The following is a 70,572-nucleotide window of genomic DNA, read 5'->3' on the forward strand; positions in this document are numbered from 1 at the left end:
CTGGCAAGCATAAGTGCTTGCATTGACCAGCATGGTCAGAATGACGCAATGTTGAATTCCTCCCAGAAAGCTAAAGCTATGCTTTTAAAAAATAAAATATATTGACAGCCACAGATTGACAGATTACATTGCTACACAGATAAGGGACATGAGGCCTTGGACTTAAGTCCAGCTAGCACCATGCTGGCAGCCAGAACACACACTCAGCTGAAGCTAGGGCAGAGTTCACAGAGGACGAGAGTCTGAGTTGAGCGTTTCCCAATGGGATATTTATTTATTTATTGTATTGTACAGCAGCCACAAAATTAAAAGACGCCTGCTTCTTGGGAGAAAAGCAATGACAAACCTAGACAGCATCTTAAAGAGCAGAGACATCACCTTGCCAATGAAGTCCGTATAGTGAAAGCTCTGGTTTTCCCAGTAGTGATGTATGGAAGTGAGAGCTGGACCATAAAGAAGGCTGATCGCCGAAGAATGGATGCTTTTGAATTATGGTGCTGGAGGAGACTCTTGAGAGTCCCATGGACTGCAAGAAGATCAAACCTCTCCATTCTTAAGGAAATCAGCCCTGAGTGCTCACTGGAAGGGCAGATCCTGAAGCTGAGGCTCCAGTACTTTGGCCACCTCCTGAGAAGAGAAGACTCCCTGGAAAAGACCCTGATGCTGGGAAAGATGGAGGGCACAAGGAGAAGGGGACGACAGAGGACGAGATGGTTGGATAGTGTTCTCGAAGCTACCAGCATGAGTTTGACCAAACTGCGGGATGCAGTGGAAGACAGGAGTGCCTGGCGTGCTCTGGTCCAGGGGGTCACGAAGAGGCGGACACGACTAAGAGACTAAGCAACAACAAGAGGTGAGGTTTCCTGCCCCCCCCCCCCCGCGCCTCTTCATGCAAATCATGCCGCTCCCTCAGCCAATCAGCGCCCGCGCCTGCCTCGTTCCAGCCCCGACCCCTCCGCACTGGGCGACAACCACCACCCGTCAAACAGGTCGCGGTTGCCCGGGGAGCGGAGGCTTCTGGCAACGGCGTCCGTCCGGGCCCGTAGCAACGGAAACACCTCGCCAGCCGCCGCCTCGCCCCGGCCAAAACAGCAGCAGCAGCAGCAGCTCGGAGCTTGAGCGTGGGTAGCTGTCGTTGCTCTTCTTTCTTCCCCATCCTGGATCCTCCCCACGCAAAGGGAGAAGAAGGGTTAGCAGGGAAGGGAGATGGGGAGAGGGGTCTGAGGGGTCTGTGGCTTGGCTGGTTTGGGGATCGCAGGCTCCGAGGGTCATCATTTGCTCAGGAGGGCAATAGCGAAGGGGGGAAGTTGAGCAGGCGCCGCTTCTCTCAGCACTGTGACAAGTTACATCTGTGAATTTTCTCCCCCTTTTAAGGGTGAGCAGGTGGCGGAAGGATAACAACAAGGAGATTTAAAGAAGGAACTATTGGAAACTCAAGGCAGTAGAAACATAAGATGATTAGAGCCCCACTGAACTTGACGCATGGGGAGCCCCAACAAAAATTTATAATTTGGCAGAATATTTGGACTATATGATATGTATTTGTATAATTTGGAGTACTTAATGTGATTTGATTGGATTGTTAAAATGGAAAATTTAATAAAAATTATTTAATAAATAAAAAAAAGGGTGAGCAGGTGGCTGAGCTCCTCAGCCCACAACTCTTTGCCTTAGCACTGTTTAAAACATGGCAGGATCGCATCGTTGTGCTTGGTCGTTGCTGCTTTTTGCCCTGCATTTTAGACTTTTGCTCCTGGCTCCAGAACCGGGGTGGGAGGTGGGGGGGATACGGGTTCCATCATTTTCGCAATTCTTATTGCTCTCTGATATATAGATTGTCACACATATATTTTTTTAGTTTTTCTCAAAATTGTTGGGCAACCTTACGCTGATAGAGACATTTCTGAGGTGTCTTGTCATTGTGACCAGGCCAGTTAGGGGATCCAGGCCAGATGGCAATAGCTAGACAGCAAAGGTAAAAAAAACCCCTCAGGTGGCCAGAACTTAAATCAAGGACCAATTGAAATACAGCAGGGGTTACCTGTGTGGTACCCAGGGGTGTATGGGGTATTAGGGGTGGGGTAGTACTTCTGCTGGGACGTGGGTGGCGCTGTGGGTTAAACCACAGAGCCTAGGACTTGCCAACCAGAAGGTCGGCAGTTCAAATCCCCGCGACGGGGTGAGTTCCCGTTGCTCGGTCCCTGCTCCTGCTAACCTAGCAGTTTGAAAGCACTTCAAAGTCAAGTAGATAAATAGGTACCACTCCGGTGGGAAGGTAAACGGTGTTTCCATGCGCTGTTCTGGTTCGCCAGAAGCGGCTTAGTCCTGCTGGCCACATGACCCAGAAGCTGTACGCCGGCTCCCTCGGCCAATAAAGCGAGATGAGCGCCGCAACCCCAGAGTCGGCCACGACTGGATTAATGGTCAGGGGTCCCTTTACCTTTACCTTTAGTACCTCTGCTGGGGCACATGACGCACTCCTTCTGGGGTCGTTTGGCCACCTTTGGTCCCCACCCTGCACTCAGCACTCACCTGTGACTGCTAGACGCTGTCAGCATGTGACATTGGTCACACCCCGGGAACGACTTTGACGGGTCAGCTAAACCAGGTGAGGGTAGCCGCTGGGTCTCAAACCCTCAGCGAGTTGGGGACCTCCCCTGCATGTGATGACATGATCCGGTGAACTGAGTGGATGAGACCAAGAATGGGTTCAATGGTCAAGAAGGTGGTTTCTGTATGTACTGTAGAGGAAAGTGAGGGGCAGATGGGGCTTGTCCACCAGGGATGGTAGCCCATCTAGGAGAAGGGAAACACTGGTCCTACAACTCCACTGCCTTGTGGTACATCTTCAGGAGAAAAGGGGGAAAGGCTAAGGAGTAAACCCTACACAAATATGGAGTCCCTAAGACAGTTGGATGATGCCTTGTACGCCTCCTTCCGGCAACTCCTGGAGCCAAGCTGGTGCCAGACGTATTGCTTCCTTTTGGACCCCATCAGCGATGTCGAGAAGGGGGTCTTGAAGTCTGGGCAGCCCAGGACCTCCATCCCCACTGCTCAGGCTTGTGCCCCAAGGAGGTCACTTTAGTTTGGCCCCCAGAGGCTCATTCCGCTGTCTCTCAAGACAGATGGATGCTGGCAACAAACTCATGGACAAACATGTGCCTGCTTAGGCCTCACCTATGCTGCTGAAATTAGACTTGAAACATGCTTTCTGCCATAGCTGATAGGATTGGTCGCAGTGTGTGCTTGGCTGTGGTGTTTGTGTGTGGTGCCTACAAGTGGTTTGCAAATGGGACCACATTGACAACCCCTGCTTTTCCTAAAATGTGCTTCCTACCACTACCAAGGATGGGATGAGATGCTGGTGGGATGCATGGATCTGGGTTGAGATGAATGGGTATTTCTTTCACCAGTAGCCCACAGTCTAGGCTCGTGTTCCATGGGAATTTGGGGACTCTCTCTCTCTCTAGCCAGTGGCTGAAAAACCACATTTAGTCTGTTTTGTTGTACCAGCCCTTGAAAATGTCAGATGAGGAGCCAGATGATGAAGATGAAGTCGAAGATCAGAAGGATGATGCTGAAGAGAAAGGTGGAGACGAAGTGGAAGGGGAGGAGGAGAAGGAAGCGCCAGAGGAGGAGGAGGAAGAGGTAACAGATTGGTGGCTTTTTTGTTTTGTTTTTATGTTCAGAAATGCAGGACACAATTCAACCAAAGTTAGGCTCTTTCATGTCAGTGGACGAAGGGTGAAATCCTGTACGTGAGTTCTGATGGCTGAGGAGTGATAGGATTTGGAGGAAACCTTGCTTGGTCCATGGGTGTTAAAATAAGGTATCGCCAGCAGAACAGGATGGAGTCCTGGGTGATATCTGAGCGGCAGACAAGAGCAACACATTTACCCCCATACATGGCACAGCATTCCACCGGCCCTAGACTGGGCAGAAGAAATTTCTTCCCTGTTGACTTCCGTGGTGGAGAAAGGCAAATACTCAAGATGGGTCTGTTTCTTGTCTGCTGCCTTGGCCGGAAGATTCAAGGCTAATCAAAGAAACATTTCAGCATAGTGTAGCATAGTATAGCATCAAAATAGTAATTTTCTTTATTTGCAGAATGTGAATAGATATCTTTTCAAAATGAGAGCAAGAGCAAATGCTGATGAGGAGATGGGAGTCTGTTTGCCTCAAATTAGGCCTCGTATAAATGAGATTACCTGCCAAAAGCAAGCTCACACCTCTCATTGAGTTTGTATACATACTTAAAGTACATATGCAAGAGGCTCATTGGTTATTATATTTCAGGAATGGTTCATGTTCTTACGTAACGTAGCTGCATTGTTTCATACTTTCTGGGTGCCCCATGGTCATCTCTGTAAAGGATCATGGACCCTGATTTTATCTAAGGCTGCCAGACTGCAACACAGATTGCAGCTGCCATTTACCGTATTTTTTGCTCTATAAGACTCACTTTTTCCCTCCTAAAAAGTAAGGGGAAATGTGTGTGCGTCTTATGGAGCGAATGCAGGCTGCACAGCTATCCCAGAAGCCAGAACAGCAAGAGGGATTGCTGCTTTCACTGCGCAGCGATCCCACTTGCTGTTCTGGCTTCTGAGATTCAGAATATGTTTTTCTTGTTTTCCTCCTCCAAAAACTAGGTGCATCTTGCGGTCTGGTGCGTCTTATAGAGCGAAAATATGGTAGAATCATAGAATCATAGAGTTGGAAGAGACCACAAGGGCCATCGAGTCCAACCCCCTGCCAAGCAGGAAACACCATCAGAGCACTCCTGACATATGGTTGTCAAGCCTCTGCTTAAAGACCTCCAAAGAAGGAGACTCCACCACATTCCTTGGCAGCAAATTCCACTGTCGAACAGCTCTTACTGTCAGGAAGTTCTTCCTAATCTTTAGGTGGAATCTTCTTTCTTGTAGTTTGGATCCATTGCTCCGTGTCCGCTTCTCTGGAGCAGCAGAAAACAACCTTTCTCCCTCCTCTATGTGACATCCTTTTATATATTTGAACATGGCTATCATATCACCCCTTAACCTCCTCTTCTCCAGGCTAAACATGCCCAGCTCCCTTAGCCGTTCCTCATAAGGCATCGTTTCCAGGCCACTAAACTGGGGGGGCAGAGCGGCAATGTCTTTGATCACCTCTGACCCCATTCCAGTCTTTTGATGTGGCCCCCTAACCTGCCTTCTGTAGCGAACAGAATTCCAGGTGTAACACAGGTGAGAAGGCACAGTGTGTGTAAAATTTGTGGGGTTGAGGGATAAGTCGCCATTGCCTGATCTCCTGATTCAGAGGCAAATTTAAAGATTCAGCAGAAATCTTTGCCGCTTGACAACTTTAATTTTATCCAATGTCTTTTTTCTTCTTGCTGTGCTTCCTCCCTCCCAGCACCAAGTCTCAAACCCTCTCACCGAAGAGCACATGAAGGAAGGCCTTTCGATGTTATGTAAAACCGGCAATGGCCTGGCTCATGCATTTGTGAAATTTGAGGCCAAAGAAAAGTGAGCGCACAGGCATGACTGACCTGCCCCCCATTTCTCCTCCCGTCCAATGGGTGCAGCTGCCCAGAAACGGGATAATTTCCTTGTCCAATCTTCCTGGGAAAATTGAGCAGTTTGGGACAAACGCCCTGGTAAGCTAGCACTGGTAAATAACATTGCTTTCTGCCCTCATCCTGCGGTAGGGAACTGACAGACATCAACCTCATTCAAGGCTTCATCCACTTGCGTTATGTAGACCTGTCCGAAAACCTGCTCCGAGACTTGTCCCCACTGTCAGGACTCACGCATCTGCTGTGGCTGAAGGTGGATGGCAATCGGCTAACTAGCGCCAGCCTAGATGAGCTGATCTACCTGCAGCATGCCAGCTTTGCCAGCAATCACATCAAGGACAGCAATGGCATTGGGCACCCACGGCTGGTCAGCCTCAACCTGAAAAGTAGGTGTGCAACGCTCAAGAGAGTCCCTCTAGCCCTCAACGACAAAACTCATCCTCTGTAATCTCCTGGGGGAAAGAATCCCTTTCATCACAGTCTAATTCTTCCGTCACCCAGGTAATGAGATCGAGACAATAACAGGACTGGACCCAGAAAAGCTGTCAAATCTGCAGACAATCGAATTGCGGGGAAACAGCCTAAAGTCTACAGCTGGATTCTGCCTGCCCAAGCTGAAAACCCTGTACCTGGTAAGAGAACTTTACTGATGACGGCTTCGTTAACTACGAACCCCAAATGCCTGAGCAAACACATGTGCTTTCAGTATCACCAACCTCAGGGCTACTCAGGCTTCATGTGGCCTGTTAATTGTATGCATGCAGTTAATGTCATGCGTGATTATGCTGTGTTTCATGCTGCAACAGAGTTTTGTAGTATAGATATGCCCTCAAATCTATTAGATTTCGACAGGTTACCAGTTATAAGGTCCGCTTACCTTGCTGGGTATATGGATGTACTCTGGATCAATACTATGTCTGAGGACGTGGGTGGCGCTGTGCTCTAAACCAGGCATAGGCAAACTCGGCCCTCCAGATGTTTTGGGACTAGTCGTCAGGGACGCTGAGTTTGCCTGTGCCTGGTCTAAACCACTGAGCCTCTTGGGCTTGCTGATCAGAAGGTTGGCGGTTTGAATCCCCGCTACGGGGTTAGCTCCTGTTGCTCCGTCCCAGCTCCTGCCAACCCAGCAGCTCAAAAGCACACCAGTGCAAGTAGATGAATAGGTACCGTTGCGGCAGGAAGGTAAACGGCGTTTCCATGCACTCTGGTTTCCGTCACAGTGTTCCATTGCACCAGAAGTGGTTTAGTCATGCTGGCCTCATGACCTGGAAAGCTGTCTGCGGACAAACGTCGGCTCCCTCGTCCTGAAAGCGAGATGAGCGCCGCAACCCCATAGTCGCCTTTGACTGGACTTAACTGTCCAGGGTCCTTTACCTTTTACTATGTCGTCTTTCTCTTACATTGCAACATCTTTCCCCCTAGGCCCAGAATGCCATTACCGTAATAGAGGGCCTAGAGGACCTGGGGCAGCTCACAACTTTGCATCTGCGTGACAATCAGATTGAAACCCTGGATGGCTTCTCAGCAAGCTTGAAGTCTCTCCAGTATCTCAACCTACGGTGAGTTGTTTCCCGTAGTACAGAATTTCCACCAGGGCCTCTTAGAAATAAGAGGGGAAACGGCACAGGAGGCAGGGAGTGGTATCTGAGCCAAGTCTACGTTTGAGACTGGTTCTTAGCTCCTTGAAGTATTTGTTGTAAATCAGGGGTGGTTAACCTGTGGCCCACCAGAGCAGTGTTATATGGTCCCAGTGGCCATATAGTGGCCTATCCATGCGTCAAAGGCCCCTGCCATTCTCGGCTCACTCTGGTGCCCTTTCTAGAGTCTATGTATGTACAGCACAAGGGATGCGGGAGGCACTGTGGTCTAAACCACAGAGCCTAGGGCTTGCTGATCAGAAGGTTGGCAGTTCAAATCCCTGCGATGGGGTGAGCTCCCATTGCTCGGTCCCTGCTCCTACCCACCTAGCAGTTTGAAAGCACTTCAAAGGGCAGGTAGATAAATAGGTACCGCTCCGGCGGGAAGGTAAACGGCATTTCCGTGTGCTGCTCTGGTTCGCCAGAAGTGGCTTAGTCATGCTGGCCACATGACCCAGAAGCTGTACGCCGGCTCCCTTGGCCAATAAAGTGAGATGAGCGCCGCAACCCCAGAGTCAGCCACAACTGGACCTAATGGTCAGGGGTCCCTTTACCTTTACCTAACCTGTGGCCCATCAGATATTGGACTGTAACTGCCATCATCTCTGGCTATTGGCCATGCCAATGAGACTGATGGGAATTGGAGCCAAACAGCTTCTGGGAAGGATCACCCCTGCTGTACAGTGTTGTTACTGAGATGTTGAACCATATTTGGCCACCAAATCTGAGCAGGAGTGGTTGGAATGAGAAAATAAGAAATCTGTGAAAGTAGATAGCTGTAGCTAGCAATCCTGAGCACGAGCAGTCTATCTGAACAGTGAGAACTTGGAATTTCAACATCAGCATCCTTAAAGCATAGGTAGGAAACTGGATCTGGCTGGTGGGCAACTGATGGGGTGCTTTGAAGTCCCAACAATCTCAGGACTTTGAAGTAGGGCTTGTGCAGGGCATTGTGTGGTGCTTTGAAGCGGCACTAATCAGCTGATTGGAAGCACTACAAAGTGCTGAGCAGTGCTTTTTGCAAACCCCTGGATCAGCTGACTGCTGACCACCTGCCTTGCTCTCGCTGCCAATCAGCTGACTGACAGTGACAGTAAGCCTCCCTTTCCAATGCGCAACTAAGAGTGCACTTTAAGGCTCTCAGCTGTGCACTGGCAGCACCAGTGCACAAGGAAAAATAATGTCAGGTGTGGAGGAAATTGCCCCATGAGCCAAATTGGGCCCGTAGGCTGGGCATTATCATTTTCATATTTATATTTATTCCCCTGCCACTCTGGGCAGCTTCCAACACATATAAAAACATGATAAGACCTCAAGCATTAAAAACTTCAGGTGTCTTCTAAACGTTGTGTAGTTCTTTTTCTCTGATGGGAGGGCGTTCCACAGCGAGGGTGCCACTACCGAGAAGGCCCTCTGCCTGGTTTCCTGTAACCTCACTTCTTCCAGTGAGCAGGGACAGGGAGTATCTAAATAGTGCCCAAGTCAGGTACACAGGACGCACCCTCCAAGGGGCAGGGCATGGAAGGAGCCCGCTTTGGCCCTGGCACAGGGGTGCACTTGTGTGCCCCAGTTCAGGGGAGTGGGCGGCAGCATTGCCGACCACTCTCCTCTCTCCACCAGAGCTGCCAGCTGGCTGTGAGGAAACAGAAGATTGGGAAGGGGGAGATGTGGCTGGGCATGTCAGACAGGGGCAGGACACACAGAAGGTGATCTTCAACCTCTGTGATCTCCAGTCTCCGCAGTTGGCAGAGCGCAAGGGGTGGTCTCTCGGGGGGGGGGGGGCACATGGCTCATGCCTCCCAGGTTGTGCGTCTGGGGCCATGGCTCCTATGCCCCCCCACACTATATCACTGGCAGTGGGGGAACTCAGAGCTGGACCTCAGTGCCCAAGCTGAACGATGGGGGTGGAGATGCTCCTTCAGGTATAGGGGGCTGGGGCCATTTAGGGCTTTAAATATCAACACCAACACTTTGAATTGTGCTTGGAGATGTAGTGGAAGCCAGTATAGATTTTTTAGGAGCTGTGTTATGCGGTCCCAGTGGCCATATAGTGGCCTAGCCATGCTTCAAAGGCTCCTGCCATTCTCGGCTCACTCTGGTGCCATTTCTAGAGTCTATGTATGTACAGCACAAGGGTGGCACTGTGGTCTAAACCACTGAGCCTAGGGCTTGCCGATCAGAAGGTTGGCAGTTCGAATCCCCGTGACGGGGTGAGCTCTCATTGCTCGGTCCCAGCTCCTGCCAACCTAGTAGTTTGAAAGCAGTGCAAGTAGATAAATAGGTACCACTCTGGCGGGAAGGTAAATGGCATTTCCGTGCGCTGCTCTGGTTCGCCAGAAGCGGCTTAGTCATGCTGGCCACATGACCCGGAAGCTGTACGCCGGCTCCCTCGGCCAATAAAGCGAGATGAGCGCCACAACCCCAGAGTCGTTTGCGACTGGACCTAAGGGTCAGGGGTCCCTTTACCTATGTACAGCACAGGAAGACTGCCTTGTGCATAGAAGGTACTTAACTATGGCACTGGCTGTTAAGGGAAAACTCTGGCATCAGAGAGCCAAACCGGTGCACAGAGGGAACATTTTCAGCAGGAGGACCTGGAAGTTCCCGCACCTGCTAACTTCTTCGTTCTCCTGCAGGGGGAATGCGATTGTGCAGCTCCAGGAAGTGTCAAAGCTGCTGGTGCTGCCCATGTTACGAGCCCTGGTCTTGCTAGACAACCCTTGCGCGGAGGAGGGGGACTACCGGGTGGAAGTGCTGGTGATGCTTCCACGCCTTGAGCGCCTCGATAAGGATTTCTTTGAAGAGGACGAACGGACGGATGCCGAGGAGCTACGGCAGAGGCGCCGGGAAGAAGAGCTGGAACTAGAGAGAGAGAAGGAGAGAGAGAAGGAGCTGGAGCTGGAAGTGAGACACAAAGGGGGGTGGCAGGAGGGGCAGCGAAGGCTCAAATTGTCAGGAGCCACAGAGAACCACACTCTCCTCCCTTTGGTGACACAGCCTCTTTCCCTGCCGTTTTTTAAAGTGATAAAATTTGGCTATAATGGAGGAGGGGGTGGAAAGGAGTGTGTGGATTTAATTTACCATCATACCTCGGGTTGAATGCGCTTTGGGTTGAGCGCGTTCAAGTTGCGCTCCGCGGCAACCCAGAAGTAACGGAGCGCATTACTTCCGGGTTTTGCCACTTGCGCAGACGCTCAAAATGACGTCACGCGTATGCGCAGACGTGCCATCGCTAGTTACGTTTGCTTCTGGATGCGAACGGGGCTCCGGAACAGATCCCATTCGTATCCAGAGGTACCACTGTATTTGTTTCTCCCCATAATTTGAGCACAGGGGCAGGGGTGGTGCGAATAGTGTGGATCCCCACTTAAGAAGAGAAAAGCCTGAAATCAGGAATCTGGTCACTTTCAGCCTTAGATCACTCCCTGCGTTGTCGCTCTCTCTGGGCGGGATCCAATCGCATGCATGCTAGTTGCTTTGTTAAAAGCTGACCTGGAGGTCTTGCTCAACAACAATGTTATAATGAATTCGGCGCAGCACATTATACTGGGGAAAGGGGTTGAAAATGAAACAAGAAGTCTTAATGCCATTTTTCAAATCTATGGCATGGCCACCGTTAGAATACTGCAGACCGCTGTGGTCCTCGCATCTCCAGATGGATATCTCAGAGCTGGGAAAGGTGCAGAAAATGGCAGCCGTTGACACCCACACCCATTCAAAGTGCTTGGCCCAAACCACAAGTCATAGGCTTTCTGCCCTGGTTGTTGAGCTCCCAGAGACACCTGGCTGGTCACTGTTGGAAAAAGAGTGCCATAGGCCGATCTTCTGGGCAAAATATCTTGAGATGTTTCAGGTGGCAAGTGAACATTATCGGGAGGATGAAAGCATAACATGGAAAGTAAAGATGCTGTGAGTATGTGTTTAGCCTCTCATAGGCCTGGGTGTCCACCGCTAGCATGCTAGCCTTGTTCAGCAGCTGTTCTTAACTCTTTGTGTGTCAGGACTCCGAGCGAATGAGAGAATGAATGAAGCAATTTTTTCACATCCACATTTCTCAACCGGGGGGCACCCCCCAAAGTGAGTGTTTCCCAGAAATATGTGCAATATAAGTAACACATTCAAAGTCATGAAATCTCAATCCATTTGAAAAGTCAAATAAAATACCGTATTTTTTGCTCTATAAGACTCACTTTTTCCCTCCTAAAAAGTAAGGGGAAATGTGTGTGCGTCTTATGGAGCGAATGCAGGCTGCGCAGCTATCTCAGAAGCCAGAACAGTAAGAGGAATCCCTGCTTTCGCTGCGCAGCGATCCCTCTTGTTGTTCTGGCTTCTGAGATTCAGAATATTTTTTTTCTTGTTTTCCTCCTCCAAAAAGTAGGTGCGTCTTGTGGTCTGGTGCATCTTATAGAGTGAAAAATACGGTAATTAGGGAAGCCAGGTTCGAAGGAGGGTGTGGGGTTTTTATGTTAGCTAAAAGGCGGTTATGTTTTGTTTTTGTTTTTTTAAAAAAACACTGCTTTCAATAATCCCACACCATGTGACCATGGTGCCTGTCACAGACAAGATAACAGGCTGCCTGCCAGAACAGGACACTGAACCAGCACAGGCTGGGAGCAACAGTGTCTGTTGGTGGGCATGGGTGGGGAGACTTTTGAAGCAGGAATTCAAGCAGCTGGTTTCCTTCTTTCTAAGGAATGCTTCCAGATGGGTGCTTTATGGCAGGACTGGTGCTCCTCATGCATTCAAGTGTTTGCAGCATCCACACAACATAATTGGTGTTGAAATACCAGCCCATTTCCCCCCTCCCCCAATTTAATCTGGATCTGTCCTTTCTGGATAAAATCCAATAAATTAAAAATAACTCCTGCCAGTGGTCCATTTGCAACCCCTTTGCTGTGCTGTAGCTATGGGGGGGGGGGGGGGACCAGGTTTTTCACCCCAGGTGAAACCCCCAGAGGGGCGCCATTGAGGCTCCCAGCCCGTGTGTATGTGTGTGTGTGTAGGCAAATGCATGTGTGTGTGTGTGGGGGGGGGTGTCTTTGACCTGGGTGAAATAAAGCCTAGTTTCACCCCTACTCTTTGCAGCTTCCGCCTGGAAGCAAACTGTAAATGTCAGCATTCTGTGCTTTTAGTTGTGTGATCCTATGGCTAATCCGAAAATGAATAAAACCATACCTACAGAAGAGAATATATATATATATATAGAGAGAGAGAGAGAAAATTGATCACCACCATTTATTAGTTATAAAGCTTCTAATATGTTCTAGATGCTATAAAAACAGACAGACAGACAAGCATAAGGCTAGCTCAGTTGGTAGAGCATAAGACTCTTAATGCCGGGAATATGGGTTTGAGTCCCACACTGGCCGGAAGATTTCTGCATTGCAGGGGGCTGGTTTTGATGACCCTCGTGGTCCTTTCCAACTCTACAGTTCTGTGAGTAGCTGACCGCTAATGAAAGAGATGAAAGCAGAAGGCAGTTGGAGGGAAAGGAGAAATTTTGCGCTAAGGTTGTTAGACTTGATGCTCTAGTAGTGCGTAATCATCCAGGGAGAAGTTTTACACCAGCCGCCTCAGAATTGCTGGCCGCTGCGCATTCCCATCCATTTCAGCAGAGTCGGCACAGAAGACCCTCTGTGTGGATTGCGCACTTCTTCTGATCTTAGTATCTGGGCTCTCAAGAAGCAGCCCTCTCCTTGTGCGTCTTGCGGGTGTCGTGTATGCCAAATCAGGCCGCCTGCCACCTGAAAGACCCTCCATCCGGAAATAACCCAATTTCCCTCTCTTCTTCCTATCCACTCCGCCCCCTCCCCTTTTTCTTCCAGGAAACGGATGACCTCGCTCAGGAGGAAGATGCGCCAGAATGACACGAGAGTGCCAGTCCCCAGACAGGGCGTTTGCCCAGAGCCGCTTTTCCGGAGCTCAGCTGCCAGCTGCTTCGCGGAGTGGAGCAGGAGCAGGAGCTCGCCTTGCAAAGCCTCCTTCTTTCCTGCGCTGCGCAGCGCCGACCCAAGGAGCGCTGCTTCCCTGGCGCGTAGTACCCGAAAGGGGCCGAGAGACAGAGGAGCGTCTCTGCGCTTTGAATGGGATGTGATGTGATGCATGTGACTGTGGATTAAAAAAGGAGGGCAGGAAAAGAAGTCTGATGGAGCCGGGCTGAGTGTGTTGTTTTTGGCATCCCATCCCTGCAGCACCGCCGCCCCTCCCTCCCTCCTTCCCCCCTCTCTCCATCCTCTACGTGCTGTTTGCAAAGCTCCCTTGAAATCCTGACTCATCCCAGCTCTTGGTCACATGCTCCCGCCCAGGCCCTATCAGGGGCGGCTCCATCCCACTGTTGCTGCTTTTGCTGCTCTTCCTGCCGCTGGCTCAGAGGACAGAGCTGCTCCCCTTCGCATCCTGTACCTTTCCTCTCGCCATCCATCTCTGCTTAGTGTGCTGCTGCCTTGGCCAGCCTTCCTGCTTCTGCCTTTGGAAGGTAAGTGGCTTCCCCGTCTCCTCCCGCAAGGCGAAACCCCTGTCCCTCCGCATCTCAAAATACTATCTCAGACCCTCCAAGTGTCCCTATTTTCCAGGGACAGTTCCGGATTTACAGAAGCCCTCCCGCTTTCTGATTTGACCCTGCCTTTCCTTTCCATCAGAGAAATGTTGGAGGGGTCTGCTCTCTATCCCACCACCATCCCAAGGATTGGTTCTGCTTCTTCCAATCCTCCAGCCTCTGCTCATGGGCTTTTGAGATTCTTCTTGCCCCAACTCCTGCTGGTGCCCCCACTTGGTGGGTTCTTGTGCTGGAGGCATCAGAGGGGGAGGGTGCTACTATTAAGCCTGCCTTTGCTGGGATGGCAAGGGAGTCTGGCAAGCACAGGACTTTGCCACCCCAGGGATCAAGCTGTGCTTCTCCCCCCCCCGTCACCATCACCCAATAATTCTATAGTTGCGTGGCAAGGTTGCAGCCATGCCAACCAGCACTGCCCAAAGAGCCAAAAGTCATCATAAGGTGGATTCCTGGGCTCCAGTTAATACAGACTGGGAAGCGATGGGAACCAGGGAAGCGAAGCCCTCACTGCACCATCTCACAGCAGCTTGTATATTCTTGGTACCAATGACTGCCTCTGGGTTCCCAGTTCTGCCTCTCCCGCCCCAACCCTTATCCCTGCTTATCTGGCCCTGACCTCCTTAGAGGACAGTGCTCTTGTCTCTCTGCTCCCCCCACCCCACTTCTAGCTTGGAAAATAGTTGTGGGAGGAGGGGGGGGCAGGAAAGAGAGAGAGACGGAAGGATGAGTAGGAATGAAAGTGGAGGGGGGGACAGCCTGCAAAAGTCCTTCCTATTCTGAACCCAAGGACCCTTGGAAAAGGATGGGGGGGGGGGATGGATCAGGCACACAGCCAATGGCTTTGTCTAATCTCTGTCCGAACCGGAATGAATCAAAAGGCAAAGCCAGCAAAAGCACGGATGAGCCGCCGGGAATTTATTTGGGCTGGATTGCTGACAGTTTGGGCTCTGCTGCAGAAATATTGATGCCCGGGGAGTCCTCAGTACATCTGTGCACACAAACACATGCCCGAGGTGGGGGGGGGAGTTCCTCTTGACACTGGGACAAGGACGTTTCCATGGTCCTGGGTCTTTGCACCCCACTGAGAGTGCCTGTGGCATCTGAACAGACTGGGCAAGCCGTTTCGGAGTGCAGAGCAGCTGTTGGAGCAGATGACGGCGGGAAATACCGACCCAGAAGGTGCTGCAGAATATGGTGGGAGGGGAATAGAGACCTGCGTAGGTGCTGGAGAATCCCTGCCTTGTTGGCTGAAATTCCCAGGCACCAGAGGCTTTTCCTGGTGTGGTTATCTGCAATTTTTGCAGGTTTTGGCAGTGCAGAGGAGACTAAACCCTTAGCAGTGCTGTGCCTTGCACCTTTTCCCTTCTTCTCTTTCCGGCGCTGTGTCAGGCTCCATCTCTCCTCTCCCCCACCACCTGCTGTGGTGTTTGCGGCCTTCTCCATTCTGCCCCCCCCCCCGTTCATAGCCTGCCCTTTGCGTCACACACAATGCAGGTGGAGGGGGTGTTCATAAATCTCTTCCTGGCACAGTGTCAGGTCAACGTGCATTGCCATTCTACTAAAGATTCTTCTTTCCAGGTTGTAGCTGTTGCTGGCAAAAGAGCTTAGCAACAACGAATAAGGCGGGAAGCGAGTAAGGAAACAAGTCAACTGATCCTAGAAAGGAGTCCTCGCTTGGTGGGGGGATGGGTTTAAGGGGGGCAGGATTCCTCTGCCCCTCCTCCATGTTCCCAAGGCATTTGTGCATTAAGCCATGCAGAGTGGCACCTCTGCAAGTTAATAAGCAGACACAACTCAAATGTTAAAAAATATGCCGAAACCAGTGGGCAAACCACTTGCTCTCCTGAGGACTTCGTCTCTTCCCTTGGGGCCAGTAGCCTAGAGAAGATGACAGATGCGGAAATGGTCTCAAGACACCTGTCACAGTGGTATTGCTGATGCTAAGCAAGTCTGGAAGGGGGTCTGCTTCAGAATTACACAGCACTCGATGAGATCCTTCGAGAAAGAGCCCAAGCAGGTATATTAAGCAAGCACAATAATTCTGGGCGCCTCCCTGAGTTTGCCTGTGCCATTCCTCAAGCACCAATCCTGTACCTAAGCACACCAATCGCAACAGATGACATGCAGCGGGTAAGAACCTCAGTACATGGGAGGACTTACCTGGGAGTAAGTCACATTGAAATGAATTGGCCTTTTCTGTATAGTGTTGCACTGTACACATGGCAAATATTTGCTGCCGGAGTTCCCTGGCAGGGAGAGTGAGGTGTAAAAGTGGTAAGTAAACAATTACACATATACCTCCTGCAGGAAAATGCCTTCACATGACCCAGTCTTACTTTGTTTTAATTTGTGCTTGCAGGGTGTGCATCATCTTTTTTTCTTTTTTTTTTAATAAACAGGGAGCCAAAAGCCTAGCTAAGTGTGTATAAAATTGCAGCCTTAAGTGGCTAACCCACTGGGGAATTATGCTGTATAGTGGAGGAGTCCACGCATTGGATGTAGCTTAATAACTGTATCCAATGTCCCATCCTCCTATTAAAATTACACAAGCCGGGACGGGACACAGTGTGTCTTTTGTCATCTGTGATGTTATACATCCTACTTATTCCATGAATGCAGAAAAGGGCAGGATGTGGGAATGGGCACAGAATTCATCTTCCTCCATTTTTAAGAAAGCAACTTTCTAGCCCTTATGAAGGGCTGTTTGAAATTATAACGGGAAAAGCTTTGGTGAATTTCAAGAGTCAAGATCGTTGCGAAATAAGATGTCTATTTGTCAGGGACCAAGGCTTCAGTGCCTTAGCTCCTCGCCCTTTCTAGTGATTAGCAAAACCAGAACAATATGTACCAAATAATAAACATTGCAGAATTGTGTATTTTTGCCAAATAAGAAATTCTGCAGTTTGCTCCATCTGCAGAATTTATGCAAGTCACAGAATCCAGTTTTTTCTTTGCACTGAATTTGGATTACCTGGCTTCATAATTATTTTAGCACAGAATACATACATGCTCTCCAGTCATGCCCATGACAGATGCACAAGCACTTCAGATGAATTCTTAGTGGCAATGGAGGTGCTGGTCTTTCACCAGCAACTTCCATTGTCATCTGAATGCCAGATTCCTCACAACAGAGGCACAATCCGGGATGACATCGGTATCACACTTTTGCAACCAAAGAGGATTTCTTACAACTTGCTCCAGCAAATCAGACCTTGTGGGGGGCTGGACTATATTTTGAAGGGGAAATGAATGAATTCCTATGCCCCACAAATAACCCAGAGACTAATTTTAAATAAAAGCACACATTCTACTCATGTAAAAACACGCTGATTCCCAGACCATCCAAGGGCCAGATTTAGAAGGCGATTGGGCCGGATTCGGCCCCCGGCCCTTGGTTTGCCTACCCATGTAATAAGGGATTGTGCTGTGAATATTCATTATTGTGAGCTGCTTTGGAAACCAAACTTTGCTGCAAAGCAGGGTATAAAAGTAACAAATGGGTGTGCACTACATCAATCATAAGGATGTGCTGTCTTGAAAGCAGAAGCGCAGGTTAGGTCTTTTTCTGATGCCTTGTATCACCCCTAATAGTGCAGAGCAAAGGGAAATTCACCAGCTCTGCTTTGCTTCTGCTATGATCTTGTTGCTTTCAGGCCCAAGACCTGCTTCTTGAATTTCATTTACCTTCCATCACAGGCGGATGGAACCTGCGGTCTTCTTCCCAAGCCTTCCGGAATAGCACAGATCTGCTGGGTATCAGTGATTTCATAGGCTCAAGGTCAGATTACTCAGCTTGCCTCTCTGAGCTTGGGAGGCACTGAATCCTATGCTGTTGTTCACTTCAGACACAAACGCAGAAATCAGCACGAAGGCAAATGTGAACAGGCAACAATCAGGAGAGGATGTGTGGGAACTTCTCTAGTCTTGCCTAAGCGCTTTTGGCTATCCTCAAAAGTCATCTGGTGTTTTTATGACGACTCACCTCAAAAACATCTGGAGCCTGCCAGGTTGGCGAAGCCTGACATATTACCTCAGTAATCTGACAATAACCCAAAAGGGAAGGTCAGAATTATTTCCCCCCATGTTACAGCCAGAGGGGGAATAAGTGTCTTGCGCATCAGTTTGTACCTGAGGTGAGATCTGAGCTGCAGCCTTGCAGCTCAAACAGTTTGCAACTATTTTGTATGCACGCTATATATGGAAAGCACATTCAAAGCACATACAGCCCTCAAAGAATTCTGGGCCCTGTGGTTTGTTCTGGGTAGTTGGGAACTGGAGCTCTGTGAGAGGTAAACTACAGGGCCCAGAATTCTTTGAGAGAAAGAATGTGCTTCAAATGTACTTTAAAGGTATAAATGTCTGCAGAACCTATGTCAGCTCTCTGGCAATGATATTCCACTGTGGGGGGATGTAATTCCACTGTAAGCTTCCAGTCAGAGGAAACTGGACAGCAGAGATGAGGAAGGAGAATGTCGAGTTTGTCCACGTGGCCTGCTTTTGTGGGAGCACGTTGCCTCCATGAAAGGCACTCGGATCTAGAGCAGAGCTCAGGCCTCTGGCTTAAATCGCCGTGGGGTTGAACCCTGAAGCATAGGCCAGGGTTTGCACACCCTCCCAACATTTCTCAGATGAAAATAGAGACATCCTATTCTACATCAGGAAGCTTCTCCCGCATTTGATATTTCCACACACATAGATGGCATGTACACACCTGTCACCTCGAGCCAATTCCAACCTCTCCATTGAACCTACTTCACAGGATTGTTGTAAAAAACAACAACTGACCGAGGAAAGGGATCATGTACAACACCTTCGACAGATAAATGGAATGAAATAAAATGTTAGTGGTATGCTGCCTTGAGTCCTTGTCAGGATGATAATGATGAGAGAAAGTGTGAGAATGATCAGGAACATACCAAAGAGCAAATCCTATTGAACTCAGTGAGACTTACTTCTGAGTAAAAATGCTTAGGATTGCAGTGTAAGGCTGCACCGTCTTTAACCAGTTACCTGGGAGTCGGGTCCATTGAATACAGTGGGACTTACTTCTGAGCAGAAAGTGTAAGGCTCCATTTACAATTAAGGAATAAACACTCCATGCATATGGAGTGGTGCTGAAGCACTGCGATTAATGAATTTGAGGCTAATTAGTAACCTTTTCCTTCAAAATTATAGGAAGGGCTTCGTATGTCAGTGTCACAATTTCCTTCATTTGGTACAGGGATTTTATTTTCAGTATAAACAGAACTCTGTTTTTGCACCCACCTACCCACCACGGCTTAGTCATGCTGGCCACATGACCCGGAAGCTGTCTGCGGACAAATGCCGGCTCCCTCGGCTTATAGAGCGAGATGAGTGCCGCAACCCCAGAATTGTCCGCGACTGGACCTAACGGTCAGGGGTACCTTTACTTTTACCCACCACGTCTAATTGCTCTCTGAGATGTGGAGGGGAGGGAAAAGGAAAACCAGGACATTCCTGGATCAAATCAGAAACCGAGATGGCTTCTGTAATTCCAGGACTGTCCCTGTAAAATCGGGACACTGGGAGTATGGGGCAAGTTGTGTGTCTCTTGCATTGTTCCTTTTTGTTCACAAGCCCATTGGACTCCTTGACCTTCCCTTGGCAAATGCACAGTGAGTTCCTTCCCCCACCCCCAGCAGATTTTCTTTGAGAAAGGCACGCTCCTTTTCTGTCAGAGAGAAAGCAAATGTGCTGCAAAATCTGTACCACATCTTAAAGCAGGAGTCTCATGCGCTGTGCTCTGTCAGAGGGAGCTAGCCCTTCATTTGTGCCCTGGTCTGCAGGGACTTGGCCTCAGCATCTCCTTTTAGTCCCCAAAACTCAGCCCTGGAACATACAAACTCAAGGTTCTAAGGCAGTGCAGAATGCATTTCCTCCCAGTACTGAACCAATATAGAGAGAATCCACAAACATCAGAGGCAGGTCTTCCAGAACAGAGGGTGCCGGTTTATCTTTTTCTAGAAGAGGTGGTAGAGACAGTGACTGTAATCTACTTGACTCGGCTGACTCGTTTTGCATGTCGGCTGCAAGACCAACATGTCTCACCAAAGACACCCTGCAGAATTGCACCACCCACCTCCACGATCCTTTCGTTCAGGACAGAGCTACGTGAAGCAGAATTGTATGCAAATATCTGCATTCAGAATGTCTCCGTTCACATGAAATGCTAAACCTGGCCTTTGGCAGATTAATATTCTACAGCCCTTTAAATGTGGGAAGGGGAGATTATTGCTTTGCCTTCATTTTAATTGTTTTTATCCTGTGTTTTATTCTGTGAAGGGGACGTGGGTGGTGCTGTGGGTTGAACCACAGAGCCTAGGGCTTGCAAATCAGAAGGTTGGCGGTTCAAATCCCTGCAACGGGGTGAGCTCCCGTTGCTCGGTCCCTGCTCCTGCCAACCTAGCAGTTCGAAAGCACGTCAAAGTGCAAGTAGATAAATAGGTACCGCTCCGGCGGGAAGGTAAACGGCATTTCCGTGCGCTGCTCTGGTTTCACCAGAAGCGGTTTAGTCATGCTGGCCACATGACCCGGAAGCTGTACGCCGGCTCCCTCGGCCAATAAAGCGAGATGAGCACTGCAACCCCAGAGTTGGTCACGACTGGACCTAATGTTCAGGGGTCCCTTTACCTTTATTCTGTGAACCGCACTGAGATCTTATGATGAAGGGTGCTATATAAATCAAATAAATTATAACAATGATAGTGATATTGATAATGATGATGATACATGAGTGTGTGGATACTCAGAGGAAAAATCATAATCGCTTCACTCCTCCACGGTTCCTGTTGCTACACTGCCTGGAGCCAAGCCATGGTTTGGTTTGGTTTAGTGTTACATTTGAGCTCAGACTTCAGATAAACCATCAAGTGTATCCAAGGTTTGTTCTTGGTTTACCTCTCATGGTTTGTCTGGAAGAAACAAGCTGTGAGCTGGGTTCCTATTTGTCATGGACAGGTTGGATGCAGAGAAGTGATGAGAGGAACCAGCTGTGGAATCCCCGAGGGAACCCTCAGGGGAAGAAGGCTCACAGCCAGGGGATTGGTGGTGGGACAACGAAAAGCAGTCAGAGGGAGAAGAGGGAGCAGACCAGCTTCCTCACAGCGAGAAGTGAAGCTACAGGGAACCAGGTAGAGGGACTTCTTAGCAGTGGTGCCCTCCCCATGAAACGCCCTTCCATCAGATGTCAAGGAGATGAGTAATCCTAAACCATATAGTAGAAAGGCAAAGGACCCCTGGACGGTTAAGTCCAGTCAAAGGCAACTATGGGGTTGCAGCGCTCATCTCGCTTTCAGGCCAAGGGAGCCAGCATTTGTCCACAGACAGCTTTCTGGCTCAAGTGGCCAACATGACTAAACCGCTTCTGGTGCAACAGGACCCTGTGACGGAAGTCAGAGCGCACGGAAATGCCATTTACCTTCCCGCCGCAGCAGTACCTATTTACCTACTTGCACTCGGATGCTTTTGAACTGCTAGGTTGGCAGGAGCCATGACAGAGCAATGGGAGCTCACCCCGTTGCGCAGAATCGAACCAGCGACCTTCTGGTTGGCAAGCCCAAGAGGCTCAGTGGTTTGGACCATAGCGCTATCTGCATCCCAAAACTATATAACCTTTAGAAGACATCTGAAGGCAGTCCTGTATAGGGAAGCTTTTTAATGTTTAATGTTTTATTATATTTTTATATATGTTGGAAGCCGCCCAGAGTGGCTGGGGCAATCCCGTCTGATGGGCCGGGTACAAATAATTATAAGTTTAAAGTGACCTTTGTTAAGAAACCAGAAGCCTTTCTTTTAGGAATAATTGAATCTGAAATACCTAAAGATCAAAAAAAGTTATTTATGTATGCAACCACGGCACCTCAAATGGTGTTTGCCCAAAAGTGGAAAGATGAATTAGCCCCAAACAAAAGATGATTGGCAACAAAAGTTACTGGAGTATGCAGAAATGGTGAAACATATTGAAAGATTAAGAAATCAAGAGGAGAGGATTTTTAAATAAGAGTGTGGATCATTTATTGACTAAAGAGCTGTTGTAAGGACTGACTTAAACACACCCAGATGGTGAAGTTAAACTATTGAGTATAAGAGATTCATTATAATTAGGCTTTAATGCTGGAGAGGCAGAAAAAAGAAGAGATAACTTAGGTAACTGCAGAAAGGGGGGGAAGGAAGTTGATAACTATTAAATGTATAAAGAATATTTGATATGTATTGTAAAATTTGAAAATAAATTTATCACCATCATTATTAAACATGCTGTTTCTCCAAACCCTCTTGAAGCTTATCACACCGTTCATTGCATACTGAGGCCAAGTGGCCATTTGATGCAACTGGAGGTGGTGTAAGAGATCATGGAACAGCAAGGGCATTGGAACCAAAATCCCAGGTCCCATTTTCCTCTCTGTTTGTTCTCCTCCAGGAAAGACCAGCTCCGCCATGTCTATTGAGAAGGTTCACGCTCGGGAGATCCTGGACTCTCGTGGGAATCCAACCGTGGAGGTGGATTTGTACACAGCTAAAGGTACGTATTGGTGGAGGGGCAGCAAACTGCAGGAGGCAGCTGGGATCTCAGCCACAGTTCAGGGCATCGTGCTGCTAACGGATTAGCTCAGTCCCAAGGCAGCGAGCCGGAAAGGGCAGGAGGCGCCAAGCAGAGATGGCCTGAGGCTGGAGCTGTGCCTCTCCCTCTCTCCCTCTCCTGAGCAAAGTCACCACACAGCAAAAGCATCTAATTTTAGCCACGCTCTGTGATGCATCCCCACTTTTGGAGCAGGAGATGGTTGGGAAAGGCAGAGAAATGAGACATTTTCAGACTCCCGCCTCACTGGCTTTCTTTTAAGCAAACAGCAGTGCCTGGCTTTCGTTCCCCAGTCTTACACACATACACCTTTCCACAGGCCTCAGAGTCGAGGTGCTGAGAATTTAGCCCATGAAGAACAGCTACCAGCCCTGTATCCATTGCTGAAGCACTTGCCGTGTCAGATGTCTGAGAGACAATCAAATAAAAATGCTTTAATTGGCATAAATATGTACTTAACTAGGATGCGGGTAGCGCTGTGGGTTAAACCACAGAGCCTAGGACTTGCCGATCAGAAGGTCGGCAGTTCGAATCCCTGCGACAGGGTGAGCTCCCGTTGCTCAGTCCCTGCTCCTGCCAACCTAGCACTTCGAAAGCACGTCAAGTGCGAGTAGATAAATAGGTACCGCTCTGGCGGGAGGGTAAATGGCGTTTCCGTGCGCTGCTCTGGTTCGCCAGAAGCGGCTTAGTCATGCTGGCCACATGACCCGGAAGCTATACGCTGGCTCCCTCGGCCAATAAAGCGAGATGAGCACCGCAACCCCAGAGTCGGTCACAACTGGACCTAATGGTCAGGGGTCCCTTTACCTATGTACTTAACTGCAAACACTGAGACACATCAGCTGCCCGCTCAGCTTCTCAGGAGTAAAATCTGTGCATGGGAAGGCAGACTCAAGGGGGCAGGCAATTTCCTCATTGGCCTGAGTGCTATTTACTCCGCCACCCTTATCCATCAGGCTTGACCCAGGGGGGTGAGGTAGAAGCCAAGCTGTCCCCCTGCCCGTGTATGAGGTCTAGCAAAAATTGCTGCCCTGAAGCTGCTATTTGCATTTCAAGGAAGCGTCCGTTGGTGCCAGCGTAGGCTTCTAGTGTAATGCAAAAAGCAGCTTCGGAGAGAAATGGTTCAATGTTGCCACCCCACCCGCACAGCCCCTTTGCCTTCCCCAAGTTTTCAATTTACATAACAAAAAACTAAAACACTCTTGGTGTTCATATAATTAATGCTGGGTCTAGATTCCTGCAAGGGGGATAGCCTTGCTGCAGTGAAATAGCTGTTTGCAGCTAATGAAAATAATGAAATGGTGGGTACCATACCCTCCAACATTTCTCTGATGAAAATAGGGAAGAACTATATTATTATTATTATTATTATTATTATTATTATTATTATTACTGCCCCACCCATTTGACTGGGTTGCCCCAGCCACTTTGGATGGCTTCCAACATATATAAAAACATAATAAAACATTAAACATTAAAAAAAGCTTCCCTAGACAGGGCTGCCTTCAGATGTCGTCTAAAAGTTGTATAGTTACTTATCTCCTTGGCTTGGGGGTCACATAACTCCATACCCTCCATTGAAAATAGGGATGTCCTAAAGGAAAGCAGGACATTCTGGTATCAAATTCTGGGATGGATTCTGTAAATCTGGAACTGTCCCTGGAAAATAGGGACACTTGGAGGGCTTGTGTTTTATGGTACCTAGTCATGCCTTAGATGCCTTCGACTCAGGCATGGCCAAATTGGCCCTCCAGCTGTTTTGGGACTACAACTCCCATCATCCCTAGCTAACAGGGCCAGGGATGATGGGAATTGTAGTCCCAAAACAGTTGGAGGGCCAAGTTTGGCCATGTCTGCCTTAGACGCTATTGCAATCACTAGACACAATAGCGATGTGTGCGCTCTCAGGGAGGAGAATTGCATTTCTCCAGATACAAACCTCTTATTTTAATTTAGAATATAGCTCAGTTGGTTCAGCACAAGACTTTTCATCTCAGGGTTTTCGGGTTGAGCCCCACATTGGGGAAAATATTCCTGCATTGCAGCGGGCCTTCATGGTCCCTTCCAGTTCTATGACTCTGTGGATATTATATCCTGCTTTATAGCATCAAGAGGCTCTCTAAAGCTGTGTTATACGCCCTTCCTTTAAAGCACATTCAAAGCACATCCTTTCCCTCTAATAATTATGGGTTTGCTATTACTTGCTGGGAACTGTAACTGTGAGGGATAAACTACAGTGACCTTTGCGGGAAAGGATGTGCTGCGAAAGTGCTTCAAACGTATTGCATGTACACAGATTCTGATAGGATGTGCATTATTCTGCTCTGATCTTCGACTTACCTGCACACAAGGTGGATAGAGACCATTGCTGGAGGAGCTTCACAGCTGGCAACAGATCTCATCACACATACGCAGCCGACAAGGATTTCAACAGTTATGCAGAGTTTAGGCCAGGCCAAAGCCAGAAACCTTTGAGTTAGTTAGTGGGCCTAAATTAGGGTTGCCATATTTCAGAAAGTGAAAATCGGGACACGAAAGTTGTTGAGCAAAAACTCCAAAAAAAGAGAGAGGTTTCTGAACACTTCCAACATGGGTTGCCACAAGCCCAAGTTTCCCCAGACATGTTTACCAGTTTTTGGAAATTCTGCCCAGATGCTGTTTTCGACGGATGAATCCCGGATATATCCGGGAATCCCAAATGTATGGCAGTCCTACCTATATGTACAATGTGAAGGATGGCTCAGGGTTTTAAGCAAGAAATTGAAAACAGGTATTTTAAAGTGATTTAACCTAACGGTGTTAATTTAATTGAATTAGTCTTTGGATTCATTGGTCATAAACAGTCGAAAGTGGAAGTATAAGTGGACTTCTTATGGAGCGTTTGGTTAGAAAACACCAGCTGTATTTTTTATTATTATTTTTAAAGAAAAGAGCTGGTGACTTCTGTTATGTACTGAAGTTCTCACCCTGGGCCAGCAGGGGGATACTGTAGATAGTTATGCAAATAAGGGATCGAAAGTGACGTTCAGTGATTGGATAGTTTTAGAAAATTGTTACAGTTACGTTGTACTGGAGCTCTATATAAGCAGGCTGGCTGAACCCTTCAGTTTAGCTCTGTTCTGGCCTGTGAATAAACAAGAGCTGTTTGAAGAATCGCTGTGTCGTCTGATATGTTCACCCACAATTTAACAACTTTCCTAAAATGACAAGGCAGCTGTTTCATCAGAGAAGAGTTGTGGGCTTAAGTGGTGTTGATGGCTCCTCCCCTTAATGTTTTCCACCTTGGTTTTTACTCCTCCCTAGGGATGTTCCGGGCAGCTGTTCCCAGTGGCGCTTCCACCGGCATCTATGAAGCTCTGGAGCTACGTGACAACGATAAGTCCAGATTCCTTGGGAAAGGTAGGGGTATTCCAAGCTTCTGCCCATAGAATGACAAACAATAATTCCAGAGTCCTCTCTCTCTGTGTGTGTGTGTTTTCTGCTTTTGGGCTGGCCGAAACAACAGATGTCAGTCAGTGAAATTCCACGGTGAAGAGTGTGTGGCCTTGTGTGCCTTCCTTTCTCTGCCTCTTATTTCCTTCTGCCTCTGTCTGACACTCTCTGTGTCTTCTTTTTCCTTCTGTAGGGGTCCTGCAGGCGGTGGATCACATCAACAGCACCATTGCCCCTGCTCTCGTGAGCTGCGTAAGGATCCCCCTTTGCTTTTCTCATTGGCTCAACTTGCGGGTCTTTCATCCTCTCTCTCCCTCTCTCTCTCTCTCTCCCTCTCTCTCTCTCTCTCTCTCTCTCAATCTCTATCTGTCCCTTCATTTCAACCTGCATTGTTTTCTGGATGCTCGACATACTATCTCTCTGTGTGCATGCATGTGTGTGTGTGTGTGTGTGTGTGCGTGCGTGCGCACTGTCAAAGGATGGAGGAATATTTTTTCCTCCAGGGGCCTTTGTAGAGAGCAGTGACAGGACCAATCCTATGTACAGACAACAGCTTTTCTGAAATCTGAAGGAAGCATGAGATGGAATCTATACACATATAAAAACTGTTATGGAAATGCTTTATTTTTAAAAAAGCATTTTTAAAAATACATTGAATTTCCCATAAGGCTCACCATTGTCCTCTAGTGTCACATTGTATGTTGCACTTAAAACATTTTATTTGCAGCTGTATGGCTGAGTCCTGATAGAGCATTGATGCAATAACCAGAAAAGGCCAAACTTGGGTCTCCAGCTGTTTTTGCACTACAGCTCTCATCATCCCTAGCTAGCAAGACCAGTGGTCAGGGATGATGGGAATTGTAGTTCCAAAACAGCTGGAGACCTACTGTAAGTTTGGGTAACGCTGATCAAGAACATTGTGGATATTTCCAGAGGGGGCTTTTAATCTGCAGTCGCCGTGCCTCCTTCATGCAATTTATGGGCAGTACAGACAACGTTGCAACTCTCCTGCCTTTTGCCATCCCTTTCACCATTTTTTTAACACTGTGAAAAATCTATTAAGGAAGAGAAAAGCCGAATAGCAGTACAATCTCTTTGGAGGTGTGGATAGGAAAATGCAGGACTGCGGTGCAATGGGAGGAGTTGTGGCTTCCTGAGGCTGATGGGAAATTGAGTCCAATAAAATCTGAGGAGTGGGGGGAGACCCAGGTTCCTTGCCCCTGCCCTGTTGCTTGCTGTGTATTTCCAGTTTCATGCCCGGCACCGCAAGTCCATTCCCCTGATTAACTGGCTCTCCACTTTAATTAATTGCTTGCTTTCTGGAATTAGGTTCCCTCAAACCACACACTTCAATTTGCTATTTAATTAGCAGATTACATCGAAAACAGCAGTGCAGGTTCTGGCTGTAATCTTGTACAGTTGCCATCCTCCAACCTTCTACTGCTTACATCTGAGCAAATTTGTGTAGATTCCAGCTGCAATCCTGTAGGACTACAAACGTCCGTTGCTGACACTTTCGCCCCCCCCCCCCCACAGTTGTACTATAGAATAGCACTACAAACAAGCAGGGAAAATCAAGTTTTCTAGGCAGGTTGCAAATATGACTAGTATACCCTCCAACATTTCTCCAGTGAAAGTAGGGACTTCCTATTCCATAACAGTAGTAGTGGTAGTAACCGCCTTCTGGTGATTCCCTCATTGCGAGAAGTGTGGTTACAGGAAACCAGACAGAGGGCTTTCTCGGTAGTGGCGCCTACCCTGTGGAATGCCCTCCCAGCAGATGTGAAGGAAATAAGTAGCTATCCTATCTTTCAAAGACATCTGAAGGCAGCCCTGTTCAGGGAAGTTTTTAATATTGAACGCTGTATTGTTTTTAATACTTCATTGGGAGCCGCCCAGAGTGGCTGGGGAAACTCAGCCAGATGGGCGGGGTATAAATTATTATTATTATTATTATTATTATTATTATTATTATTATTATCATTATCATTTATACCCCACACATCTTACTAGGTTGCCCCAGCCACTCTGGGCATCTTCCAACATATATAAAAACCATAATAAAACAGTAAACATTAAAAAGCTTCCCTGAACAGGGCTGCTTTCAGATGTCTTCTAAAAGTTGTATAGTTACTTATCTACTTGGCTTGGGGGGGTCACATAACACCATACCCTCCATTGAAAATAGGGACATCCTAAGGGAACGTGGGAAATAATTATAATTATAATTATTATTCATACGCAGCCCTTTTTACTACGCTGCCCCAGCCACTGAGGCTTCCAATATATATGAGAACATAATAATGCATTTAAAAACTTCCCTGTACAGGTGTCTTCTAAAGGTTCTCCTTGGTTCGGGGGTCACATAACTCCATACCCTCCAACATTTTTCTGAAGTAAATAGGGATGTCCTAAAGAAAAGCAGATGTTCCTATTTTCATCAGAGAAATGTCGGAGGGTATGTGGGACTTACAGCCCAGTTGGTAACCACGTTTGCTCAGAAGTCAGATTAGCTGCAATCACCTTGCCCTGTGTTTTAAGGCCCCTTTTTAATTTTCGTTAATGTGCTACTTCATGAATTATTTTTAAAAACCCAACCAACAACACAAGCACAAATAAAAGTGGGTGCCAAAATGGTGTTGAGACGCCCTCACTTCTAAATGACAGAAGAAGAGTTCACCAGTGAGAAATGGACAGAACTGAAGGGTAGATGGTCAGCTGTAATTCTGTCTATAGCTTGCAGCTGAAGAGCAATGATTTGTAGCGCTAGGATAATAATAATAATAATAATAATAATAATAATAATAATAATAATAATAATAATAATTTATTATTTATACCCCGCCATCTGGCTGAGTTTCCCCAGCCACTCTTGGCGGCTCCCAATCGAGTGTTAAAAACAATACAGCACATCTTCACCATACATTTAAAGTGCATACCTTACCCCAAAGAATCCTGGCTGCTGTAGTTTCCCCCTCACAGAGCAGGCGATTCCCAGCAGTCTTAACAAACTACAATTCCCAGTATGCTTTGGGAGGAAGTCATGTTCTTTCAATGTGTGTCGGATGTGCTTTAAGTGTATTGTGTGGACCTGCCCAAAGTGTCCTCTGTCTGGAAGTCCCCTAGGCAGCCTATTATCCAGACTTCCAATTTGAGAGATGTTTTCTTTCTGCAGGGCCTTTCAGTCGTGGAGCAAGAGAAGATCGACAGCCTCATGCTGGAGATGGACGGGACAGAGAATAAATGTAATGCCTCTCTATTCATAACAAAAAGTCTTGTGGGAGGGGGCCAGAGGGGCAAGTTGGGAGAGAAGCCAGGAACTTTACAGCAAGATTAAAAGGCACAAGCTGAGGTATGGAAGTTAAAAAAAAGTCGTGTGCCACCCCGACTCTCTGCAAGTTTCCATAGGGTTCCAGGCACTCACCTGTGTTCCTTTAGAAAATTGAGACACGGCAGAGACTGGTGTAGTTTTAAGAAATGTGATTTATTCACCTGTTTACAATGTTAGTCTGCATACAGGGGGTCCAGATTTATAGAGAGTTCTCCCCCACAGCAGTGCAGCCAATGGAGTCCAAGGTATCATTCCCAGCCAGCCTTCAGCCAGCCTGCCCAAGATGGATCCCAGTCTTTCTTTTTCCTTCTTCTTCCCAGCTCCACATAGCTCAAAAACTCTCTTTTCCTGATACCGCAAATGCACACCCCCATCACCTCGGCACCATCTGCCTCCCCAGGCCAAAGGATTCCTCTCGGATGGCCCATCCAACCCCTTTTGTCATGTTAACAGATTTTCCAATTGCATAAGCCAGCCCAGGGATTCCTTGTCTGCCACAATTCTGCAGCTTGTACTTTCATCCATATCCCAATTACTCGAAATCCTACTATTTTATAGGGTTTAGCCGCCAACACCCCATAATCTATAACACAAGGAATCCAGGGCTAGACTAGTAGCGGGTGCTGTGCGGCTGGAAAGTTGATTGTATGATCTTTGGGGCCAGGGAACCTATATTGCTTTGTTGAATTGTCCTGAGCAAAGGGCCATTGATGGTGGTCACCTAATTTTGACGATGTTCACAGCCAAGTTTGGAGCCAATGCCATCCTGGGTGTCTCCCTGGCTGTGTGCAAAGCGGCGGCTGCAGAGAAAGACATTCCCCTCTACCGACACATCGCTGACTTGGCTGGAAATTCCGATCTCATTCTGCCAGTACCGGTAAGCATTTAATCACTCCCGATTTCACAAGGAGAACCCAAAGGGGAGTCGGAGGCTGTAGAGTAACCATATATGCAAGGAAATGGAAATCCCTTACTAGGAGAAGAGAGGTGACACCTACCTCAGTTCTCTGCGTACCCTTTATCGCCACGCTGCAAGAGTAACCTTGCTTCAGCCCTGCATTGTTGTAGATATTATTTTTGTGCAGTCTGAAGTGACTGGAAGCATAAGAACTAACCCCTTTTGGAAATGAATCATTGTCCAGGCCCATAAAAATAAAAATTTAAACTTTTACTGGTAGAACTCTTCAGAACAAAACATAAGCATCAAAGATACAACCAAAATATCCATGCAATGTCTTGTATGGGCTCAGCATCTTGCAAAATATGAAATAATCCAAACAGACCTATAAGCAAAGGTCTCTTTCTATCTTTCCACAGCCTGCATTCCGGCCTCCATTGGCCGCTGGCTGTGTACTCTCCCTTCAGGAGAGCTTCATTTACATCCTCACTCCATGGCATTTGGGAGACAAAGTCTAAAGGCAACTCCCTTTCAAAAAGGGAGATTTGCAACCCAATACCTCTCACATGACCTAAGGTTACAACATTCACATGTTAGCTAACAGAGAACAACAATCAGTTAGATAATCATTAACCCATTAAGTGGCTCAGAGTATGTAATAAAAAAACAAGAAATTTTTCATTTTCTCTATCTACTTCTGGAAATCAGGTGGAAGCTAGCAGAAGTTTAGTACTCATTTCCATTTCAGTTGTTTCCAGGAGGGGAAATCAATCTACAGCACCACTAACAGTCCCATAACACAACAGGTATCGCAGTGTAAAAGGAATGTTGGAAATCAGGTTGGAAGCACTAGCAGAATAGCCAGTAAAGCTCATGCAATAAACCACACATTGGAATGCAGCCTTGCGATTGGTTCCATGTAAAATCTTTGGGTTGCTAACAAGGCCTTCTCAGGACCCTCACGGAACCTCGGCTTCCAGGGCATTTTGTGGGAAGCCATGACAGTTAAGGCCCGCACGAACTGTCGGGATCTTCGTTCGACCGAGCTGATAAAGCTCATCTTCCGGCCGAGTCGCCCCCGACGTGATTGACGACCTGAGCCTCTGATAAGGCTCCAGGCACATCCCATTCAGCAGAGAATCCAAAACAGCATGCGGAAGTGATGAGATTTATGGCTACATGCTATGCTTTATTTCTAAGCTACGCAGACAGAAAAATACATCCTCACCCTGTGAGAGCAGAGAGCAACTGAAACAAAGGAACAAAGGAACAGAGAAACCAGTACGTCACATCCGTCTCCCTTCTCCTGTGAGACTTCCAATAGCCTGGACTGTCTCTGGAATGTAAACAGAGCCTTGTGACTCTAAGCAGCTGCTCAGTGGCAAACAGAAACTAACACGAACCATGTCAATTGACCGTGTAGGTGTCCTCTAAGCGAGTTTCATGTCTTTCTTCTTCCCAAACTCTCCCAGGCCTTCAACGTGATCAACGGGGGCTCCCACGCTGGGAACAAGCTGGCCATGCAGGAGTTCATGATCTTGCCAGTTGGGGCTGAGAGCTTCCGGGACGCCATGCGCATCGGTGCCGAGGTCTATCACAATCTCAAGGGTGTGATCAAGGACAAGTATGGCAAAGATGCCACCAATGTAGGCGACGAAGGAGGCTTTGCCCCTAACATCCTGGAGAACAGTGAAGGTGAGAACAAGAACAGAGTGTGGAATTACTTGCATACCCGGGCTCTGCACTCCCTGCACCTCTCTCACTGAGTAGTGACGAATGACACAACACAGCTTGAATGGGATTATTATTATTATTATTAATTGAATTTATATGCCACCCTATACCCGGGGGGTCTCAGGGCAGTTCTCAGAATAAAATCAAGATATAAAATCACAAAATGCCTAATGAAAATAAAAACAGCAACCCAATACTCCTCTCCACAAAAAAAAAACACCCTCATATTTAAAAAGGGTATAGGATGTTGATCAGGTCAGCCAAAGGTCTGGTTTTGCCTGGTGCCTAAAGGTGTATAATGAAGGTGCCAGGCAAACTTCCCTGGGGAGAGCATTCCGCAGATGGGGGAGCCACTGCAGAGAAGGCCCATTCACCTGTTGCCACCCTCCGAACCTCTCAAGGAGGAAGCACACGAAGGAGGGCCTCAGAAGATGATCTCGGGGTCCGGGTAGGCTCCTATGGAAAGAGGCTGTCCTTGAGGATCAAATCAGGCCACAATTTTATTGACAACGGAGGTTTGGCATAGACACTGCATGGCCTCCAACATTTCTCCAATGAAAATAAAGTAAAGGTAAAGGGACCCCTGACCATTAGGTCCAGTCATGACCAACTCTGGGGTTGCAGCGCTCATCTCGCTTTACTGGCCGAGGGAGCAGGCGTACAGCTTCCGGGTCATGTGGCCAGCATGACTAAGCCGCTTCTGGCGAACCAGAGCAGCGCACGGAAACGCCATTTACCTTCCCGCCAGAGCAGTACCTATTTATCTACTTGCACTTTGACGTGCTTTCGAACTGCTAGGTTGGCAGGAGCAGGGACCGAGCAACGGGAGCTCACCCCGTCACAGGGATTCGAACCGCCGACCTTCTGATTGGCAAGTCCTAGGCTCTGTGATTTAACCCACAGCGCCACTCGCATCCCACCCCCAATGGAAATAGGAACGCCCTAAATAATAATAATAATGTTTATACCCCCACCCATCTGGCAGCATTGCCGCAACGACACTGGGCCCTTCCCAGCTGCCCTCCACATCGGCCTGAATCTAAGAGAACAAGGGAGGTGGGGGGCGCATTTATTTGACTTGCTCCAGAACCAGGAGTGACCCCAAACCAGCAGGTGAGACCATTTGCTGTAGTTTTTAGCACCTCCGCAGGTGGTGAATGTGGCTGTTGTCAAACTGGCACTGGGTTGCCCCAGTGATTTAACTGTAACAACTTCATGTCAAGCACCTATTTTTCTTGGGGGGAGGGGGAGCACTGTCTCTCCCAAAGCCAAGGCCTAGGCTGGGGGATGTTCACCTCTCTGTGAGGGATTGCTGAGATGCTAAAAAGCTTCTAAGCTGCCTTATCAGAAAAGGAGTTTTTCACAACAGGCATAGCAAAAGAAGTGATTCCTCACTCTTGTTAATGGCTCCATAATTGGCTACTTCTGTTCTTCATCGGCAGGGCCACACCACCACTGTCCTTGTTCCTTGTCTGTGCATTCAGTACTATTTGGTTTAGTAGTCTCTTGATTGTGTGTTGTCAACGCTGAAAGTCTGCAGAGTCTTTGCCAGTCCTATCCACATGGCACTTGGCTGCTAGGTTTGCCATGCCATAGTGACGTCCAGATTGTTGTTGTTGTTTAGTCATTTAGTCGTGTCCGAGTCTTCGTGACCCCCTGGACCAGAGCACGCCAGGCACTCCTGTCTTCCACTGCCTCCCGCAGTTTAGTCAAACTCATGCTGGTAGCTTCAAGAACACTGTCCAACCATCTCGTCCTCTGTCGTCCCCTTCTCCTTGCGCCCTCCATCTTTCCTATCATCAGGGTCTTTTCCAGGGAGTCTTCTCTTCTCATGAGGTGGCCAAAGTATTGGAGCCTCAGCTTCAGGATCTGTCCTTCCAGTGAGCACTCAGGGCTGATTTCCTGAAGAACTGATAGGTTTTATAATGGTATGGGGTTGCTCGTGCGTAAATTGCCGCCTCTCCTGGCTATGTTGCCTTGTTAAACCTTTTTGTCTGGACAGCCCTTCAATTCGTGGCTGCCTCAGTCGCTAGCAGAATCCGTCAGTGGGCGTTTCTTAAACCTTTTCCAACATAAAAGTTGTTTGACACCCAGTCTCCTCCTACTTTCTCTGCGCGGAAGTCTTCTGCGCAGGGAGGGCGTGGGTAGCGGAGGACCAGTGCTCTCCCCGCTGGTGTCCGGTGAAGAGTCTGGGAGCCCTCTCTCCGATTCCCCCATCTGCCCCTCCTTATTCCTGGTGTTGCACTGAATTGCTTCCCCATCTGCTGAGCTGCCTCTCTCCCTGCTGGGCCCTTCTCCAGCATCATTGGAGAGCCTTCCCTCCACCTCTAGCTCCGATGTCAGTTCCCTGACAGGTTTGATCTTATTGCAGTCCATGGGACTCTCAAGAGTCTCCTCCAGCACCATAATTCAGATTAAATGATAGCAATACAGTATACGGAGGATGGCTCCTGAAGACAGTTCAGCTGGCACAGAATGTGGTTCCTGAACTACTCAGGGTGAGCTGAGCTGCTATGAATGTATTGCCAGAAGTGCAACAGCAGAAATCATTCAGTGTGCAGCATAACAGTTAAATTTATGTTTAATGTAATGTGTTGTTTGGTCGTAAGGCTTCACTGTGCATATTTGCTTCAACCTGCTTCTAACATCTGGTTTTATTGGTATTTTTATGCGTACATTAGGTAAACCACTTAACACAAACCACTTCAATCCTGTTAAATACTTCCAGATTAGCTGTTTATTCACACACACTTTTGTGATTACCCCGCAGCTTCTAGGGCAAATATCCTATCGCTTTCCACATTGCCAGAAGTCCAATAAGGAAAGTGTGATGGAAAACTGCACAAGAAAGTGAGGGATAACAACCACTAGCTGGCATTATTGTCTAAGCTCTGTGCAAATATATTAGGGTTCATGCTTGTAGGGTACATAATATATAATAATAGGGGACGCAGGTGGCGCTGTGGGTTAAACCACGGAGCCTAGGACTAGCCGATCAGAAGGTTGGCGGTTTGAATCCCCGTGACGGGGTGAGCTCCCGTTGCTCGGTCCCAGCTCCTGCCCACCTAGCAGTTCGAAAGCACTTCAAAGTGCAAGTAGATAAATAGGTACCGCTCCGGCGGGAAGGTAAACGGTGTTTCTGTGCGCTGCTCTGGTTCGCCAGAAGTGGCTGAGTCATGCTGGCCACATGACCCGGAAACTGTATGCCGGCTCCCTCGGCCAATAAAGCGAGATGAGTGCCGCAAACCCAGAGTCGGTCACGACTGAACCAAATGGTCAGGGGTCCCTTTACCTTTACCTTTACTTTACATGCTTGATAAACAGGCCACTTCACAAATTGGTCTGGAAGCTGAAGAGCCTTAAAAGATAGTTTTCAAACATGGCAGATGCTTGCAAAATCCGAGTTTCTCTCCTTTCTGACCTCTCAGCTCTGGAACTCCTCAAGGAAGCCATTGAGAAAGCTGGCTACACTGACAAGATTGTGATTGGCATGGATGTGGCCGCATCGGAATTCTACAGAGACGGGAAATATGACTTGGACTTCAAATCCCCCGATGACCCCAGCCGCTACATCTCTGCTGATGAGCTGGGTGACCTGTACCAAAGCTTTGTAAGGGATTACCCAGGTGAGTCCACCGTGCCTAAAGCCTCAGTACCGGGGCACCAGATTGTGGAAGTTTTTGCTCTTTGCTGAATGGGAACAGGAGCAATGGGTTGCTGCAATACAGTGGTACCTTGGTTCTCAAACACCTTGGTACTCAAACAACATGGGACCCAAACACTGCAAACCCGGAAGTAAGTGTTTCGGTTTGTGAACATTTTTCAGAAGCTGAATGCGCTCCGTTTTTAGTGTTATGCTCTCGATTTGAGTGCCACACTTCTGTTTTGGGTGTTACGTTGAGGTCTGTCTGTTTTTGCTACAGTGGTACCTCAGGTTAAGTACTTAATTCGTTCCAGAGGTCCGTTCTTAACCTGAAACTGTTCTTAACCTGAAGCACCACTTTAGCTAATGGGGCCTTGCGCTGCCACCGCGCCGCTGGAGCACAATTTCTGTTCTCATCCTGAAGCAAAGTTCTTAACCTGAAGCACTATTTCTGGGTTAGCGGAATCTGTAACCTGAAGTGTATGTAACCTGAAGCGTATGTAACCCGAGGTACCACTGTATTTATCTTGTGTTTTTGTTTTTGCGGCTCTTTTTGTGTGTGTATGACTGTGTGGAACCCAGTTCATGTACTGATTGATTGGGTGACTGCAAGTACATCGTTTATTGCTTTCATTTTATGGATCAATGCTCTTGTTAGATAGTAAAATGCATGTTAAATTTCTGTTTTAGGGGTTGTTTTTAAAAGTCTGGAATGGATTAATCCATTTTGCATTCCTTTCTATGGGGAAGCACGCCTTGGTTTTGGAACGCTTTGGTTTTGGAACAGACATCCAGAACTGATAAAGTTTGAGAACCAAGGTACCAATGTACTCTCGTTTCCCCCTTCTCTCTGCAGTGGTGTCGATCGAGGATCCTTTTGATCAGGATGACTGGGAGGCCTGGTCCAAGTTCACAGCAAACGTTGGGATTCAGATTGTGGGGGACGACCTGACCGTGACCAACCCCAAACGCATCGAGCGAGCTGTGGAAGACAAGGCCTGCAATTGCCTCCTGCTGAAAGTCAACCAGATTGGATCAGTCACCGAGGCCATCCAAGCGTGAGTCTAGCCAAACCGCTCTGTTCCACAAGTGCCCAGTTGCGTTCCCTTCCAAGAATGTTAGACCTGTTGGGACTGAGGCAAATCCACTGAGTTCCTTGTCTCCCTCCACAGCTGTAAACTGGCCCAGGAAAATGGCTGGGGAGTGATGGTGAGTCACCGATCAGGGGAGACTGAAGACACCTTCATTGCGGACCTGGTGGTGGGACTCTGTACCGGCCAGGTAAGTTCTGGGTGGGGAGAAAACATGTCTTGGGTGTTCTCTGGAGACGAAAAAGGTGAAGGCTGAAACAACCATGTCAGTGTAGAGACACAATCTCTTTCTACAGCCAGAGATAATTCAAGTGTCCCATCGTAGAATAGTGGGGTAGGAGAGTTGAAAAGACAGTGGTACCTTGGTCCTCGAATGGCTTAGTTGTCAAACAAATCGGCTCCCACACGCTGAAAACCCGGAAGTAAGTGTTCTGGTTTGGGAACTTTTTTCAGAAGCCAAACATCTGACACGGTTTCTGCTTGACTGTAGGAAGTTCCTGCAGCCAATCGGAAGCTGTGCCTTGGTTTTCAAACATTTCGGAAGTCAAACGGACTCCCGGAATGGATTAAGTTCGAGAACCAAGGTTCCACTGTAATCCCAAGGTATTTCATATCTGGCAACCAATGTACCCCTTTGGTTTCAGGTAGTACATGGGTAGACGAGTCTAAAAAGACTGGGACACAAATTTTGACAGTCCTCTAGCGGCTGTGGGAGCTCATTTACCAGAAGTAAAGAGTTGCCAAACTGCACAAGCAAAAGCCAATTTAAAATATCTGCTATTCACTCATGCCTTTGCTCATGATGTGCTTGTTCCAGTTTGTAATGCTGGTGCGGACCCTCCATAAAATATTGTTGCGTTGACATTGACTTTTGCAGATAAAGACGGGAGCGCCATGCAGGTCTGAGCGACTGGCGAAATACAATCAGTTAATGAGGTAAGAAACAAGAGGGGAAATGCTGGCATATTATCAGTTTGCCTTCCAGCAGGAGTCGGCCTCTGTGCAATGGGCAAATGCAGGCAGGCAGCTTTTGGGAGCTATTCAGCATTGCAGAGCTTAGGGGAGACTTGAGTGTAGGTGAACCATCACACACACAATGATGGAACAGCATGTAAGTCTAAGATCTCTTTCAGCTTCTATCATGCAATGCCGCAAGAAATTGAGGGACGCACTGTCAATTTATACCAGGCATAGGCAAACCTGGCCCTCCAGATATTTTGGGACTGCAACTCCCATCATCCCTAGCTAACAGGACCAGTGGTCAGGGATGATGGGAATTGTAGTCCCAAAACATGAGGAGGGCAGAGTTTGTCTACGCCTGGTTTATACAGTCGTACCTTGGATGCTGAATGTCTTGCAAGTCGAACATTTTGGCTCCTGAATGCCGCAAACCTGGAAGTGAGTGTTCTGGTTTGCAAACGTTCTTTGGAAGCCAAATGTCCAGCATGGCTTCCACTGCTTCTAATTGGTTGCAGGAGCTTCCTGCAGCCAATTGGAAGCCGTGCCTTGGTTTCCGAACGTTTTGGAAGTCGAATGGAGTTCCAGAACGGGTTCCATTCGACTTCTGAGGTACGACTGTATAAGGATGCCTTGCCGTTCTCTATCTAAATCAGCAAAAATCACTAAACTACTCCTAGCATTGGTTTCTAAGACACTGGCTTTCTACCTTGCAAATATATGGTAGAAGATTAAGAATGGGGTCCCCAAATGCATACTGGGGTTAAAAGTGGATGCTGGGTCTGAAAAGGCTGAAGATACCTGCTGTAAGGCATGGGCTCCCGAAAGCTGTCCATAAAAGGGTTTTCTTTTCCACGGCCCTGAACAAGAATCTTGAGCATCTTAGTCTTCCATTATTCTCCAATGAGCCCAATCAAAGCTGTCCACACACAGCATTGAAAAAGCAGCACATGCCTTTGGCATCAAAATGGCATGAGGGTTTATCTAAATTAGATTAACATTGCCAAACGCAAATGTTGTTCCCTTCCATCAAATCACGAAATATTATCAAAACACTCCCATACAGTACATTGTTCTAGCAATACCAGTGCTTTTTTCTTCTACTGGGGGTGCTGAAGGGTACGCAGTCCTGGCACCGCATTTTCTAGAAGAAAAGCACTGGGGCCAGCTTGCCCCTGCCTTTCAGGGAGCCAGCAATGTGCCATGTGCTCACGTCACACATGCATACCGGGCAACATGCTGGCTTGTCGTGCGCGAGTGACGTGACCATGTTGCACGGCGTGTGCGCACACAGCATGGGGGATATGAAGGGGGCCTGGCCCCCTACTTGAAATTTCTTTTGAGGGCCCAAGGTCCCTCACCCCACCCCCCATCTGGCGCCCCACAACTTCATGGTGAGGTATTTTCTTGAAGAAAAGCACTGAGTAATCCCTATGACAACCAAGTGTTATCCCACATTTCGGATGAAGTTGAGAGAACAGGAGTTTGCCAAAGGCCAAAAAGTGACTTCATGGAAAAAGCCAGTTTCTAACTGGGGCCCAGGGCCGTCTTAAACATGTCCAGCACCGTGGTGCAAATATCTCTCCGGCGTCCACCCCCCGCCCCGTTTCCCAGAGTTGTCAACTTTTTTTAAGGCGGGGGGGGGGTACTTCGGTCAGGCTCGTTTACATTGCATGGTCCGACGCGTGCTCGGCGCAGCACGTAAGTAAGAGGCGCCTGGATCGCAGCCCAGACAGCCTCCCGCAAAGACTCCCTCCCTCTAAGCACCCGGTGCCCCTTACCTGCCCCCGTGCAGGGAAGTCGACACGACAGGAGGGCCAGCAAGCAGATCAGGTGGCTCGCCGGCTGTCCCATCCTTGCTCGGTGCCAGGATTGCACAGGACGCTTCCCTGCTCCGTTCGCAGACTCCGCAGGGAGGCGCGCAGGCAGCGATGTGGCCAGAGAGGGGTAGGAGAGACACGCCTGCCCCACCCTTCGCCCGCCCCCAATTGCACCTGCCAGGCGCCCAGGCAGCCCCAGCAGGAGGGGACGCAAAGGGGCTTCCCTGAGCCGGACGCAGCGCGCTCTGATGGGTGGCTGAGAGGAGAGGAGGGGGCTGCACCAGAATGGGGAAGGGAGCGTGGCCTGACTCTCCTTCCTGGACACTCAGCTTGTGGCGCCCTCCAAAATCTGGCGCCCTGCGCCACTAACGTCTATGGATAAGACGCGCCTGCTAGGGCCTTCCCAACCTGTAGCTTGTACAGCGGGGGGCCTTTAACATACCGTATTTTTCGCTCTATAAGACGCACCAGACCACAAGACGCACCTAGTTTTTGGAGGAGGAAAACAAGAAAAAAAATATTCTGAATCTTAGAAGCCAGAACAGCAAGAGGGATCGCTGCACAGTGAAAGCAGCAATCCCTCTTGCTGTTCTGGCTTCTGGGATAGCTGCGCAGGCTGCATTCGCTCCATAAGATGCACACACATTTCCCCTTACTTTTTAGGAGGGAAAAAGTGAGTATTATAGAGCAAAAAATACGGAAATTGACTTCTGTGCTTTAATTCTAGCAGAACCTAACCGTCTCTGGTTTACGTCCACTCTGTGAAGCAGGGCCTGTGGAGTGAATATAACGGCCTGCCTTTCTCTTTGCCTTCCACAGGATTGAGGAAGAGCTTGGCGATGAAGCCCACTTTGCCGGGCACAACTTCCGTAACCCGAGCGTCCTATAAGCCCTGCCCTGGGCACACTCTGGCTTGCCTGCTGACCTCCCAGTGCACAGACTCTGAGTGCCCCTTTAGACCACACCCTCCATTTCCCCAGCTCCTCTGTCTCCTCTCCCCATTCCAGCTACCTCCTCTGGCCTCTCACTGGAGCCGCCGCCCCCCCAAGACGTCTGGAGAATGAAGCTTCCCTCTGCCCGTCCCAGGGCGCTGCTCCAAGCCAGCTTTGCGTGTGTTGCGCAGTGTCTTCTCTCTGGGCCTGCTTGAATCATCGTTGCACCCCAGTGCTGTGAGCATGTTTGCCAGGATGTGTGGCGAGGGCGTGCGTGGCTGAAGTTAGCCCTGTGTTCCCCCTCCTTCGTTGCCGCTGGGAGTCTGTGTTTTACTCCTGGATTATGACGGTGTTTAAAACCTTCGTAGCGCTTACTGTCAACAGCAAGTTTCTGTATGTTCTAGCCTGTCCCTGCCAGCCTTCAAGTTTTGTTTTCTCTTTTTGTTTTGGGCGGGGTGTGTGTGTGTTTGTCTGTGTAGTGCCATACCTACACCTGCGACTGATCTGAAAGTACTTTTGGTTTGTGTTTTCGGGTGACACCAAGGCAACCTGTGCTGCTGCAATACACTGGGTCCTTATGCCATGCTTTGTGGGGTGTTGTGGGTCAGTGCATTGTGGGCGTGTTGTTGTGATCAGCATCCTGCTCAGACCGCTCTCTCTCTCTCTCTCTTTCTGGTCGTTCGGTCACACGGCGCTCCTTTCCCCATCACCTGTTCCCCACCTTGCTCTCCTATCACTTCTGCTTCGACCTCCAGAAGTTTCACCCTCAACTGAGCAAGCGGAGAACCCCCCACCCCCCACACACGAGAAAATCAACCAACAGACCAACCCTCAAAAATTAAATTCTGTTTCACACCTGAGCATCGTGCCTCTGCCTCAATGTCTTTTTGGTTTCACTTCTGGAAGATGAAAAGTGGACGAGCTCTGTGCAAGGGGAGGGGGCTCGGATTTGCAGGTGTGCTGAGGCTCAGACTTAAGTAGCAGAATCGGGAATCTGAAAGATAGTGCCTGACCATTCAGAGGCTGGATTGTTGGATAGGAGAGGAGGCTTCCCTGGGTGGGGCAGCTGCTACGCTGACTTCCAGTTAGGGCAGTTGCTTTTGCTTACTGGAAGAAGGTAAAGCAAGGTGATAAGGAAGTTGGCGTGGTGCAAAGGCACCAGCGGACTCTATCTGCCATTCCTCACAGGGTATTTGCACAGCGCTGACTTCCCTGGCGTCTCCCTCCTCTCTCTCCTGGCAAGTAGCAGCAACCCACCTGCCAGGAGGCTAAGGTACCAGCATCACCACACCTGGTGAGCCACTTCAGGCCTGAGTTGGGCACAGTACAGACCATAGCACACCTCACTAGCCAAGGGTAGATGGATGCGTCAGGGATGGAGCCTGATTTTATTATTTGAGGGGAGGGGGAGCAGGCAGAACAGGCAGAAGTTCTCATCATGCCAAAGAGAAAATATTCTGCCCCCTTGACTCTGGCCTTTTACTCTCAGATGTTATTCCTTCCCCTGGAGAGCCTGAAAAGGAGGCTAGTGCCAGAAGTTGCAGCTCAGACCCTGAGACCTGAGGTGGATCTACACACAGGAAAAAACCACTATAAATAAGTCAGAAATTAAATCATCATAACAAAAGGGGGGGGGGAGGAACCACTATGAAAAACATTTAGAAATTTATTTTGCTCTCTGGCACCATCTGGTGTTGCATGTTTATAACGCATTCAAAACGCTGTTTCTTGACTAATGTAGCCGAGTCCCTGGTAAGGAGAAAGAAGATAGATACCAAGAAGGAAGGGTCCATTTCTGCTGGGCTGTGTGGCCCCTGACCTTCCCATCCCATAATTCTACCACCCACAACCCTGCCTATTTTATACAGCTGCAATCAACTGCATGGTGTTTGAGGAGTTTCTAAGAAAATCCTTCTCATTCTTTGAATTTGCTTTTTTCCCCCAAAAAACCAACAACTAATTCTGTTCCTCCCATCCCAACATTAACAGTGATGGATTTTTGGGAAATAGGGACAGCAACTGAGACAAGGTGACAAAGTACTGAATTTAATAAGTCATTCATTAACTGGAGGGGATAGATTTATTTTCAGCCGATTCCAACCACAGCCAACGCATTATCCACTAACTTATCATGGATCTGTTGCAGGGAACATACTGTGTTATGTTTTATTTATTGGTGATAAATGCCACAAAATAGATTTTTTATATAAAAAAGCGTCTGTGATATTATAATATATTTCAAACCTCTCACACAAATATACTTCCCCTGATTATTACAAATCTTGCAGTTTAGACACCTCCTCCTTCCCCATCTCGATATATAGAATGTATTCATCCCAAACTAGCAACAAAAATGTATGTGCGGATCCCCTGCGACAGCAGGAATTGTGTGCATACAAGGTGCTGGGCGCATAAAATGGTGTCTCCAGTACGCTAGGGCTGTATCCATTGGTCATCCTAGTTTAATTTGGAGCCACATGCACAGCATTGAGCAAGTGGCAAGTGCTCAGCTTTTACATCACCAGTTGCCTGTGTGAGAGGAATTACATCTGGCCACCTCTGGCCTCCGAACACTGATCTTTGGGCAGGTAGAGCCCTACAGTTGAGCTGCAGCAGACATTCTGCCATACTGACCAGGTGAAGGAATAAAGTCACACTTTCTGTATTTATGCCTGGTCCAACCAATTCAGCTGCCTTATACTTTTTTGCCAATCATAAAGGGGCCAACGTTTCCGCCTTGTGTCCGAAAAGAGAACACAGAGGCATGGGTTGCTTACACGGCGAGGTCTTGGACTCAAAACACGAGGTTCTTGGCCAAGCCCTGGCATTGAAAGTGGATTCTGTGGCTATGTTCCTAGTTAAACCTGTGTCAAATTAAGCTCTGTTTTATCTGAGAGAAGAGCGGTTTATTCCCAATACAGAAATAAATGACTTTCGACCATGAGAGAGCAGACCCTCCAGGTGTCCCTATTTCCCAGGGACAGTCTCAGATTCACAGGTTTCTGATTTGATCCTGGAATATCCCTCTTTTCCTTAGGATATCGCCATTTTCACTGGAGAAATATTGGAGGGTATGGAGTTCTGCAACCCACAAGCCAAGGAGACTAGTAACTATTGTTGTAAACAGAATCTGCCCTTATTCCCTTATGGGGGACACAAGAGCCCTTATAGAGTCCTTTGTAGGTTCTCCATTGGTAGGAGAAAATAACAGAGGCCAACCAGAGAATATTGAGAAGCAAAGCAGCTAGTAAGCCTGATCTTTATTGATCTGTTGCAACAGGGTGCTCCCCTCACACGCAGGAGAAGGAGGAAGACCCAGAACAAAGGTGTGCCTGCTCTTATATAGACATTTTAAATTGCCCGCCCTGGAGCTCAAGACCACCCCTCCATACATCATACATACATCACAGAAAAGGTGGTCTACAACAGAAATTTGAATGTTGTTGTTTTTCCTGTCTGCCAGGTTATCTGATAATGCCGTATCTGATTGCCTTTCCTGGTAGTCTGGCCATTCCTTTGAGATGGCGATTACCCAATTCCCAAGACAATGGGAAGGTTCCCCCACCCCCTCCCTCCTTGCAGAGAAAACATTTGGTCAGTCTGGGAGTCAAAATGGTTTCAGGACGGTCTTCCTGTGCTGCTCCAGACATGTGGTCCACATATCTATGTATGTGCTTGGTTGGTACATTTATGAACATTTATTATATATATCTATAAAACCTTAATTTTTTTTATTTCAATATACAACCTTTAGAAGACATCTGAAGGCAGCCCTGTATGGGGAAGTTTTTTTAATGCTTTATTATGTTTTCATATATGTTGGAAGCCTCAGTGGCTGGGGCAGCCCAGTCAGATGGGCAGGGTCGTCTTGTTGTTGTTGTTGTTGTTGTTGTTGTTGTTATACGGGACATCCCTATATTCATTGGAGAAATGTTGGAGGGTATGCAACCCATATCCTGCCACCAGCACCTCCAATTTTATTCAAGATTTAGCCTTTCCCGAAGAAATCCCACGAAGTAAAATAAACCTGTGGCAATTGTCCCACTTGTGGCATCTTAGCAATCCATTTGCAAATTAAGCCCCTGTCTGGAAGCACCCTATATCCAGAAGGCAAATGTAAATGTTGCTGAATGGGTAGATAAAGCCACTGGAGAATATTCTTCAGCAATGTGCAAAGAAGGGAGATGTTATCCTGGCTTGTTGTGGAAGAGGGATGTTGGACGTATACAGTACTAGCATAGGGTAAGCAGCCATCAGTTTAATTCCTACTGTAACAGGGCCCATAGTGTGAAATTTGCAAGATTTTTTTTTTTAAAAATTGCTATTCTTTCATATGCTCCAGGTCCTGAGTTCCAGGAATCAAATGGTTCCACAGAGTCCTGGAACGAGAGCCACTATGGACTCTCATCCTTGGACCAAGGCAGGACAGTGGGCAACTTGGCTGAGCTTGCTCAGCTTCACAAAGGATAATAACAAAGAGCATTCTGGGAACTGTAGTTCAGAGACCATTGCATAAAACTCCATTTTATTTCCTGTCTCAGACTCCTCTCTTCAAAATGTGATCCCTTCAACAGGTAAGGAAATAAGAGGATGGAACTGCAGAAAGCATTTGGCCGTGTGCGTTCCACTAGAGGGCAGAGGCATGTAAGGACAGGGGCTTAACTATATAATAAAAAAGGTGAAAGAGTTAATAAATTATTTGCTTTGTAATTTACAAACCTGAAGGGAGGAAATGGGGATGTTGACCTAGACTGGATTCCTAGCATTTTGGGCCTGCGTGATCAAACTGAAAGGACCAGCAGATGAGTGAAAGCTGGTGGTAGTTTGGAAGAAAGTGAAAGTGAGATACAGTGAGGTAGAGGGGCAAAGGCGTGCACAATCTTACAGGAAAATGTCTTGCCATTTTTGTACATCCTGCTGTAAAGTTGTGTTGCATGCAATTGTCTTTCCAGCATAGATTCTAACAGCGCAAAGCAATTTAAGGGAGACAACTATATTTTACGAGTGTTTAAAGCACTTTGAAGGAGACTTCCTTTTCTATGAGGTACATGCATAATTTTGTAAAAAACCCAACAACCCAGCCCTATCACTCCGGTCAAACAGGTTTTGCAGGTTTTAACAATCCTAGGGTTGCCATATTTTAAACAGTGAAAATCCGGACAGAAAAGTTGTTGAGAGTTTTTAAGCAAAATTGCAAAGAGAGAGAGAGAGACGTGTTTGAGCTATTTTAAGGAAAATTGGCAAAAACAGCATTGCTGATCTGGGCTGCCATATTCATGGACATTTTAACGATTTCCGACTGCAGTATTCCACATATGTGTCCAGGAAATCCCAGATGTATGGCACCCCTAAACAATCCAAAACCTGCAAAGCATATTTGATCAGAGTGGATAATCAGAAGTGGCATGAATATACCCACCAGGAGTGGCAGCCCCTCTTTCAAACTGCTGCCTGCATCTATCCTTTGTAAACTAACAGTCTGGAGAGACAGTTTTTTCAGAGTGGTTTGAAAGAGGGATTAATGGGCACACTCAGCCAATGTTTGCATTTGGCAAACAGGTTTTGCAGATTTTCCCATTGCAATGAACCCATTGCAAAACCTGTTTGCCTGCGGACGGCAGTGGGGTGAAATCAACGCGTCCGCACAGAACGGGGGCCGGTCCGTCTTTCAAATCGGTTTCGGCTCTCTTAAGAATTACTGGCTGCCTCCAGCCTATCACACGTACAGCCAAACTGTATGCATGTTTGCTTGGAATTGAGTTGCGTGGCAAGGTCCCAACCCCCCAACCCCCCCCCCCCCGGAAGTGGAATAAAGATACACAAAGCAGTATTTTAGGTTAATGAGCAAAAAAGGCCACAACTTTATTGGTTACAGAATGTGAGTGGTATTGGCTTAGGCACTGGAAACCACATGACTATATCTGACTCCTGCCCGTCTGCAGGAGTCTTGGAAGGGTTAACCACCAGTAGGGGGAGCCCTGCTGATGCACATCAACTAGGAACTCCCCCAGGGTCACCACTAGGGGTCGTGCCATGGCCCTAGCCCCCCCCCCCATCTGGGGCTTCGGACAGAGACCATGCCCCCTGGATTCCTTTAACAGAATACCCTTGAATTAGGAGGAGTAGGTGATGGCCTTTGAAGGACTTTATAGTGATACGTACCTATGATCTATGATCTCATTGCTCGGTCCCTGCTCCTGCCCACTTAGCAGTTTGAAAGCACGTCAAGTGCAAGTAGATTAAATAGGTACCACTCTGGTGGGAAGGTAAATGGTGTTTCCGTGAGCTGCTCTGGTTCGCCAGAAGCGGCTTAGTCATGCTGGCCACATGACTCGGAAGCTGTACGCCGGCTCCCTCGGCCAATAAAGCGAGATGAGCGCCACAACCCCAGAGTCGGCCACGACTGGACCTAATGGTCAGGGGTCACTTTACCTTTACCTTTAGGTGAAAAACCAAATGGCTGGTACCAATTTGCCAAGTGGGGAAAAATTCCTACCAGGCCCCTTGGACAACCGAGGTGACCAACCGAGGTCCATAGCAAGGTCAAGAAATAAAGAGCCTAATCTAAGGGTGGGAGAAGTGACCGAGCAGTGAGAAAAGGGGTGGATTGGACGGCCTGGGGATAACATGGCCGAGGACCATCCAATGGCGCAGGGGCAATCCCACCCCGTGTATGTGGGGAGGGCTTGCTTCCAGCCCGCAATATCTCCCCAGGATTGGGAAATGGCTTTCTCAAGTTGACGTGCATAGGATGCGGTCTTACTGTGGCATGTGCTATCATAAAAAAGAGCATCAAATGTATGCTGAGGTCAGTGATCAAATGTATTTATATTTGCAGAAGGCTAGACTAATATGTTACATTTATTGTGTTTGTATGCTAGCAGAGTGTTTGTATGGGATGCTTATCCCCATTCATTGATTGCCATTGAAATATACTCGGAGTCAAGTGTGGATTTCATGCTCTTTATTCAGCTCATAGTGGTGAGGAGGAATGGAAGTTCCCCCAGAATGTCTGCTTTATATACATTATTTACACAATGGGCCCCACGTGATTGGCCAGTTCCAGGATTCTCCTGTAGGCCAATCAGGTTGCAGATTTACTTCCACCTGGAGCTGGATTGGGTGGCTCCTGTGGACCAATCAGACTGCTGCATTCTGAATCCTATTGTTCTAGGACCAATCAGACTGCTGCTTTTTGGATCCTATTCAACTCAGTACATAACAGTCATCTAAATCAGTCTTGCCAAATACGTAGAGGTGGTTTGTAAGGACACAAGAATTACTGGTACAGGCATGAAGAATTTCCCTTAGCAGGTCCTGGATAATCAGGGAGTACGCCCTTCCATCTTTCCACAGCTATTCCCTCCAAACCTCTGGCAAATGAGTCATTTTGAGCATGAACTCCTGAAAGCAAATTTCTTAAACGCTGTAGTCTTCCTAGATTTGGTCCTCACATTGCACTCCACCAACACTAACACACATGTTTTTGTACAGATAACAAGGGTGAAATAGTGGATAGAACAAGGCCATGGCAGTTCATCCCTGCTTACAGAGCGGCTTTTCGGAGAGTTGCTGTCTCCGAGCTCAGTGTAACTCGCATGGCTTTCCTTCTTAGTTTTATCTTTCTCAATTCTCAAAGGCAGACAGAGCTCTACCCCCTATACAGCTGTTAAGTGCCTTGTGGGATGCAAATATAATAGATAAATAATAAGAGCAGCGTGAAAATTGAACGGGAGCAAATGTAAAAATAAATAAATGATTAAATGTGCGGTGAGCCACATTGGCTCGCTAGCTATGTTCCCTGTGAGGTATTGCAGTTGGTATCAGAAGTACCTGATAAGGTGTTCTGTTCTAAAGTTGCAGCAGTACAAGGATGAAAGGTGGTAGGAAGCCATAATTTCAGGAAAGGACGTTACAAAGAATCTGGAGGACATACCGCACAGCGGGGGGGCTGATATTTATTGCCCAGTTTATTGCCCACCACCACCACACACACCAGAGATGCCAACTATAGAGGGCAGAAGGGGCTTTGGCCCCCTCAATATTTGTGGGCAGGGGGCTGAGCCCCCCCAATACAGTGGTACCTCAGGTTACATACGCTTCAGGTTACATATGCTTCAGGTTACAGACTCCGCTAACCCAGAAATAGTACCTCGGATTAAGAACTTTGCTTCAGGATGAGAACAGAAATCGCTCAGTGGCGGCGTAGTGGTAGCGGGAGGCCCCATTAGCTAAAGTGGTACCTCAGGTTAAGAACAGTTTCAGGTTAAGAACGGACCTCCAGAACGAATTAAGTTCTTAACCTGAGGTACCACTGTATTGAGGGCCCCCCAAACAGTTTGGCCTCCCACTTGCAAACATGCCCTCCGCATCCCCCATCCCCCACAGCCACCGGCAGAGCACTGGTTGGGGGCCAGAAGGTATCTTTGCTCTCTGTGCCCCCCAGCCCCTGCTGCTGCAGGGTGCAATGGGGATCTCTTCAGGGTTTGCCTGGTTCGTGCCCCCCCCCAATTGTACATTAAGTGCATATGATGTCATGCGACGCCAGGCTCCATCATTGTGGGGGGCAAGTCTGCGCCCCTGACACACTTTAACTCACCAGGAGCTTCTCATGCCCACACTCCACTGAGATGAACAAGAGCACCGTCCCGATAGATCTGCCTGTCAGATCTGCTTGACTTCAGCTGTGTACCTATTAGGGCTGGGCGATATATCAATATATCGTCCAAAACTGGTTTGAAGTCCATATCGTGATACTGGTTTCATAATTTTTGACTATAGTGAATCATGATGAGTGTTAGGGCTGGGTGATATATCATCCAAAATTAGTTTCAAATCCATATCATGGTATTGGTTTCATAATTTTCGACCTGGCAATATATTGTGAATCGTGTGTGTGTGTGTTACGCAAAAATCACAATGCAAGCAAAACCGTGAAGTCAGCCAGTCCCTCTACATAGCTCCATCCTGATTTCAGACATTGTGATATATCAGTATATTGTGATGTTTAGCTGGTGGTATATCACGATGCTGAAAACCAGATTTCGCCCAGCCCTAGTACATATCAGGGTATCCATGTGCTTCTCAGTGTGCTACATCCCTGCTTTTTTCAAACCTCTGCTGTTGTTTACAACAGCTACTTTTTTCTTGTTAGTGTCACTCCCTTCTCGCTGTACTTACTAGTCTCTCTCTCCTATTCCTCAGCAGCCTCATGGGGATGTGGATAAAGGATGTGGAGCCCTCACATGTTCTACCGACCCTTCACGCAATACCATATGTTGCCTTCAGCATGAAGTTCCAGATTCAACAGAGTGATTTTACCTTCTCTTACTGAACGAGCTAACTGGCAGGCTTGCTCTTAAGAGCATGGAGTGTGTGTGTACAAAGGGGGCTTCAGAATGGGAGGAGGCCTGGAAATGTGGCTGGTCAGTGTGCAAAGGAGAGTTGAGAACAATAAGCAGGAGGAGGGGGTTGCAAAAAGAGAGGAAGCAGGAGGCATGGGAATGTGGTTGAAGATGAGAGCAGGGGCATGAGAGCTTCTGCAGAACAGGAAAGATTGGTGGCTTCATAGCTGGGTGGAAAGTGAAATGGGTGCTTTGTAGCTGCGCTGTGTGGGAGGAGGAAGATGCAGGCAGGACCAGCCCAAGACATTTTGTTACCTGAGGCGAACCACAAAATGACACACACACACACACACACACACACACACACAGAGACGGGAAGGAGGAGTGAGTGAAGATCTGCATCAGGGACAAGGCGGAAAGGCATATCTGGACTTCAAGGAGTGTGCTGCTGCAGAAGCAGAAGGTGATGCATTACATGGAGGCAGGATCTGCTGCCCCTATGGATCTTGCCACCCGAGGCAGTTGCCTCGGCTTGCCTCATGGGTGAGCCGGCCCCGGATGCAGAACGTTACCATGAAGGGTGGTTTGTGTGCAAGGGAGGGTTGCACAAAAGGTGTTGGGGGGGAGGAGGCATGGGCCTGGGGTGCAAAGCAGGGCAGCAGAACAGAAGAGAGAGGTGGTTTCAGAAAGATGTCTGGGATGGTGAAAAGCAAGCTTAGCAGTTGCACACCGTTATGTGTTCAGTGGTCTGTGTTTGCCTGAGCTTGAGTCTGGACTAAGGATTCTGAGCTCCCGAGTTCTAATTCGATACTTGATGTGAAATCACAGAACATTTCAGGATTTGGGCCTCTGCCATTGGCCCTTGGACTCGTGAGTTGTGATTCGCAGCTTGGAAGTTTAGACAGCCAATCACGTTGGGAGTGGGAGTGGCCCGGGCTTTCAGGAATATATATAAGCAGTTGCTTTGCCCCTGTTTCCCAGTGATGTAGTTCAATGAAGGTTCTTGCTGTTATCACTGTGTCTTGCCTGGTGGGAACCCACCTACACTTTACACGCAGTGGGAAGGGGAAGCTCTGGAGGGTTAATGCGGTGTGAATGGTAGGGGGTTGGGGAGCAGAGCGAGTAGTGGGGCAGCCCCTGGCCATTTATAATTTCATAGACACATGTTCCCCATCCTCAGTCATCTTTTCTTTTTTAAATTGTTGTTGTTGTTTAGTTGTGTCCGACTCTTCGTGACCCCCTGGACCAGAGCATGCCAGGCACTCCTGTCTTCCACTGCCTCCCGCAGTTTGGTCAAACTCATGCTGGTAGCTTCGAGAACACTGTCCAACCATCTCGTCCTCTGTCACCCCCTTCTCCTTGTGCCCTCCATCTTTCCCAACATCAGGGTCTTTTCCAGGGAGTCTTCTCTTCTCATGGGATGGCCAAAGTATTGGAGCCTCAGCTTCAGGATCTGTCCTTCCAGTGAGCACTCAGAGCTGATTTCCTTAAGAATGGAGAGGTTTGATCTTCTTGCAGTCCATGGGACTCACAAGAGTCTCCTCCAGCATCAAAAGCATCAATTCTTTGGCGATCAGCCTTAAAAAGGCCTTAATGCTTTAGCTTTTCCTTGGAGGGAAGGGACTATTGTGGAAAATCCGAAGGGTCAGAAATCTTTTGAGTATTTACCTGTACCTCATAGGCTTGAGTACAAAGCTTGAAGGTAAAGAATTAGCTCCACCAGACGCTAAGAACTGCCACATTATGACATTACTCAGAAGAGGAGAAGGGGAGAGCTATGCTGGCATAATATAAATGTTATACCAGATTAGGTTTTTAAAGGCTTGAGTCCTGTTCAGTATCTATCAGCCCCACAGAAAGCAACATCTGGCAGGATAGAGATTTGCCTCAGGACTGGCAGCAGAACTGGACTCTGAACATTTGCTGCCACACGTATCTCTTGGGCGTAAGTTGCTCTGACATTCCTTCTTCAACTGCATTGGGGAAAATGCCCTTGTAGATGATTAGCTGAACTGGACGACTTCCCGTCGGCAATGTGATTTTGAAGTACAATGTGTGTCCTGTGGGCAGAGAAGATAATGATTTTACTAGACAATCTATCCGGCGAACATCGCCTCTTCACACTGCCCGTTGGAGCTGCTAAATTGATCGGTGACGGCTTGTATATTGGACCAAGCCGTGTCAGTGAAGGAGTACAGGACTTGTGCGTTTCAGTTCTATCAAGGGCACAAGACCTCCTGCCCAAGTGCCATCAAATTGAATGGGACCTGTGTAAAGAGCAGTGCCATCTGATTCAGTGGGGCTTGTTTGCATGGCAGAACTTGTCACTCTATTGCACTATTCTATTCTTTATTTTGCCATGCAAGCACATCAGATTTGCTAGTGCTCACTTTAGTCAATGTGCTCAAAACAAATTGCAATGTCTATGAGATGTATGTCCTAATTCTGTTGCTTACTGACTTCAAGAAAGAAAAACCCTAGTGTATATAGGCCCTTGGTCTTTTATGTTTCTAACTCTAGTCCAAAACCTCTTTTTCTGTTTTGTAAGTCACTTCCATATTGCATGACCTGATAGTGGAGACATGGTGTGTGTAAGTTGTGTGGAGTCGAAGGATTTTCTCTGCTTGCTGTTTTTCTACTTCTGATTCCTTTCCCCAGAGAGCAGCTTCTCCCCTTTAAGAGTTTTAAATTTTTGTTTGGGCAGGAAAGCTGGAATGTCCCTCCCCACTTAGTTTATCCACTGTTAACCTTTGTGCTCCAACCGTGGCTTCTAAAACAATTACTACACTTAATATTTAGCGTGTCTCTTGATGGTGTTGTGTCTGTGGCCAGCGCTCTATTTATTCTGCAGTTCTGTGCAAGCACAGAAAAGGCATCAAATGCAGGAAGGGGTACAAGAACCCCCGTTTTCATTTGTTTAAGGGTAGAGAACCTGTTGTTGGATAACAACTCCTGTCATCCTTTGACTATCGGCTTTGTTGGTTTGGGGCGTTGGGAGACAGAGTACAACAATACCTGGAGAGCCGCAGGTTCCCCATCCCTCCTAGATAGTTCCTGTGGCTGTGAAGAATGGCTCAGCGATATTGTGTGTGTGTGTGTGTGTGTGTGTGTGTGTGTGTGAGAGAGAGAGAGAGAGAGAGAGAGAGAGAGAGAGAGAGAGATGGAGAAGAGGTTTCAGTGCCCTGCATGCCTCCCTATAGCTAGGAGAAGCAGAATAAATTATGCATGATAACAAATATGAAAATTTGCTTAATTTGCCTAATTTATAAAGATTGCGGGATTCAGTTTTTCCTGTGCAAAGTGTGGATAACCTTGGCACAGGGTGTGTGTGTGTGTATTATATGTACACACACACACATTTATAATATATATATGTGCACACACGTGCACACACACAAAAATAGATAACTATCAGGACTTTGTCATCTAAAAATGCCTGTTAGAGTGCTTAAGTAATGTGGGCCCTACTGACTGTTCCCCTCTAGTGATTAAACCAACTCAAAAAATAAGAAGCTCCTCTTTATTTCCAAATGGCTTGAACTGGTTTTGATGGGGTTTTGAACATGACAGGTTAAAAAGTAAACAAAAAACAAACAAAAAAACCTTTCAGGTAACAATAGTCAGAAAGTTTATGGGGCTGCCCTTGGAAAGGGAATTTGGGCACAATTTTTCACCTCAGATATGTTGGCCAGGGGGGGGTTAGGATGCACTGTAAATCCCTCTATTCTGGCATGACGTCAGGGATAATCTGGCAGGGCAGTCCATATGCATATGCCTGACTCCATCTTAACACCATGGACAGCAGTCTCCAAACAGGGTGCTGACAGAGGAAGAATGGGCTTGCACCAAATCCTCTGCTCCCTCAAACCTCTCACCTGGCCCAGATACCAGCATGATATTACAGTGACCACAGATAGGTTGTAAGTTAAAACTCTTCCATTGAACTCAAAGGGGAACAAAGAAAACCCATCGCTGCACATCTGCTTCCAACTTTTCTGCCTACTCTGGCACAATGGGATGTCGGATTCAGGGTTCATCCACATTTCTGCTCGTTCCGGACTTCACGGGTCCGAGATGTTTTCTGTTTGTCCCACACTTTCTAGGCACGGGTGTGATGGTTTTCCATTTGCCTCCCTGCATTCCCTGGGAAAATCCTCTCTTTACCACTGAATCAGAGCAAATACCAATGCTTGGAAAACTCAGTTTACATTTGTTCCATTTCCCCGGGGGGTGGGGGAGTGGCAGGACATGTGGGAGACTTAAACTTCTATTCAGTCTTTTTTGATTATTTGATTAGATTTATATACCTGTATACCTGAAGGAGCGTCTCCACCCCCATCATCCAGCCCAGACACTGAGGTCCAGCGCTGAGGGCTTTCTGGCGGTTCCCTCGCTGCGAGAAGTGAGGTTACAGGGAACCAGGCAGAGGGCCTTCTCGGTAGTGGTGCCCGCCCTGTGGAACGCCCTCCCAGCAGATGTCAAGGCAATAAACAACTATTTTATTTTTAAAAAACAACTGAAGGCGGGCCTGTTTAGGGAAGTTTTTAATGTCTGACGCTGTATTGTTTCTGATATTCGGTTGGAAGCCACCCAGAGTGTCTGGGAAAACCCAGCCAGATGGGAGGGGTATAAATAATAAATTATTGTTATTGTTATTGTTATTATTATACTGCCCTTCATAAGAAGATCTCAGGGCGGTTCACAGAATAAAACACAGGATAAAAACATACAAGTAAAACATAACAGTGAAACAATAACCCCCTTTCCCACAGACACATTTCAAAGGCTGTAGAATATTAATCAGCCAAAGGCCTGGTTGAAAAGGAACATTTTTGTCTGGCGCCTAAAAATATATAATGAAGGTGCCAGGCGAATCTCTCTGGCCCGCTCTCATATTGCCACCATCCAAACCTCTCTGACACAGAGAAAGGCCTCAGGTGACAAGCACAGGTTTGGTTCAATATGGGGAGAGGCAATTCTTAAGGTATTGAGGTCCTGAGCCATGAAAGCCTTTATAGCCGAGTATATAGAGTCCTGAGGGATGCGGGTGGTGCTGCGGGTTAAACTACAGAGCCTAGGACTTGCCGATCAGAAGGTCGGCGGTTCGAATCCCTGCGACGGGGTGAGCTCCCGTTGCTCGGTCCCAGCTCCTGCCAACCTAGCAGTTAGAAAGCACGTCAAAGTGCAAGTAGATAAATAGGTACCACTCCAGCGGGAAGGTAAACGGCGTTTCCGTGCTCTGGTTTGCCAGAAGCGGCTTAGTCATGCTGGCCACATGACCCAGAAGCTGTATGCCAGCTCCCTTGGCCAGTAAAGCGAGGTGAGCGCCGCAACCCCAGAGTCGGCCACGACTGGACCTAATGGTCAGGGGTCCCTTTACCTTTACCTTTATATAGAGTCCTTGTGTTCTTATACAACCTCTGTGGTCCTGCATGAAACTTTGGAGGGTCAACAGGACTCTATAATATATCTGCTTCTTATCTGCTGTTGTGGTTCAGTAGACAAGGACACGGGTGGGGTTGCTTTGTTCTATGCTTTTGGCTGTTCTATTGTTTTCTCCTTAATTTTTGCACTGAGATTACAGAGAATCTTGACTAAGTTGTGCCACTGTTACACTGGTGCAACTGAGGCATTGGCTTGCTGGGAACAATAAGATTGCAGATTATAGTGGACTAGCGAAAGGGTGGGTGATTTTATAGAATGGATGTATTTGGTTGTTGCTTGCCTTCGTTTGGCGATATTTTTTATTTTTTATTCTAAAGTAACAAACTCTACCAACAAGTTTTTAAAAAATATGGAAAAACAAAACAGCACAAGGACAGAGAGGTATACAAGCCATTACACAGTAATGTCTAGCACTAGTCTCAAGTTCTGTATTAATATTTGCTTTTCCACAAGAATTCATTCTTGACCCTGTGCTTCCTGACCTGTTAAACATGTCAGGCTTTCTTCACCGTGAGATGTAATTGGTTGCTAGGTGTACAAACAGGTTGCTGACAAGGGCTTAACATGGGAGAAATGGCAACCACAAAGTGCCGTGAGGTGACTGCCTCACAAAATCTGACAAATTGTGGATGTTGTTTAAAGGCAGCAACTTGAGAGTTATTCCAATTTCTTTTTGACTGTGGAGCAGAGTGCCACTTGGATAGCCTTGCTTCAAACATCAGACTGTATCGAGTTAGCCTTGACAGCAGCAGATGGGTCTACTGTCTCTATTTTAGTACAACTCCCTGTTCAAACAGGCGACTCTTCTGTCGTCATGCTTTCTGGATTTGGAGGAGCTACCATTGCTAGGGAAGCTGATGGCTGGAAGTAATTTTATCCACGTCAAAAAAATATATAGTTGCTTATGTCACTTGCACAACCATGTTTTCACACCATAGCCAACACAGCGCATTGCTTTTGTAATTGATGTGTGGGATGATGATGACGACGACGACGATGATGATAATAATTTCATTGCTTTTAGATCCCACATTTCACCCTGGAAAAAGATTTCAGTTAATCTCTACAGCAATTGTGCAAGGTAGGTTTGGCTGAGAGGCAATGACTAGCCCAAGATCACCCAGTGAGCTTCATGGCCAAGTGGGGATAATAATAATAATAATAATAATAATAATAATAATAATAATAATAAATTAATTTATACCCCACCCATCTGGTTCAGGACCCCAGCCACTCCCAGGTCCTAGTCCAACACTCTAAGCCTGTAGTTCTCAAAGGGTGTGGCTTTAGAGAATGGCAAGTGTGGTGGGAAGATTCAAGGACACTAAAAAAACCCCACATTTAAACATTTTAGCTAGTATAGTTTCAAAGTATTTTCTTGTTGGATATACAACCAGAAACAGTATCCACGCCTCTCTTCGAAAGCATTGGCTACAGTTCTCCGTGACATATTGTTGCGAACAAGGATTTTCAACTATTGACAAATCAGTCCCCATTTGGGGCAGCTGCATATTCCTGCATTTCAGGGGGCTGGACTAGATGACCCCCAGGGTCCTTCCCAACTCTACAATTCTCTGATTCTATGAAATATGAAAGATCAGAAAACAGAAAAGCTTCTTTGCTCTGATGAAGACATGAGAGTTTGTCTCAAATTAGACCTCATATACAGTAATTGAGGCTACCTGGCAAAAACGTGCTCACACTTCTCATTGAGTTTGTATACATACTTAATGTGCATATGTAAGCGACCAGTTTATCATTATATTTTGGGAGTGATTCATGTTCTTACGTAATGCAGCTGCATTGCTTTATACTTTCTGGATTTCCCATGGTGATAGCTGTGTTCTATGTTACAAAGAGAGCATCGCTCAGTTTCCTTCTGTTTTCCAATGTTTTTCTTCTCTATTAAAAAATGTGGTGTGGCACAGTGAATTTTTTATTCTGAAAGTGTAGCCCAAAGGGAAAAGTTTGAGAACCACTGCTCCAATCACTACACAGAGATGTGCGCACGCCAATGTTACAGGCAACCAATGAATGGCTTCTGTGATGTCACTGGTCACAAGACACCCAACCTCCTCTCTGTCTACCTCTATCAGTTTTTAAACTTTTATTAGGCTATTACCTAAGCAGCAACTGTTCTCTCAGGCACACTCCAACACACCTCGAGAGCATGGACTTGCAAAGGGGATAAAATTCTCAGGTCCTGCTATCTGTGATGCCTCTGTTCTACCTCCACGGTCGGAGACAGTATGCCTGGGAATGTCACTTGCTGGAGAACACCAGTGGGGAGATCGATGTTGCACTCAAGTCGTGCTTGGGGGATTCCCATAGACATCTGGTTAGCCATTGTGAGAAACTAGATCAGGGGTCAGCAACCTTTTGCAGCCATGGGCTGGTCCACCGTCCCTCAGACCACGTGGTGGGCCGGATTATATTTTTTGGGGAAAGTCTGAACGAATTCCTATGCCCCACAAATAACCCAGAGATGCATTTTAAATCAAAGCACACATTCTACTCATGTAAAAACATGCTGATTCCCGAACCATCCGTGGGCTGGATTGAGAAGGCAATTGGGCCGGATTCGGCCCCTGGGCCTTAGGTTGCCAACCCCTGAACTAGATGGACCTTTGGTCTGCTCCGACAGAGCTATTCTCGTGCTCTTATGTGGACGGGATATCACACTTGGAGATGGATTGTGACTAATATGAACGTACAGTGGTACCTCTGGATGCGAACGGGATGCGTTCTGGAGCCCCGTTCACATCCTGAAGCGGATGCAACCCATGTCCATGGGTCGTGATTCACCGCTTCTGCACATGCGCATGACGTAATTTTGAGCGTCTGCGCATGTGCATGCGCGAGTGGCGAAACCCAGAAGTAACTCACTCCATTACTTCCGGGTTGCCACGGAGTGCAACCCAAAATGCTTAACCTGAAGCGACTTCAACCTGAGGTATGACTGTAGTAGCATGGGTTGTTTATCATCTGGAACAGACCTTCATACTAAGAGAGAGGCACTCCTATCAGCCAGGAAATTTTCCTGCACAGGGACCATTGCAATGTGGGCTCCCATTAATTTCAATAGGTCTTGCGAAGGAAAATTTCCTGGAGGATTGTGCCCGTAAGAGATATTCATGCTTTGAAGTGCAGGAAGAGTATTTCGATTGGCCTCATTGACCAGAACAAGGCAGTGGACAACACTACAACTTTTTCCTTCCTCTTACATTCACATGTGCATCCATAACCTGCGACAAACCTCTGTGGCTGGCACAGGCGTGGAAGAGAACGGACCCTGGGCTCCAGAGCTTGGAAGAAAAATCCATCAACGGACATTTAAAAAAAATCACAGCTATGCAGTGTAATATATTCTGATGACCTGTAACCAACCAGTGGTGAAAAGTAGGTTTAAGGCAAGTTACTGCATAAGAAGAGAGGAAAACTGCCTTGCACTGTTATTGTTTACACTGCTGTTATGTACTGAGATGAATAGGATCCAAAATGCAGCAGTCTGATTGGTCCCAGAACAATAGGATTCAGAATGCAGCATTCTGATTGGTCCTGCTTCCCCAGGGCTTCAGGTAAGGTGCAATCCTAACCCTAACTGGTGATGCCAAGGATTGAATGTGGAAGCTTTTAATGCTCTCCACCATCGAGCAAAAGCCCTCCTTCCCCTGACCAAGATAAGGGTTAGTGGTACAAGGGGGTTGAAATATACTCAGAGTCGCAAAGTGATTTCATGCTCTTTATTCAGCTCATAGTGGTGAGGAGGAATGAATGAATGTCCCCTCACAGTATCTGCTTTATATACATTATTTACACAATGGGCTGCACATGATTGGCTAATTCTGGAATTCTACTGTAAGCCAATCAGGTTGTGGATTCACTTCTATCTGGAGCAGGATTGGGTGGTTCCTGCCAACCAATCATACTGCTGCATTGTTCTAGGACCAATCAGACTGCTGCCTTTTGGATCCTATTGTTCTAGGACCAATCAGACTGCTACAGTTTGGATCCTATTCAACTCAGTACATAACACCCCTCCCCTCTAAGTTCCAGTCCTGCCCGGGAGGTCGCATTCATAGTCCTCAAGGTATGCCGGCGGCCTACGTGTGCGTTGTGGCCTGGGGTGTTCCCTGGTCCGGGCTCCGGGTTCTGGCTCGTGTTCCAAGGATGCTGGCTGTGATGCGGCTGTTTGGTCTGGTGCAACCGGCTCGCTCAGTCGTGGTTCTGGTTCCGGTGTCCTTTCGGCCTCACGGGTCCTCTCTGTATTTACTGATTCTGCCTCTCCTGCTGGCCCCTCCTGCTCTATGGGCCTCACTGCCCCGCTGTTCCCTTGGGACTCCTCTGACCTGTCCTCCTCCTGGTTTTCTCCCGGGAATCGTCGCCGTATCTGGTCGCAGTGGCGGCGCCAGCATTGCCCCCCATCCGTTAGCACCTCGTACGACACGGGGCCAGTGACCCTGGTGATTGTGGCGGGTACCCATGCTGGGCCTGCCCCAAAATTCTTTGCGTACACTGGGTCCTGGGCCTCGAAGGTCCGGGGGTTCCTGCCTTCCCCCACCACTACCTCATCCTGAGCTCTATCGGGGTGAAGGCGGTCCAATCTGATTGCAAGGCGCCGACCCATTAGTAGTTCAGCGGGGCTCCGGCCAGTCGTTGAGCTGGGGGTGCTGTGCTGTGCTAGAAGGAATGTGGCAAGGCGGTACTCCCAGTCCCCTTGCGTCATGCGGCGAAGGGTGTCCTTGGTGGTCCGCACCATGCGTTCTGCTTGGCCATTGGTGGCAGGGTGGAACGGCGCCGAACGGATGTGGCGGATGGCGTTCTGCGCTGTGAAGGTTTGGAATTCTCCTGACGTAAATGCAGTCCCGTTGTCTGAGACGAGAGTGTCAGGGAGCCCGTGGGTTGCAAACAGCCTGCGTAGTACCCGGATGGCTGCGGACGTGGAAGTGGACGGTACCAGTGCGACTTCCAGCCATTTGGTGTAGGAGTCCACCACTATGAAGAATGTTTTCCCCTGAAAGGGGCCAGCGAAATCCACATGCAGGCGTGACCATGGTGCTCGGGCGGACTCCCAGGACTGGACTGGGGCCCTTGGGGGATCTGGGCGGGATTCTTGGCAGGCCTGGCAGTGTTTGACCCAGGCCTCTATCTCTCCATCGATCCCCGGCCACCACACATAACTCCTGGCAAGGGCCTTCATTCTTACTACCCCTGGATGTGTCTCGTGTAGGGCTGTGAGGACCCTTTTGCAGAGGGGCTGGGGAACAACGACTCTGCTTCCCCATAACAGGCACCCCTTGTGGGCCGACAGTTCATGTTTGCGGGTTGTGTAGCCGGCGAATTCTGGCCCGGGGCTGCTGCTGGGCCATCCCCTCCACACCCAGTCCAGGACCCGGGAGATGACCCTATCTTTCTTGGAATGGTGTGCAACTTCTTGTGCCTGAATGGGGCGGTCGGGAAGCAGCTCCAGGCTCATAACCTCTTGTGCAGGTGCTGGGTCAGGGCCTGTTTCCGGTAGTGGTAGCCTGCTGAGGGCGTCCGCATGGCCCATCGCCTTCCCAGGTCGGTGAATCAGTGCATACTGGTAGCTGGCAAGGAAAATTGACCACCTGAGGACGCGAGGAGACAGCACTTGGGGGGTCTGCTTTTCGGGGGCAAACAAGCCAAGCAACGGCTTGTGGTCAGTCACCACGGTGAAGGGCCGCCCGTACAAGAAATCATGGAATTTTTTTACTCCCTTTACGATTGCCAGACCCTCCTTGTCGATTTGCGAGTAGTTCCGCTCGGTTGTGTTGAGTGTCTGGGAAAAGTACGCCACCGGTACCTCTCTTCCATCCGGGAGTTGGTGCCCCAGGACAGCTCCAATGCCATAGGGTGAGGCGTCGCATGCTAGCACCACCGGCAGCCTCTCGTCGAAGTGTGCCAAGACCGAGTTTGAGACAAGCAAGTCCTTGACTGCCTGGAATGCGGCCTCCTGGCGCTGGCCCCACACCCAAGGGGCCCGCTTGTCCAGGAGTCTGTGTAGGGGCTCCGCTACCGCCGCCTTGTGGGGAAGGAAGGAATGGTAAAAGTTCAATAGTCCCAAGAAGGCCTGAAGTTCAGTCTTGCTCTTGGGCGCTGGGGCATCACAAATGGCCCGTACCTTGTCCCCAGTCGGGTGGACCCCTTCTGCGTCCACCATAAATCCCAGAAAGTCCACCTGAGGCACTCCTAGTAGACATTTTTCCCGCTTCACCTTGAGACCCGCCGTCTGGAAACGGTGCAGAACGGTGCGGAGGCGGTCCTCAAACTCCTCTGGTGTGGGGCCGGCAATCAACACATCATCGAAGAAGGGGGTGACGCCAGGAATCCCTTTAAGGAGAGAGTCCATTATATTCTGGAATATGCCTGGTGCCACGCTGACACCGAATTGCAGCCGCTTTACCCTGAACGCTCCTCTGTGCGTCACAATCGTCTGTGCCTCTGCTGTGGCCTCATCTACTGGCAGCTGTTGATATGCTTGGGCCAAGTCCAGCTTGCCAAAAATTTTCGACCCAGCCAGGGTGGCAAGGACATGGCTGACCACTGGCACTGGGTATGCGTGGGCCGTGAGGGCCTTGTTTATGGTACATTTGTAGTCTGCGCAGATGCGGACCGAACCATTAGGCTTGACGGGTGTGACGATTGGGGTTTCCCAGGGAGCATTAGGCACCGGCTCCAGCACTCCTTGCTCTACGAGTCGGTCCAATTCCTCGTCTATACGGGGTTTCAAGGCGAACGGGACCCGGCGGGCCTTGAGCCTGACCGGTCGTACTGCGGGGTCAAGCTGTAGCGCAATGGGGGGGCCCGTATACTGTCCCAATTTCCCATCGAAAACCCCTGGAAATTCCTTGCATATGGCGTCCACGTCCACTTGTAAGCTAGTGTGGTTCACCCCGGTGACAGCTAGCCCCAGTGGTCCAAACCATGCCAATCCCAGTAAGCTAATGTAGGGGCCCTTGACCACAAGCAAGTCCAGTTGCCGCGTCCGCCCTCGGTATTGCACCCTGAAGGTCCCCACCCCCATTGTGGGGACCTTACGTTTCTGGAAGTCCCGGAGGGTGAATGGGGCCGGCCTGAGTTTGGGACCCCCAGTGGGACACAGTTTCCTTAAGGTCCTTGCCGAGATTATGGATAGAGTTGAACCCGTGTCAAGCTCCATGCGGCATGGGGCCCCCTCTATCTGTACCTCTACATAAATTTTCTCTACGTTGGGGTGGGGCAACTGGTATACCTGGAAGTCCGTGAGCTCCGTCGAGTTGCCTTGGTGCGTTGGGCCCCGGGACCTGGGGCTCTTGGATTGGTCATCTGATGCCTGGTGTCGGGTGGGCCGAGCCCGACACACCCGGGCGATGTGTCCCGATTTTCTGCACTGCCTGCACTCTGCGTTGCGGAAACGGCAGGTCCTCCTCTCGTGACTCTCCCCGCAGCTTGCGCAGTTCCCTCCTTCTCGTCGAGGCAGCTGTGGTCTGTGCGCTGCTTGAGTGCGCTGCTGTACTCGGTGCACCTCCTCCCTGTCGGATCCTGAGTCGTCGGTGAGGTCTTCATGGTGGACCCTCGGTTGGGATGGCAGGCTCGGCCGTGCCTCTTGGGTCGACCTCTCGGCAGCTTCTGTTGCCAGGGCCTCCTCCAGAGCGACCTGGAACGTTAGGTCCTTCTTAGCGTAGAGGCGCCGTTGCAGCTTCTCATCCTTCAGGCCACCGACGAGGCGGTCACGAAGCATGTTCTCCAGCTCTGAGAAGTTGCAGAACCGGGCGGCTTGGCGGAGAGAGGTCACAAACCCAGTTATGGTTTCCCCAGGGGCTTGCCGCTTTGCGTAGAAGGCATTTCGACGAGCCACCACTGAGGGCTGCGGCGAAAAGTGCCCCTTCAGCTGTTCCATTATTGTTTTGTATGGAACAGTAGCGACGTCTTCAGGCGCAAGGAGAGCCCGGGCGATTTCAAACGTCTCCTCTCCGCAGACGCTGAAGAATATCGCCCTCTTCTTGGCGTCTTCTTCGTCGGTGACCCCTTTGGCTTCTAGGAGGAAGGTGAAACGGGAGGCGTACGCTTCCCAGTCTCCAGATGCTGGGTTGAATGGCGAGAAGCTGCTGTTGGCTGCCATTCTGAGTTCCTTGTGCCCCGGAGCTGAAGCCTGGATACACGGTGCGAGGCAGCGGTGCGGCAGTTGGCGGTGCTGCGGTGCTGTGTGTGGCAGTCAGCTCAGCGGGATCCCACCTTCGTCGCCAGTGAAATATACTCAGAGTCACAAAGTGATTTCATGCTCTTTATTCAGCTCATAGTGGTGAGGAGGAATGAATGAATGTCCCCTCACAGTATCTGCTTTATATACATTATTTACACAATGGGCTGCACATGATTGGCTAATTCTGGAATTCTACTGTAAGCCAATCAGGTTGTGGATTCACTTCTATCTGGAGCAGGATTGGGTGGTTCCTGCCAACCAATCATACTGCTGCATTGTTCTAGGACCAATCAGACTGCTGCCTTTTGGATCCTATTGTTCTAGGACCAATCAGACTGCTACAGTTTGGATCCTATTCAACTCAGTACATAACAGGGGTACAACCATAAGCTAGAACACTTCAGTTATATTTATTGGGTCTGTGTTCCCAGAAGGCTGCCAAGGGAAGAGGCAACAGGATTATGCTTAAAAATAGGGTGATGCCACAGCCCAGGACTGCACAGGATCCCTGCTTCTTGGTTCTCAGGATATGGGCAAACTGCTGTAGTTGCTCAGTGGCAAGGTAAAAGCGCTCTGCACATGCTTAGATGCCCTTGTAGCTACTCAGTAACGTTGTTTAAAGGGGCCTTGGGCATTCTTTTAAAATGCAAAAATATACGATGAGAAGGTGGGGGTGTAAGAAACACTTGGGAGCTGTTGGCTGTGGAAGAACCATGACTATAGCTAAACGTGTTTTCTTCTTCTTCTGGAAACCTCCTCCCCTTCCTTTTTTTTTGGGGGGGGGGAGAGCTGTAGATAAATTCCATGTGGCAATTTTAAGGCTTGTTCCAAGGCGAAAAAGGAAGAGAAGAAGGAAGGGAACCTCAACTGCGCTGCCAGCCATCTTTCCAGAAGCCCAGCTCGCGCCTTGAATGTCACATTTGTTATCTTCACCCCAGTTGGAGGAGGAGGCGGCGGATGCTTGCTTCCTCGTTATTTTCCTCCTGCATTTCGGTCCCTTGCCCTGCCTGCCCTTTGTAGAACATGATCGCTGTGTGTTCCTCTTTCCCTGCCGGCCCCCCTCCCGCCTCCCCCCCCCCCTCCGCCTTTCAATGGCTCTCGCTCTCCATTATGGCTCGCTCGCTTCCCAGGTACAGAGGCTCTGATTGGGTTGCCTCGCATTCCCCTCCATTCTTGCAAAGGACTCGGGGCCCTCGCTTGGCCTCCGCACTAGTTCTCTCCCTTTGTGCCGTTGCCTGGTAACTGGGAAAAAGGCGGGGGGGGGATGGGACAGGCTCCAGGAGGAGAAGATGGAGAGAGGCGAAGTTGGGGGGGGGCAGAGAGAGAGAGGAGAGAGAAGGAGAAAGCAATTGAAGTGTGTGCGGTTTGTGTAATCCTCCAGGCAAGGCTCTGCATGTTGATTAGTTGCAGGCCGGCGGAAGCAAAGACCAGGCGTGGAGTCCTGACCCGCATCCAAGGGAAGAACGAGTTGCGCTCTTCAAGGCGCGCAAAGAGCGCGCTCTGCGCCGCAGGCAATGGCGCAGAGGCTTCAGTAGGGGGCACTCTTCCCCCCCCTTGAAAAAGCAAGGCTGGGCCTGGCACACCCCACAACCAGGGGGGGCTTGAAGCACTGAGCACTGCTCTGAGCAGCGGGACCATAGTTCTCTCTCTCTCTCTCTCTCTCTCTCTCTCTCTCTCTCTCTTACTCTCACCCACAACTAGACAGCCCAACTGGGGTGCCAACTTGAGTAAAATAAATTTGGGGGGTGGGTATGCTCCGTCTTAAGGGACACAGGTGGCGCTGTGGGTTAAACCACAGAGCCTAGGGCTTGCTGATCAGAAGGTCGGCGGTTCGAATCCCCGCGACGGGGTGAGCTCCCATTGCTCGGTCCCTGCTCCTGCCAACCTAGCAGTTTGAAAGCACATCAAAGTGCAAGTAGATAAATAGGTACCACTCCAGCGGGAAGGTAAACGGCGTTTCCCTGCGCTGCTCTGGTTCGCCATGCTGTACCACATGACCCGGAATCTGTACACCAGCTCCCTCAGCCAATAAAGCGAGATGAGCGCCGCAACCCCAGAGTCGGCCACGACTGGACCTAACGGTCAGGGGTCCCTTTACCTTTACCTTGCCCCGTCTTGCACAATCAAACACTAGTCCTGGTGCACACCATTTGAATGGAAATGCCTATCAATTTTTGGGGGGGGGCAGTCCCCTCAAATATTTTGTGGGGAGCAAAAGGACCTCAGCACCTAGGAGTTGGCCCCTATGCACACACCATTTGAATGGCAATGCCTATCAACTTTTTTGGGGGGGACAACCCCCTCAAATATTTTATGGGGGGTGAAGGGACCACAACCACTAGGATTTTGCTCTATGCACCCTGAGAACCTTTTGCCCCCAAACCACATGGATGCTGCGTATCAACTACCATATTGGGGTGAGGGAGAGATTTGGCTCGGCTGCTGACACATCATCTGACAGTTTCTGCCATACAGTGATGTGCAAGTGGCGCTGAAGTCAGTGGGACTAGCGAACATGCTGAGGCATGTGCCATCTTGGGAGCAGAGCGTAGCTGAAAGGGCGGCTTAGTTTTGAGTAGTAACCATGCGTTGAACCAGGCTGCTTGCACATGAGTTATGACTTGGGAAGTTCCCACTCAAGTCTCATCCATAAACCCATAAGGGGATCTTAGGCAAGCAGCCACTGTTGTTATGGGCTCCTCCCCAACCCACTGGCACTACGAACACAAACAGTTTTGTTTCAGCCTCAGTTTCCCTACCTGCAATATGGGGAATGGTAATATTGATTTGTCTTACAGGTTTGCTGTGGATCGCAACTGTGAAGTGCTTTGAGTGTTGGAAAGCGCTATATGAATATGAAGCATAAACACTGAGGAAATGTACATTGAGCACTCAAAACGGCAACTGGCAGTGCTATTTCCCCTAAAAAAAATGTTTAGGGGTACTCTCATTTTCCTACTCATATTGAAATACTGTCCCTCAATGAGGCCAAACTTAGATACACAAAATGTTTAGGGTTATGTGTACCTCTGCATCCCCCCAGAAAAAAAGCACTGGCAACTGGTGCTATAACATTATATGGCCTCCATCTATTGGGGACGCGGGTGGTGCTGTGGGTTAAACCACAGAGCCTAGGACTTGCCGATCAGAAGGTCGGCAGTTCGAATTCCTGCGATGAGGTGAGCTCCCGTTGCTCGGTTCCTGCTCCTGCCAACCTAGCAGTTCAAAAACACGTCAAAGTGCAAGTAGATAAATAGGTATCACTCTAGCGGGAGGGTAAACGGCGTTTCCGTGTGCTGCTCTGGTTCGCCAGAAGCGGCTTAGTCCTGCTGGCCACATGACCTGGAAGCTGTACGCCGGCTCCCTCAGCCAATAAAGCGAGATGAGCGCCGCAGCCCCAGAGTCGGCCACGACTGGACCTAATGGTCAGGGGTCCCTTTCCCTTTATGGCCTCCATCTAAAGACTGGCTCACATAGAACTAGCATAGCAGAGTGGCTAAGGTTATAGTTCCAAAAGCATTTACTCAGGACTAGGAGTAAATTCCATTAAATTATGTGGTTTATTGTTTGTTGTGACGCATGATGTAAATGTGCTATAAACCGGGCAGTCCACTGTCCAAATATCCTGTTGTAAACTTACTTCAGAAGCCAGTATCTCTGTTTCATCTAAATATAGGGATGAGAATAATACTGACCTACCTTAAAGGGCTGTTGTAAGATTTAATAAAAACATATGAGAAGCACTTAGAACAGCAGTCTACAGGGCTACAGACATGCTAAACGTTGTTCTCAAACTCTCCTTGTAGCACACATGGCAAGTTAAGACAAAGATTTGATTTGCGATGTTTCTCATTTTTATTGCAAAGCAACTGTACGAACACAGTGTTCATGTGCAGTGAATTTCACAAACGTGTAATGCGAGTTCTGATCAGAAATCTCATCTCGGCCCAGAGTTTTGCAATCTGCATTTCATTACTTCACAGTTTGTTCATTTCTAAGTATTTCAGAAGCTAGAATTTCAACCACGGAGTATGTGATTAGTCATGGTCACATCAAGTGAAGCATTTTAGTGGCTTAACCACATGCTGTGAAAAGTGGTGTAGTTGGCAGAGTATTGGCCTTAGACTGAGGAGGGCAATATCAACTTTCATTTGTAAAATGGGGATATTAATAATCTATCACCTAAGGCTGTTGTAGAAATGAAATAAATACCATAAAGCACTTTCAACATTAATGCAGCGCTCTAAACATAACGAAATGAAAATTATGAATGTAATGTATGCAAAGTACAGTATACTAAAATAATCAACCCTAAAAAAGCAGTGAGAATTCAGACATGATTTATGCCAAAATATATGAGTTGTTGTTTTTTAAAAAATGCAGGTATAATCAATACCCTCTGTTCTCTTCACAGGGCTACAATTCCCAGAGTTCCTTGGGAAGAGGGACTGACTGTTAAATCATTTTGAGAGCTGTAGCTGTGTGAGAGAAATCGGCGTCTCCCGACAACTCTCAGCCCCTTAACAAACTACAATTCCCAGGATTCTTTGTGGGGAAGCCATGCCTGTTGAAATGGAATGAAACCGCTTTATGTGTACGATGCTGACAACTGTGAGGAAGCCACATGGACCAGCCCCACTCCCACCTGCCAGCCATTCCCCCACCTCCAGCCATGTGAAGTGCCCTTATGCGCATATGGATGTGTGTGAATAAACACCTCCACAAGAAGGTTGCTGTGTGCATATAGAATCATAGAGTCCAACCCCCTTGCAATGCAGGAATCTCAGCTAAAGCATCCATGATAGATGACCGTCCAACCTCCAAGTCCACGAACTCCCAAGGGGGACCGTTCCACTGCCAAACAGCTCCTACTGTCAGAAAGTTCTTCCCAATGTTTAGTTGGAATTTCCTTTCTTGTAACTTGAAGCCTCCTGTCAACCTAGCAGTTCGAAAGCACGTCAAAGTGCAAGTAGATAAATAGGTACCGCTCTGGCGGGAAGGTAAATGGCGTTTCCGTGCACTGCTCTGGTTTGCCAGAAGCGGCTTAGTCATGCTGGCCACATGACCCGGAAGCTGTACGCCGGCTCCCTCGGCCAATAAAGCGAGATGAGCGCCGCAACCCCAGAGTATTCCGCGACTGGACCTAACGGTCAGGGGTCCCTTTACTTTTACTATTTTAACTTGAAGGCAGAGCAGGAGAAAACCAGTTTGCTCCATCTTCCATGTGACAGCCCTTCGGATATTTGAAGATGGCTCTCATATCTCTTCTTCTCATACCTGGTAAACACATGGACAGCAGGGGTGGCAGCAGTGGGGTGGGACTAACCTGTACAGCTCTCTCAGCACATGTGGAGTTCATGTATGGATATCCCCATACCTATGTAGCTGCAAATGTAGAAGCCACACTGCAAGGACTCCCACAAGACTCTTAACTTCAGGGGTGTGGATTTGAGCCCCGTATCGGGCAAAATATTCCTGCATTGCAGCGGGTTGAGCTAGATGACCCTCGTGGTCCCTTCCAAATCTACGGTTCTATAATTCTAAGGAGCTGAAGGACGTGGCAGGCCGAGGTGGCAGAATTCTGAATTGCCGTATTTTTCTGTCTATAAGACGCTCCCCATGAATAAGATGCCCCCTATTTGGGGGGACTCCGATTTAAGAAAATGGGGAGAGAGCTATCCGTGTATAAGATGCCCCCAATTTTTGGACATTATTTTTTAGGGGGAAAACCTGGTCTTATACATATTTCCAAGTGAAGGCAGGGGGTTATGGTTTTGAATGCACCATCATGTTAATAATCTTCCTGCATATATTTTCTGTTTGGGTACTACTATATGCAGGGAAATTTTTATACAGGGAAGGATTCAAAATACGGCCCAGTCACCTTTATTTTGAAATGGCGCAAGTCAGAATTCCACCATATTCGCCCACCACTCTACCTTTGAATAATGTGTGGAAGGGTGATGGGAAACCTGTGACTTGTCCAAATATTATTATTTTTATTAAATTTGCATACTGCCCTATACCCACAGTTTTCAGGGCATAAAATCGCAATATAAAATGTTGTTGGACTCCAACTCCCATCAGCCAGCAGTCAAGCATGATGGGAGTTGTAGTCCAACAGCATATGGCAGGTCACTGCTTCCCCTCCCCAGGATTAGAAAATCCCATACTTTTTGGAGGGACAGATTCAGGTTTGGCCTATACAAGGAGCAGAACGAGGCAATAAGAATCCTGAGGTTAACTGTACCACTTCAGACTGCAGATGGGAAATGCCATTTTTAGTTCAGTGGCATGAGTTATTTATTTATTTTTTAAAAAGCCAAGCAAGCCACCTTGTGAGTAAAATAACTTGGCAAAAGAGGTGAATGTTTCTAGTCTAGCCTGTTTCCCGCTGTTCTAACTTTCAGGGAGCTTTTAATGTATAAGGTGAACGTTTCTAGTCTAGCCTGTTTCCTGCTGTTTCAACTTTCAGGGAGCTTTTGATGTAAGGGAGAATTCAAAAAGATCTCCCATCGGCTACATTTGTAGACCTGACTTAACTATATAGCAAATGGAAGCGACATTATTTAGTCAGTCAGTCAGTCAGTCAGTCATCAGTCTGGAAGCCACCTTTAGCCAAAAGATGCAATTGGGACCCACTTCTTATTTTAAAACTGGTTATTTTGTGCACGTGGTAGTGCTCTTGTAGCAACCAAGCTTAGATCAGCCTCCAACTCAAAAATGGTTCCTGGCCCATTAGATGCCGACTAACGGCTGCGTGTGGGTATTAAACTTAATCGTTGCTTTTAATTGTGTGTGCAAGTTGCCTAGAAACATTTTGAAATTGGGTGCCAAAGAAATCAAATAATTAATAAAAATGTTCCAAGGTTCCTTGTTTCCTAGGCCCCAGGGATTTTAAATCTTCCTTCTCTGGCTCTTATGATGACTTACAATCTTGTGACTTTCCTTCAACCAGTCCATTTTGCTTATGTCCTATCTAGAAAAGTTGCATCTTCTTCTCCATGATTTCTTAGTGTCCCCCCCCCCATATGTCTCTTTTTTCCTGACCAATAAATGTGAAATTGTTATTCATGTGTATTTTGGGGGTGGGAGTGCCTGACATTTCCCCTCCAGGAAGTGCTTTGTTATGGGAATACAGTGGTGCCTCGCAAGACAAAATGAATTCGTTCCGCGAGTTTTGTCGTCTTGCAATTTTTTTCGTCTTGCGAAGCACGGTGTCGGGAAAGTTTTGGAAAAGCTTCAAAAATCACCAAAGTCTTCAAAAACCTCAAAAAAGGCTACCACACCGCGTTCTATGAGTTGCTCCTCGAAGTCAAGTCGCAACTGTATTAACGGTTAAGAAAAAGGAAACAAACTTGCAAGATGTTTCCGTCTTGCGAAGCAAGCCCATAGG

At 48.2% G+C, this 70,572-nt stretch overlaps 2 protein-coding genes and 1 long non-coding RNA gene across 4 annotated transcripts; all 3 read left to right on the top strand.

Annotated features, from left to right (window-relative positions):
- Window positions 1-961: 961 nt before the first annotated feature.
- Window positions 962-13,334, top strand: LRRC23 (leucine rich repeat containing 23). Its single transcript, XM_080987222.1, has 8 exons — window positions 962-1,121; window positions 3,514-3,648; window positions 5,395-5,507; window positions 5,690-5,943; window positions 6,059-6,189; window positions 6,980-7,116; window positions 9,831-10,098; window positions 13,020-13,334. The coding sequence occupies exons 2-8, from the start codon at window positions 3,523-3,525 to the stop codon at window positions 13,059-13,061; spliced, it is 1,071 nt and encodes a 356-aa protein (XP_080843348.1). The 5' UTR covers window positions 962-1,121; window positions 3,514-3,522; the 3' UTR covers window positions 13,062-13,334.
- Window positions 13,335-13,470: 136 nt separating this feature from the next.
- On the top strand, window positions 13,471-41,044 carry ENO2 (enolase 2). 2 transcript variants are annotated; one of them, XM_080987182.1, is made up of 12 exons: window positions 13,471-13,669; window positions 22,188-22,289; window positions 25,650-25,745; window positions 25,972-26,030; window positions 28,954-29,023; window positions 29,853-29,986; window positions 31,480-31,702; window positions 35,170-35,367; window positions 36,241-36,442; window positions 36,557-36,665; window positions 37,353-37,411; window positions 40,072-41,044. In XM_080987182.1, the coding sequence occupies exons 1-12, from the start codon at window positions 13,486-13,488 to the stop codon at window positions 40,139-40,141; spliced, it is 1,506 nt and encodes a 501-aa protein (XP_080843308.1). In that variant the 5' UTR covers window positions 13,471-13,485; the 3' UTR covers window positions 40,142-41,044. The 2 variants fall into 2 exon arrangements, with proteins under 2 accessions (XP_080843308.1, XP_080843309.1); XM_080987183.1 differs by lacking the exons at window positions 13,471-13,669; window positions 25,972-26,030 and having other exon boundaries at window positions 22,194-22,289.
- A 3,402-nt stretch (window positions 41,045-44,446) lies between these two features.
- On the top strand, window positions 44,447-50,613 carry LOC308466475. The gene is made up of 3 exons (XR_013980832.1): window positions 44,447-44,758; window positions 45,137-45,228; window positions 49,389-50,613. It is a non-coding gene; the product is annotated as an uncharacterized lncRNA (long non-coding RNA).
- The last annotated feature ends 19,959 nt before the right edge of the window (window positions 50,614-70,572 follow it).

This window comes from Podarcis pityusensis, assembly GCF_964106645.2.
Source record: "Podarcis pityusensis genome assembly, chromosome: 17".
In the NCBI taxonomy this organism is placed as follows: domain Eukaryota; kingdom Metazoa; phylum Chordata; class Lepidosauria; order Squamata; family Lacertidae; genus Podarcis; species Podarcis pityusensis.

What these genes read in the sequence shown, in the direction of transcription:
- LRRC23 (XM_080987222.1), top strand. Translation starts at nt 3,523, where the DNA reads ATGTCAGATGAGGAGCCAGATGATGAAGATGAAGTCGAAGATCAGAAG. An exon ending in CAGAGGAGGAGGAGGAAGAG is followed by an intron (nt 3,649 to 5,394) that starts GTAACAGATTGG and finishes CCTCCCTCCCAG; the next exon opens with CACCAAGTCTCAAACCCTCT. An exon ending in GGTCAGCCTCAACCTGAAAA is followed by an intron (nt 5,944 to 6,058) that starts GTAGGTGTGCAA and finishes TCCGTCACCCAG; the next exon opens with GTAATGAGATCGAGACAATA.
- ENO2 (XM_080987182.1), top strand. Translation starts at nt 13,486, where the DNA reads ATGCTCCCGCCCAGGCCCTATCAGGGGCGGCTCCATCCCACTGTTGCT. An exon ending in ATCTCATTCTGCCAGTACCG is followed by an intron (nt 29,987 to 31,479) that starts GTAAGCATTTAA and finishes AAACTCTCCCAG; the next exon opens with GCCTTCAACGTGATCAACGG. An exon ending in GTCACCGAGGCCATCCAAGC is followed by an intron (nt 36,443 to 36,556) that starts GTGAGTCTAGCC and finishes CTCCCTCCACAG; the next exon opens with CTGTAAACTGGCCCAGGAAA.